Below are 72,089 nucleotides of genomic sequence, written 5' to 3'. Positions count from 1 at the left end.
CATGCCTTCCGTGGGGTGGGGGCGGCGGGGACTTCGTCCCACGTGCCTTTCATGGGGGGGTGGGGGCTTGGTCCCGGGACAGATTTCGGGGGGCCAAATGCACTGGCATTCAGCCTCACCAAGATCCGTCGCGGAATTCTCTGACATCCCTAGTTTAAAATTATGCATGGGTAGAGAAAGTGGATAAGGAGGCATTTTTCTCCCTTTCTCATCTAGGGATGTACGAAAGTCCCTTACCTTTGATGAAATTTGCTTCGCGGTGGGGGGGAGGCACTCTGTCCCTCCCCCCGAAATTCTGGCCGGGGGGAGGAGTCCCATCCCTCCCCCCCAAAATTCTGGCTGAGGGGGAGGTGCCCCATCCCTCCCCCCAAAAAATTCTGGCTGGGGGGAGGCGCCCCGTCCCTCCCGCTGCAAATCCTGGCCGGGAACACAAATGGCGGCGTCCGTAGCCGCCGTTTGCGTCCCTGCAGTCAGCCATGATAGGCTACATAAATGTTTATGTAGCCTATCACGGCTGAGTGAAAAAAAAACAAAAAATTGCTCGTACACAAATGGCGGCACCCATGGGTGCCGCCATTTGCGTTCCTTATTTTGGCACGTGTAGTCTACGTAAACATTTACATAGACTACAGTGAAAATAAGGGGAACACAAATAGCGTAGATGCTACACTATTTGTGTTCCCCTTATTTTCGCCGTAGTCTATGTAAATATTTACGTAGACTACACATGCCAAAATAAGGAATGCAAATGGCGGCTCCCATGGGCGCCACCATTTGCGTATGCGCATTTTTTTTTTCTTTTTCACTCAGCCGTGATAGGCTACGTAAACATTTATGTAGCCTATCATGGTATTTTTTAAAAAATCTAGCCGTGATAGGCTACGTAAATGTTTACATAGCCTATCACATTTTTTAAAAAAAAACTTGGAAATGGTGGCGGCGGCAGCCGGTCGGAAGACCAGCCACCGCAGCCGCCGCTGCCAAACTGCCGCCAAACCGCCGCCAAACCACCGCCGAAGGCACCGCCGCCACCAGGGACATTCGCACAAGGTAAGTTCCGTCCTGGGGGGGCGGGGGGGCAGACCGTTTCGCCACCGATTTCGGGGGGCCGAATGTGCTGGCATTTGGCCTCCCCAAGATTCGTGGTGAAATTCTCTGACATCCCTACATAAGACTAGAACCCAGGGTCATCACATGAAGGTGATTGGTGGGAGATTCAAGACAGGTAAAAGGAAGTTCTTCACACAGCACATAGTTGAACTATGGAATTTACTGCCGCAAGATGTAGTGCTGGCCACTAATTTGGATGGCTTTGAAGGGGCATTGGACAAATTCATGGAAGATAAGGGTATCAAAGGCTACTAGTCATGATGGCTAGAGCTATCTCCAGTATCAGAGTCAGTATGCCTATTTACAGCAGTTGCTGGTAGGGATGCTAGAGAAATCCTCCACAGTCCCCAATGAGGCCGGATTCTACTGAACCCCCCCCCCCCGAAGTCTGTGGAGGATTGGATCTCCTACCTCCGCCTCCCCACAAAATCCCTTGCCGGCCAGATCCTGCCTGCTGCCGGCTCCGAAGCCCCAGCAATATGGCCACCATTGCCTATCACTGGCTGGACTGACAGACTGTGGATGTAATTGGTGTCCACTACATCATTTGTGTCCCTGCTCTTTGATGTGATAGGCTACGTAAATCTTTACATAGCCTATTGCATAGCGATGTCAGAGAATTCCGCCATAGATCACGGGGAGGCCGAATGCCAGTCCATTCCGCCCCGAAATCTGTGGCGGAATGGCCTGCCACCCCCCCACCCCCCGCAGATCCCTCCCAGGTCGAGACTTACCTGGGGCGGATCTTGTGGGCGGTGGTGGCAGCTGTGGCGGCGGCAGCTGGTCTTCCGACCGGCTGCCGCTGCCGCCATTTGCAGTTGTGTGTTTTTTACAGAGACGTGATAGGCTATGTAAGTTTTTATGATTACAAAGGAAATGTAATCATAAAAAAACCCTGCCGTTTTAAAAGACCAGATGATAAGGCTACCTCACATTGGTCTGGCCAGAAACCCAAGCTCTGAGTCAAACTGGGGCACTTCAGGGTACTTTGGGGTGCCTCTGAGGCAAACTGGAGGGGGCCCGAAGTAGCCTGCAGCAAAGTGGGTTGCTCCAAGGTGCTTCAGTGGTCTTCAGAGCGATCTGGAAGCCTAGCCTCGATGCTGCTGCCACTGCCACCGCCCAGCCCCCAGCTCGTTGCCTGGGTCCTCTGGACATGTGCCAGCAGCCATCTTGTTGTTCTGGAAGGGAGGGAGCCATTTTTAAACTGGTGACTCCCTGTATTTCTGGAAATACAGGAAGTCATCATCTTAAAAATGGCTCCCCCCCTCCAGAACAACAAGACGGCTGCTGGCACGTGTCCAGAGGGCCTAGGAGCTGGCGGTGGCAGCGGTTCTCTTGGCAGCAGTGGCAGCAGCAGCAAGAGCTGCTTCCTCGGTGGCAGCTCCCCCAGCAGCACCTCCCCTGGTGGTGGCAGCCCCCCCCCCCTTACGGAAGAAGGTAAGGAACTGGAGGCTGGGTGGTATGTGGGGGGGAGGCAAAGTGGGATTCAGATATCTGAATCCCTCTTCGGCATCATAGGCCAAAGTGAGTCAGCCCCCCCCCCCAAATCAGCCTGAGCCATATCAGGCCCACATTGGAAGCCCCGAAGCAGCCTCTGAGTCAGATTGGGGGGCCCATGCACAGCACAAGTTCTTAGATCAGGATCCAATTAGCTACTTCGCCAACCATCTGCATGTATCCAGGGGATTTTTAAACCCATTTCTCTCTGAAATACAGATCTCCACACCTCAATACGATAACAGAGCAATACGATAATAGAGAAAATGCAATATGGTTAAAGCAAACAAACCTTGCATTAGGGATGGCAGAGAATTTCTCCACGAATCTCCGGGAGGCCGAATGCCAACACATTCGGCCCCCCGAAATTGGTGGGGAAATTCTCCGCCACCCCCCGCCACCCCCAGGATGGGACTTACCTCTATCGAATGTCCCTCTCGCAGCATGTCCTGGCGGCGTTTCGGCGGCATTTTGGCGGTGGCGGTGGCGGCGTCCGGTCTTCTGACCAGCTGCCACCGCCGCCATTTCCCTGTAAAGTAAAAAAAAAAAAAAAGTGATAGGCTACGTAACGATTTACGTAGCCTATCACGGCTAGATTTTCAAAGTCAGCCATGATGGGCTACGTAAATCTTTACATAGCCTATCACATCTGACTTTGGAAAAAAAAAAAAGCACGTATGCAAATGGCGGCGCCCATTCAGGCTCCCCCCCAGCCTGAATTTCGGCGGTGAGGGATGGGGCGCCTCCCCCCCAGCCTGAATTTCAGCTGGGAGGGTGGGGCACCTCCCCCCCACCAAGAATTTCAGGGGGAGAAACGGAGCGCCTCCCCCCCACCGCGAAGCAAGCTGCGGGGCCAGGTAAGGGATTTTCATCCATCCTTACTTACAATACAGATGAGTCACCATTTGAGAAACACAATAGACCTTCAAGCGCACTAAGATTTAAAAACATAGGTTTCTTGTTTGTTTGTTTTCATTTATTTGATGTCACACTTGTGCCTCCTTAGATGTCTTGCTTTCTATACTGTACTGCATAGTGCCAGCCAGTCATGAACCCACTGATCTATAGCATGAGGAGCAAAGAACTCAAAATGGCATTTTGGAAGCTGATTGTCAACATTTTGCCTCAAGTTTTGTAAAGAAAACATTCTTCTGTGCATGTATTGTAGGAAACAGTTTCAGTTCTCTAGACATTTTGGAGTACACACTGTATGTACACTCTAACTGTGTTTAATACTTCTGAGTTCCATGGTTTTAGTAGGGATGTCAGAGAATTCTGCCACGGATCTCGGTGATGCTGAATGCCAGTGCATTCGGCCCCCAGACTCCGTGGCGGAACGGCCTGCCACCCCCCCGCCCCTCCGCGGATCCCCCCCGGGACGAGACTTACTTGGGGCGGATCTTCCAGGTGGCGGCGGCTGTGATGGCGGCGGCGATGGCAGCTGGTCTTCCGACCGGCTGCCGCCACCGCCATTTCAAGTCTTGTTTTAAAAAAAAAAAAAAGACGTGATAGGCTACATAAAGATTTATGTAGCCTATCATGGCTGGGTTTAAAAAAATAAAAAAAAATGACATGATAGGCTACATAAATCTTAGCCTATCATGGCTGGGTGGGTTTAAAAAAAAAACGCGTACGCAAATGGCGGCGGCTATGGCCGCCGCCATTTGCGTTCCTTATTTTTGGCCATCTTAGTCTACGTAAATATTTACGTAGACTATGACAGCGAAAATAAAGGGGAACGCAAATAGTGTAGCTGGCGCTATTTGCGTCCCTTTTTGATTCACTGTTTTAGCCTACGTAAAGATTTACGTAGGCTAAAACGATGAATCAAAAAGGGACGCAAATAGAACGTGATTTTTTTTTTCCCCCAGAGCCCTCCACGGCCAGAAATCTGGCTGCGGACGGCTCTGGGCTGTGCTGGGCCTGGCCAGCTGCTCCGCGGAGCTGTCGCGGAGCATAGCCGGCCATCGAGGATTCTGGGGGGGAGGAATGGATCGCCTCCTCCCCCATCCAGGATTCCGGGATTTAGCCTATCTTTACATAGGCTAAAACAGTGAATCAAAAAGGGATGCAAATAGCGCCAGTGATGCTATTTGTGTTCCCCTTTATTTTCACTGTCATAGTCTACGTAAATATTTACGTAGACTAAGATGGCCAAAAATAAGGAACGCAAATGGCGGTGGTCATAGCCGCCGCCATTTGCGTACGCGTTTTTTTTTTAAAAAAACACCCAGCCATGATAGGCTAAGATTTACGTAGCCTATCACGCCATTTTTTAAATTTTTTTTAAACCTAGCCATGATAGGCTATGTAAATATTTACGTAGCTTATCACGTCAGGTTTTTTTTTAAAACAAGACTGGAAATGGCGGCGGCGGCAGCCGGTCAGAAGACCAGCTGCCGCCGCCGCCACCTGGAAGATCTGCCCCAAGTAAGTCTCGTCCCGGGGGGGATCCGCGGAGGGGCAGGGGGGTGGCAGGCTGTTCTGCCACGGAGTTTGGGGGGCCGAATGCACTAGCATTCAGCCTCACCGAGATCCGTGGCGGAATTCACTGACATCCCTAGTTTATTGTGAGGCTTCCACTTTTCTGAGGCAGCATTTTGAAAGTCTTTTGATGGTATTTTTGAACTCACCTAATTGCTGCGAGACGGCCAAGAGTGCCAAACCCTCTTTCTGTTTTCTTTCTCTGTTACACATTTTTCCATTGCTCTGCAGCTTCTCAAGCTACCTGCACTTCCTGAACTGAAAAAGGTTCATGGGAGGAATTGCCTCATGAACTCTTTTTCATGATGGCTTTAACTGAAGGGTGGGAAGCCAAGGAGCTATAGGCTGCCACAGAGATTACTGTATAATGACAGACAGAACACTCATGCACACCACTCAGCCCCCTCACAAGGAAGGTAAGCACAAGACCCCCAAACCCAACCCATGAGAATTTCTCTGAAATTTCTCCTCCTTTGAATTTCTTTTTGGAAGCATTTTTTTTCCTATCAAATTGAATGAGAATGTTCGAAAAACATGTGGGAGAAATTTTCAGCACAACACTTATTTATATTTTCTTTATTGCTTGCTTGTTTGCTTGCTTGCTTTCAAAAACCTATATCCTACCTTTCCGTCAGAGATGGCACAAGACAGCTTACAGTACAACACTTGCTAACAGTCAATTTTAAAACAGTGAGGGAATAATGAACTCAAGGCATCAGTTGTTGAATGGAATGTCTGAGCAAGCTCATACAATGGGTGAGTTTTATGATATCTTGGACCAAGAACTTTTAGGGCAGGGGTGTTGAACCTTAGGCCCATGGGCCAAATCTGGCCTATTTGGGCTCCTAATTGTCCCCTCCAACATTCTCCAGATGACCATGCTGCTTTTCCTAGGCCCCATCTCCCTTTCTTCAACTGCCAATTGTTTGGTGGCACCGTGGCTTTGCGCAGTTTTTTTTTTCTTTCCCCCCATCGAGAAGTTTGAAATGCTTCTCTGAAGGATTAATTACTGTCAATAAAAGATTTAAGCTGAAATTTGTTGGTATTTTTGGTATTTTGGGACCTGTCACTTTTGCCTTTGACCCCTGTCTCCACTGTAATGCTGCCCTGAGAGGTTCTATGAAATTGTATTTGGCCTTCGAGCTGAAAGAGATTAAATACCCCTAGTTCAGGGTCTGAAAGGTTAAGGCATTTGATGTATGGATTATTACATTTTAAGCTGTTCTGATTACCAAAGTAGAATAGGTAAAATGATGGTGGTGGTGGTGGTGGTGATGCCACATCCAATGGCAATGAATTTCATTTCTACATTGGGTTATTGATTCTGCTTTGTACAAACTCATAACTTCCTTTTGACTGCCTTGAACATATTAAGTGTACATCATCCATTTAATATATCAAGTTTTACTACTGTGATAAAATGGAAAATTTCTTTCTCGCTCTTCTGTCACCACCATCCATAATATTATCCATTACTCTAAGGTCTTTCCTGTGAGGTGTTCTTTCCCAAAACTAAAGATCCTCAAATGCTATAACCATCCTAATGGGACAAGTGCTTAAAAGTAGGGATGGCGTGGGTGCCTGATTCCGTCAGGGAATCCAGCAGAACCCCACCTGCCCACACACCCGAGCTCTCCTTGCCGAGACCCTGCCCCCTGCCCACACTTGGTGAGTGGCCTGCACTCACCCCAGTGGCCTTGTCAAGCTCCATGGTAGATATTTTTTTGAAAAATAAAATGGCATATGCACGAAAATGCAAATTTTTGCAAATGTGCATATTTGCGTATGTGAAAATGTGCATTGTGTGAATGCACATATTCGCATATGTGCACAAATGTGCATTTTTGGGAAAATGTGCATTTCCACGCAACTGCGAATAAGTGCATTTTGCAATTGCTGTTTTATTTTTTCAAAAACTGGCAATCACAGAGCTCCAAGAGGCTGCTGGGGTGAGTGTGGGCTGCTCGCTGAGCATGGGAGGGGCTCAATTGCAGTCCAGAGATGGGCAAGTAGGGGCAGGGGCTGGGCAGGCACCTGGAAAACTCAGACAAGGGTGGGTTCACACACCCCTACTCAAAACATGGAACTCTGAAACATTTTGCACTCCATGTTTCCTTTTATCTCCTTATGTTGTCAGAGTTAATGTAGTGAAGACGTTCAATGGAGCTGAGCTAGTGAACATCTGATGTTCAGCACAGGCTGAATGCCACATATTTTTAATTGGTCCTGGATTTGTCTTATGGTTATGGCCAAGTGCCCATATTTTGGATATTTCTTCATGTATACTGTTTGTTTGTGTGTTTTATGTAAGTGGTTTTTAAACTTTGTATACTTTTTTTTTTTAAGTTTTCAATCTTTGTAAACTGCCAAGAGAGCCTTGGTATAGAAATGTAATAAATAACAGGAACAATAACAACAATAACAGTGGAGTGGTTGTTCTGTGCAACTGCATAACTGGTACAAAGCTCTCCAGACTCTTTTCAGTTGCTTTGGAAAAGACAGAAAACCAGGAATGGCTGGATCTGTCAATTTTGTTTTCTCCCTGTTTCTCAATTTTTCCAGGCTTCATTTCATTCCATCCCATTTCCACAGCAGTCTACATTTAAAATAAAAATAAAAAGTGGGAGTGCATCAAGATATGTATGCATTCTTGTGTGCAGCCCTCCTAATATACACAATTTTGAACACATTTTTGCCTAAAAATGCATTTTCGCAAGCAGGTAACCTCATATAATGCTTTTTTAACATGTTTCATTCCATATAATACATATTGTTGTGCACATTTTCCCATAATAGATGCATTTTGTATCCATTTTTTGTCCCCTGAACTGCATTGCAAAATCCAAAGAAGTTTGAAAACTGAAGGACAGCTGGGTTTCTGGTTCATGTATTGAGTTGAGAAGTTCAAAGTTCAAATCTCAATGTGCACTGAATTAAATTATCCATCATTCCTACAAATAACTCTTCTTATTGTTTGAGAGACTATGTTCACATAGGTTGTTCCCCCCCCCACAGGATTTAGAAACAATTGTTCACATATAAGGAACAGAGACAAACTCCCTTCCCACATATTAATGAATGTTTGTAAATTACTTTCATGCACTGTAAAATGACAAACATGCATTCAAAAATACATTCAATGCAATATTTTTTTATCATCTGCAAGTACTATAAAGTGTGTTGGGAATCAGTGTTCATATAGTTGTTTTTTTCCAGAACTTAGAAATAAACGTTAATTCATTTATTTGGATTACTTGTTCTACCTGTGGTCATGGCAAATATGTCAGATACAGAATATATCATGTATAATGGGCTACCTCCAACATTGTACGAGTGGACTTCTGCTAGGGTAAAGGGAGATCCCCTTCCCCTCCTCCCCACTGCAGCCCCATGCACGCACCCCAAATCTCCTCTGGTGGGTTGCCCAATTCTCCAGAGCAGATTTGGGGGATATGCAGGGGTGGGAACTTGGGGGTGGAACAACCTGATCCGCCAGTGTTGTCAGTTCGACTGGTGGAAGGATGTCATTTGATGCAAACCAATATTAAACGCTGAAAAACTTCAGTGTTTGGAGCTTGCCAATTCACCAGGGTATAACCACAAGTTATGCCAAAAGTAAGTGATGTCAGGAAATAAATGCTATTGGGAAAGAAGTTCACTATCCATAATCAGTGGCATTACCATTGTCCTCTCTAGATAGATCCACTTGGCTACTCTATTGATGGCTCCCAAGTAAAAACATATTAGATTGAGCAGGGTGAAATGTTGGTTCCTCCAGAGTAAGTAAAAATGATAGACTCCAATTACAACTCTTCCAAAGTGTGAGTCTATTTTAGTTTTTGGAACTATTGTGATGTCAGGGGGGAGAAATTGGGGTGAATGAAAGTGTGTGGAGAAAAATGGTCACTTTGGGAGGCAGGCAAAGGTATAAATATTATCAGAAGTGGGGGCCACATCACTAAAGATGGAGTGGCAGCATCTGTTTGTAAAGTGTTATTTAATTTTTTTCACAGACATGTTCTCAAGTGGCATGTTCTTCCACAATGCAAAGTCTGAATGAATAGAATTATTCCAGTTGTGTTCTGGAGGAGGGTCTTTGAGGGGATAGTGCAGCTTTCATTTTCACCTGCCCTTACACTTTTGCCTGTTCCACGCCCCGACAACGTCACTGAAGAATGCTGGCCCCTATGCCTGTGGATAGGGCTGTGAAAGTTGGCGGGGGGGGGGCATTAATTTTCCATCAATAATTCCAACTACCTCTTTTTATTCCTGCCTGTCTCCACCTTAATAACTGAGCTTTATTAGCCTCATGAAAAATCTCTCCTGCCATTAAGAGTTCTTACATTCACTTACATGAGAAGAATGCATCTCTGTGTTCAAAACACAGTAATCATTGATATAATACTATGTGTGTGCATTCATTTATATAATGAATGAAAAATGAACTGAATAACCACATTTGTTTCAATCTGATTTAGAAAACCAAATGGGAATTGAAACTACAGGAAAACATGAGGCAAAATGTTGACAATCAGCTTCCAGAATGCCATTTTCAGTTCTTTGTTCCTCATGCTATAGATCAGTGGGTTCATGACTGGCTGGCACTATGCAGTACAGTATAGAAAGCAAGAGATCTAATACAGATGGTGAGCTGGAGGTTGGCTTTAAGTAGGCAAAGGTACCACTCACCACAAACAGGGAGTTGACGATGAGATATGGCAAGCAAGTTGAAAAGGCTTTTTGCTTCCCTTATGTGGATGGAATTCCTAGAACTGCTCTGAAAATCTGAATGTAAGAAAATGTGACCAGAGCAAAATTAATCAATGCCAAACAAGAACCAAATGTCATCACCCATAGTTCAGGGAAATATGGGTCAGAACAAGAAATTGTCAGTAGTTTTGGGATTTCACAAAAGAAGTGGTTGATTGTATTGGAACAGAACTGCACTGTGAATCTATTTCCAGCATACAATGTTGAATAGAAAAGGCCACCGATCCATGCACTGGTTGCCATCTGAATGCAGGTTTTCTTGCGCATCACAGACTCATAATGCAGTGGATTGCAGATGGCCACATAGCGGTCAGATATGCCATGCCACCCAGGAGGAACATCAGGAAGAACACAAGGAAGAATACTTGGCAGACACATCCGGAGTTAGCAATGGCTTCGGTGTTCATCAAGGAATTTGCTATGGACTTGGGAACTGTGGCTGATATGGAGCCAAAGTCTTGGTATGACAGGTTGGCCAGAAAGAAGTACATGGGTGTATGGAGCTGACAACTATAAACAATGACTGTGATGATGAGAAGGTTTTCAATGAGCGCAACCAAATATATTATTAGAAAAATGATGTGAAACATACACAGATCCTGTGTCAGAGAATCCATGCAGAAAGAATTCACTCACTCTTGACTCGTTTGGCATTATGCTCTGACTTGTTTGGTACCTATAAATTCAAAGGATGCCTTAGCTATCTATTTGGCTTCAGCTGTATCAGTTTGAGATTGGAAGGATTCTCTCTGAAAAAGTTGTGTTTCTCTTTGAAAAACATATCTCCATACCTCATATCATAATAGTGGGGATAATTATCATGGATAAAACAACAAGAACAAACAAACAAGGAACCTTGCAATACAGCATGAATAGCCAACTGAGAAACACAACAGACATTTGAAGCCCACGGAGGATTATAAAACAACTTGTATTGCTTTTTGGATGCTGGCCTTGAATTTCACTCAGTGTGTAGGTGCCCCGGGTGAGCCGAAGGCGAGGGGCGCGTCTGCCGGCGAGCTGAGAGGCAAAGGGCATGTGTGCCACCGAAGCGAGTGCTGGTGCCCCTAGAGGTGCGGCAAGTGCCGGTGGCACCAGGACAGGCCGCAGGCGTGCCAGCTGTGCACGGAATCTGGGTGGGAGCGACGAAGCAGTTCTGCCGAAAAGCCAGGAGTCGGCCGTCGCTTCCCGGTCAGTCTCTCAAGCCACGAGAGCGAGAGAGCTGGTTTGGAGGGGGCGCAGAGCTTAAGAGGGCTCTGCTGACCCACCCGCATTGTCCCCCCCTTTTGCCAGACAAGCTTTCCCCGGGGTTAGGGCACATCTGAGAAACACAACAGACATTCAAAGCCCACGGAGGATTATAAAACAACTTGTATAGCTTTTTGGATGCCGGCCTTGAATTTCACTCAGTGTGTAGGTGCTGTTTTGTTTTTTAGTCTGCTGTTGTTTATTGATATATTTTTACTTCAGATTATTGGGAATTTCTCGGTACACATAATAATAATCAGAGAACACTAAATTCATGAGCCCTAGGGGGATTTAGACTTCCTAATTTTGATTTTTGCAGCCATCCACCGCATGTCATACAACAAATTTCTTTTAAAATTAGATGACTTTCCAAAATAGTTTTGATTTGGGCATGGAGGTTGTCATCTACTCAGATAAAACCATTTCTAAAACCTCTGCATTGCAAGCCCTGTACATAAGCCAAGCAGCACTCTGGGTCATAATCAATCCAAACATAGCTCCAACATTTCCCTCACAGAGACATCTGACTTGGTTTGGTGAAGCTCTAAGAGACTCCTGAGAACTGAACACCCTGAGGACATATAGAAATGAGGAATGGATAAAGCTCCTTTACCACAGCTTATTTTTCTCAACCGCTGTGAATCATTTTCAGAGAGCATCCGTCCATCTCTCAAACTAATACAGCTGAATACAAAAGAGGTAGCTGAGGCATCCTTTGAATTTACAGGCACCAAACAAGTCAGAACGTAATGCCAAATGAGTCAGGAGTGAGTGAATTCTTTCTGCATGGATTCTCTGATACACAGGGTCTGCGGATGTTTCACATCATCTTTTTTCTAATAATAGATTTGGTTGCGCTCATTGAAAATCTTCTCATCATCACCGTCATCGTTTATAGCCATCAGCTCCATACACCCATGTACTTCTTTCTGGCCAACCTGTCATTCCAAGATTTTGGCTCTATATCAGTCACAGTTCCCAAGTCCATAGCAAATTCCTTGATGAACACCAAAGCCATTGCTTACTCCGGATGTGTCTGCCAAGTATTCTTCCTTGTGTTCTTCATGATGTCCCACTTCTTCCTCCTTGGTGGCATGGCATATGACCGCTATGTGGCCATCTGCAATCCACTGCATTATGAGATTGTAATGAGCAAGAAAACCTGCATTCAGATGGCAACCAGTGCATGGATTGGTGGACTTTTCTATTCAACATTGTATACTGGAAATACATTCACTGTCCAGTTCTGTTCCAATACAGTCAACCAGTTCTTTTGTGAAATCCCAAAACTACTGACAATTTCTTGCTCTGACCCATATTTTCCTGAAATATGGGTGATGACATTTGGTTCTTGTTTAGCATTCATTAATTTTGCTCTAGTCACTTTTTCTTACATTCAGATTTTCAGAGCAGTTCTAGGAATTCCATCCACACAAGGGAAGCAAAAAGCCTTTTCAACTTGCTTGCCACATCTTATCGTCATCTCCCTGTTTGTGGTGAGTGGTACCTTTGCCTACTTAAAGCCAACCTCTGGCTCACCATCTGTATTAGATTTCTTGCTTTCTATACTGTACTGCATAGTGCCACCAGTCATGAACCCACTGATCTATAGCATGAGGAACAAAGAACTGAAAATGGCATTCTGGAAGCTGATTGTCAACATTTTCCCTCACGTTTTCCACAAAAAACATTCTCCTGTGCAGGTATCGTAAGAAGCACAGATGTCTACACATTCAGCAGTAAACATTGTGTGCCACCTTTAATCCATAAAACACTTAATAACCCAATAATATGTATCCTTACTCAGAAGTAAGTACTACTGAATTCAGTTGGAGTTACTCCCAGGGAAGTGTGTAAGGGACTAAAGGATGAATCTCTCCCACTGCAAACAGTGGGAACTAAAATTGTTTGACTTTCGTTATTTCTTATCCTTTCTATATTATCGTTTAAGATAGAAAATAGACTACTCCTTTCAGTGCAAATGCAAGCCTAGAAAGAAATGTCATTTAAATGAGATCAACCATATACCTATTCTGGTAGATGCTGTAATCTTTTACTGGTTCATTATGTATTTATTGTTGTTGTATATCGCTATAGAGATCCTGTATTGTTTTGTGACCACAATCCTGCATGAATGGCAGGCACAATGCAGACTGGGTCTTGTATGACCTTGGCATCTCACTGATTATGATCAAACATCCCAACACTGCTCTTCTCTGGCAGCAAGATATTTCTGCAAAAATATGTTGGTATTTTTGGCATTTCTGTTATTTTTGGACTGGCCCCTTTTGCTTTTGATGCTGCCCTCCAATATAATGCAGCCCACAAGAGCTTCACTGGAATGGAATTGGGCCCTCAGGCAGACAGAGGTTCAAACCCCCCTGGTTTAGGGTCTTGAATGCTTAGGCACTGTATGTGTTGATTATGACATTGTAAGCTGTTCTGATTAGCAGAGTAGAAAAATACGTAGGATGCTGGTGATGGAGATGATGATGATGATGATGCCATATCCATTGGCAATGAATTTTGTTCGGTGGTGGATTCTGGTTTGCAGAAACTCGCAACTTCATTTTGACAGTCTTGAACATACTACCCATCATTCATTTAATACATCCAAGTTTTACTGTTGTGACAAAAGAGAAAATGTATAACTAAATTTATATCACCATCTATAATATTATACATTACTGCCATGTCCCTTCTGAGGTGTTCCTTTCCAAAGCTACAAAGCCTGAAATACTATAACCATTAGGAAATGGGACAAGTGCTTAAAACCATTGAACAGAATGCCTGCAGTACATGGAACTCTGAAACATTTCACACTCCCATGTTTCCTTTTATCTCCATATGTAGCCAGAGTTCATGTAGTGAAAAAATTCAGTGGAGCTGAGCTAATGAACATCTGCAATTCAACACAGGCTGGATGCCACATAGTTTAAATTGGTCCTGGATTTGTCTCATGGTTATGACTGAGTGCTCAAATTTTAGATATATGTTTTCTTCGTATATGCTCTTTATTTGTGCGTTTTATGGAAATGTTTCTTAAACTTTATATACTTTTTAAAAATTGTTTTTAATCTTTCTAAACTGCCAAGAGAGCCACAGTATAGAAATGTAATAAACAACAACAACAATAATATGGAGTGGTTGGTGCAACTTCATGACTGGTGCAAAGCTTCCCAGACTCTATGCACCACATTGTGTTGCTGTGGAAAAGACAGAGGACCAGATGGCTGGACCTGTCAATTGTGGTTTCTCTCTGTTTTCAGGCTTCATTTCATTCCATCCCATTCCCACAGCAGTCTACATTTAAAATAAAAATAAAAAGTGGGAGTGCATCAAGATGTGTATGCATTTTTGTATGCATTCCTCCTAAATGACACGATTTTAAATGCATTCTTGCCTAAAACTGCATGTTTGCAAGCAGGTAACCTCATATAATACTTTTTGGATATGTTTCATTCCCTATAATACACACTGTTGTACACATTTCCCATAATAGATGCATGTTATATCCCCCCCCCCCCCAGAACTGCATTACAAAATACAGAGAAGTGTGAAAACTGAAGGACAGCTATGTTTGTGGTTCATGTATTGTTTTGGGAAGTTCAAAGTTCATATCAAAATGTGCACTGAATGAAATTATCCATCATTCCTACAAATAACTCTCCTTATTGTTTCTAAGCAACAGAGACAAACTCCCTTCCCACATACTAATGAATGTTTCTTAATTACTTTCATGCACTATAAAATGACAAACATGCATTCAAAAATACATTCAATGCAATATTTTTTGATCATCTGCAGGCACTGTAAAGTGTGTTGGGAATCAGTGTTCATATAGTTGTTGTTGTTGTTTTCCAGAACTTAGAAATAAACATTAATTCATGTTTTTGGATTACTTCTTCTACCTGTGGTCATGGCAAATCTGTCAGATACAGAATATATCATGTATAATGGGCTACCTCCAACATTGTACGAGTGGACCTCTGCTAGGGTAAAGGGAGTTTCCCTTCCCAACCTCCCCACTGCAGCCCCATGCACGCACCACAAATCTCCTCTGGAGGGTTGCCCAATTCTCCAGAGCAGATTTGGGGGATATGCAGGGATGGGAACTTGAGGGTGGAAGAACCTGATCCACCAGTGCTGTCTGCTCTACTGATGGAAAGATGTCATTTGATGCAAACCAATATTAAACACTGAAAAACTTCAGTGTTTGGAGGTTGCCAATTCACCAGGGTATAACCACAAGTTATGCCAAAAGTAAGCGATGTCAGGAAATAAATGCTATTGGGAAAAAAGTTCACTATCCATAATCAGTGGCATTACCATTGTCCTCTCTAGATAGATCCACTTGGGTACTTTATTGATGGCTCCCACGTAAAAGCATATTAGATTGCAGAGGGAGAAATGTTGGTTCCTCTGGAGTAAGTAAAAATGGTAGACTTCAACTAGAACTCTTCCGAAGTGTTGTGAAAGTCTATTCTAGTTTTTGGAACTATTGTGATGTCATGGGGGAGAGATTGGGGTGAATGAAAGTGTGTGGAGAAAAATGGTCATTTTGGGAGGCAGGCAAAGGTATAAATATTATCAAAGGAGGGGATATCAGTAAAGATGGAGTAGCAGCATCTGTTGGTAAAGTGCTATATTTTCACAGACATGTTCTCAGCTGCCATGTTCTTCCACAAGGCAATGTCTGAATGATACTACATCATAGCATAGCATTATTCTACTTGTGTTCTGTGTATGTGGATTTGGGAGGGGGGGAGTATGACAGCCTCCATGTTCACCTGCCCTTACACTTTTGCCTCCCCCCCACCTCACACCATTACAATGTCTCTGAAGAATGCTCTCCCCTATGCCTGTGGAAGGGGCTGTCAAAGTTGTGGGTGGGGCTTAGTTGCCCATCACTAATTCCAATCCCCTCTTCTTCTTTTATTCCTGCCTGCCTCCACTTTCATAAATGAGCTTTATTAGCCTTGAGAAAATATATACTTCACTTTAGAAATCTTTCATTGGCTTACTTCAGAAGAGTGCATCTGCATCTCTGTCTTCAAAATACAGCAATCATTGATATGATACTAGGGTTGTGCATTCATTTATATAATGAATGAAAAATGAACTGAAAGATCCACTTCAATTGTGTTAGTTAGAAAACCAAATGGGAATTCAAACTAATGATTTCCAAATGAAAAATACATTAGTTTCATTTGTTTCTCATTCATTTTTATTGAAATGGAAAGCTGAAACAATTGAAACAGCCAGTTCAGGTCACAAAGAGGTTGTGGCAAGGAAGCCATCCTTGTCTGGCCTTTTAAATAGCTTATAGAATGAGGAAATGTTTTCCTTCAATTATCTTTATGAAATATCTGTCCAGTCTGATCCTATGAAAGGCAGTAGAATTCCTGAAACCAACATGCCTTCTGAATGAAAAGCATCAAATATACAGGCGGTAGAAGACTGGCCTAATCTTCCACTGAAAATAAAATGAAACGTTATGGAGGGAGATGTTTTGAAATTGTACCTAAAACATGGAACTCCCCCTGCAATCAATGACATTTGGAAGATCTAACTCATTTAAGTAGACCTTGATTGCTTACAAGTGTCATACCATGAAGTTACAGGCAGCAGAAGAATGGCAGGTCTTCCACTGAAATCATTTAGAGGGGGAAATGAATGAAAACAAGTAAACTAGTTGTGAATCAGCAATGCAAATGAGTGTAAAACAAACACATGGATAATGAAATGAATGAAACCTTTACAGCACAAATGCTATTGGGATAGTTGACAGCCTCCAAAGTCCAAGGTTGCCAAGTATCCTATGCAAGGTGGGAGGAGGATGAAGGGGATGCTCTCCTCCATGCTCTAGCCACCTTGCTTTTGTGGCTAGATGGCTTACTTTGGCTATCTAGCTGGGGCGCTTTGGAGCAGGAGGGGGGAGGCCACATGGTGCATAGGAAGCTGTGTAAAGCAGCCTCCATGGTCTCCTCCCCACTCCGCCCCCGGGACCGTCCCTTTTTGCCTTCTCCATGCTTGTTTCTGAACATGAAGACTGGTAAGAACCATGCCACCTATGAGGTGGCAGGGGAGGGAGGGCAGTTCCTGGCAACTGAGGTAGGAGAACTGGCTTTGATCTTGGTTCCCATAAACCATGATAACCTACAGCCCTCTAGACAGGACATTTTTAATAACAGAATGCATGGAATGTCTGAATCATAATATGGCAGATGAACTGGGGAAAGAGTTTCTTAAAACTTCACATATATTTGTTTGGTTTAGGGGTTTTTGCTGGAAAACAGCTCTGGCTACAAGTAACATTCCAACTTCTCACAAGTTGTTATCCCATTACCCAACCAGATGTACTGAATGAACGTCTGATGTTCCTATTACAATATGCAGGCTGCTTCCCATAGTGGTGATACCCTACCCTTTTCTTTCCACCTCCCCTATAACACTGGATTGTTGTGAAGATGAACAGGGAGAGAATGATAATCATGCGAGCTGCCATGAGGCTTTCCTTTGAGGAAGTAGGGGAGGGGGAGATGGAATAATAAGAGAATTAAAACGACTTTCATGTGTGCAGAGTAGAGATGTGCAAAAGTCACTTATCTTTTTGAAGGGGTGATTCTCAGTGAGGGGGAGGAGCTCCGCACCTCCCTCCGAAATCCTAACCCGTCTGGCTCCGCTCCGCAGCAACTCCGCGGAACTGCCGGCCAGGTGCATTCGCAGGCGTGCGGAGCCTGCGGATGCAAATGGCGGCCGCTATGTCAGCCACCATTTGTGTTCCTGTTTTTTTGCCGTGATAGACTACATAAATATTTATGTAGCCTATCACGGAAAAAAAACAGGGGCGCAAATGGCGACGGCGATGGCAGCCGCAATTTGCATTCCCTTTTTTTTCCCATGATAGGCTACGTAAATATTTACGTAGCCTATCATGGCCTCCGCAGGGACGCAAACGGCATCCCTGCGTTAGCCGTGATAGGCTACATAAGTATTTACGTATTTACGTAGCCTATCACAGCAAAAATGGACGCGGCCGCCATTCAGAAAGCAGCGTGAACAGCACCGGGTAAGTGCTCCATTTCACACGCCTTTAGCGGGGTGGTGGGGTGAGGGGGCTTCGTTCCGCCATGGATTTTGGGGGGCTGAATGCACTAGCATTCGGCCTCACTGAGATCTGTGGCAGAATCCTCTGACATCCCTAGTGCAGAGGAACATAGGAAGCTGCCTCACACTGAATCAGACAATTTGTCCATTTAGCCCAATATTGTTGACACTGACAGGCAGTGGCTATCCACTGTTTCAGGCAGGAGTTTTTCCAGCCCTACCAAGTGACACCATGGATAGAACCTACTGCAGGATAAGCATGTGCTCTGCCATTGAGCCAATGCCTCCCTTCTCAAAGAAGAATTAGAAGGATTTTAATGTCTCGACTCCTGGGATACTTGTTTGTATCCATACCATGTAATTATTTGTTTATAATCATTACCTGAAGTTGTGCATGCCTGGTACATTTACTCAGTGTTCTGACAGGGAGCTGATAACATTGGAACATGTGTATGTATCAAGATTGGTATTGAACTGCACCTGTTGACTTCCTTCTTGGACATTTTATACACACCATTGTGATAATTATACCGGCGGCATAGGAGTTTCTCAGTTGTAAATAGTAAGCCATGTTTGCTGAGGTCTCGGGGTTAGGAGAGAGAAGATAGAAGGCTGGGAATTGTTGGACAGAGTTTTGAGAATAGCCAGTAAATAGGCTATATTTCATTGAGATTAGCTCAGCAGTTTTTAAATGAGTTTTTAGGTAGCACAGTGTCCCCCAGGCATTGGGATCTCCTTCTTTAATGAGTCAATCATTCTGCCAATGGCAGAAGGGTACTGAGACAAGTTTGAGGTAACTGAGGCACCTGGGGGCCTGGTCCTGCAGGGAATGGTGGTCTGCCAGGCAGAAGTCCACAGAGAGAGCGGTGGTGGCACCAGCAGCAACAGCAAGCAGAAGCAGCAGGCACTCCCTCTCCCTGGATGATGGCTTCTCCTACAGATCCTGGCTCTCTCCGACAGATACTGGCTAGGATACTATTTTCTTAACCAAAAGGCACGAAGAGCCACTTTCTGAGATATCCATAAGGCTGAACTATAGTAAAAGGGGAGGGTCTAGAATGGTTTCTTGGAACCCACCTCCTCCCACTTATAATGAAGGATGTTGATTCAAAATGGAGGCTGCAATTCTGTGCTGGCTTACTAGACAGTAATTCCCATTAAACAAAAGCCAACTTATATTTGAGGAAAACATATGGGGCCAGAGGTGGGTGTAAGAACCTGTCCAGCCCTGTCACTAGGGCTTACATCTGAGAAACCTGCATAGGATTATAGTTTAGAGCAATTCCAGATGCATCCTCCCATCCCTTTTTTCCAGAAGCTGAGGGTTTACCTCTGCATAAGTTTTACATCAAGACTTTACTTTACTTTACACTCTCCTCCCTCAAGTGTTCTTTCTGGCAGGCAGGATGTCAACAGATGCCATTTGCCACCTCTTTTACTATGTAACGTTCTTCTGATCCATCTCACAAAATACAGTTGTTTTTAATTAAACTACTGTAATATAAACCTTGTTTCCTGAAGTGATGTAGTATATAAAAGTGCATAACCCAGAAGAAGCTGAAGAGGAAGAATTCTATCTCTTCCATCCCTTCCCTGAGAAGCAGAGATAAGGTGGAATAGCACTCTGGTTTCAAAATATCAAGTTGCCCCCTCCATGTGTAGACATCTCTCATACTAGTATGTGGTGCTCAGGAGCCTGTTGTAATAAAGACTCTGTTCAGAATGAAGTGTCAGAGGAATTAACTTAAACTTTTATTTCAGGGCAAAACACAGTAGAGGCCTAGAGCCTAGGAGTATACAAAACCCACTTACTTTTCTGGTCTGGGCATCCATGGGGTGGGGGGAGGCGATCCGTCCCTTCCCCCAGAATCCTGCCTGGCCAGATCCACTCCACAGCGAGTCTGCAGAGCTGCTGACTGGGCCCGTCTGCAGCCGGACTTCTGTCCACTGCCAGGCTGCAGCTGCAAATGGTGTCCCCACTCTTTGCTATGATAGGCTATGTAAATATTTATGTAGCCTATCACTGAAAAGAGCAGGGACGCAAATGGCGTCCCATACACCAGACGCCATTTGCGGCCTCAGTCCGGGGCAGCGGATGGACAGCAGCAGTGGACGGACCTGTACCAGCCGGCAGCAGGTAGGGTGTGTCCGGAGAGGATTTTTTTTGGGGGGGGGAGTAGTCAGTTCCTCAAACTCATTGTAGTCCATGGAGGATTTCTCCACCATCCCTACTAGAGCCTCTTAAATACAGTGGGTTCTTCTTCCCACACTGCCTGTAGGGCCGCATCTACATGGCGCCGATTTCATTGTTTGTTCTGTCGGAGCTGCACAGTATTAGCACTGCAAATTAACAACTGGGGCTGTAGACGGGAGGGTTAAAGCTGGCTTCCCAAGCTGGAAAGAGCAGAGAGTGCAGAGCTGGGAGGAGGGCGCATGGCTAGCATGTAGGACATGCTTGCAAGTAGATGTTCATAACAAACCCTGCATACACATTCTCACTAACAACACTGCGATTTCAATCTGAGGAAGGGGCACTCAGCTCAACTCCCTGCAGTGAACCTGAAGCAAGTGAAAACTTTGCAGCAAATGGACTCTGAGAAAATCCAGTTTTCTCCATGAAAACCACGATTGGCTGTGAAGCGGGGACTGCATCATCTGTCGCAAAGGTCTTCCCTTCCAAGTGGCACTGGGGCAAATGGCTCATGTGGATGGGGCCTAGGAGGCAGATGGGCCCTGCCATGAATATGAACTCTTTATTCTCCAGAGTTTCATTTATCTGATTAGTGACCATTACAAGTAGGGCACAATAATGATACAATAGTCCTGCAGTATTTACAGCTTACAAAATGGTTCTGAAACATGCGTACACACACACCAACCGACCCGCACATAAATAATATTGGCTGAATGTATGTGCATAAATGAACAGATATCTCTTTCTTTGTTCAGAAAGGATTCTAGCGGCATAACTCTTCTTGCTTCTCTGCCTCTCTTAATCAGTAATATGCCTTTCAGGCTTGACACCCTCCTCATCCTCATAATGTACATCAGTCATTTCCATGAAAGCTTTCAAGGAATGTCTACGGTGTGCTGCAAGTTGGAGTACAAAGTGTAAATGTTCCAATTTGCAGCACACTGAACTTGCTCTACCTGCAGCAATTTTTATTGGGTCAGTTTCATATTTCTGCAGAATTCTAGACCTCATCGGGTAGAACATGGATACCAGGTTTCACATCAATAGCTAAACAGGTGTCATTTTTATAAGAAATAGAATTCTGAGTATTATAATGGTGGAATCTTTTGTTTGGTGCATGTTGGTGGCAGCACTCCCATGCCTGTTTAGTTACATACAGAGAGAATTTATCTTCAGAGAACAGAACTGGAGAATGTATTCACAAAAGAGTGTCACAAACCTAACAGTTTCGAAAGAGCATTTTTCATCTCTTTGTTTCTCATGCTGTAGATTACTGGGTTTATTAAGGGTGGAACGATGGAATATATCATGGTCAATGCCAAATCCAGATGTGAGGATCTGTCAGAGTTGGGCCTGAGATAAGCAAAGGATACAGTGAATAAAAATATGGAGAAGACAATAAGGTGGGGTAGGCAGGTTGAGAAGGCCTTTTTCCTTCCCTGAACAGAAGGGATTTTCAGAACAGCACTGAAGATATGGATATAAGTTACAACAATGAAGGTAAAGCAGCCTAATGTAATGATAAGACTAAAGAGAACAGCTCCAGTTTCAGTTTGAGATGAATCAGAGCAGGCAAGCTTAAGTAACTGTGGGATTTCACAGAAGAACTGATCAACAGCATTGGAACAGAAAAGGTTTGCAAAAGTTCCACCAGTGTGTAAAATTGCATTAAGAAGACTGCTGATCCATGCACTGGCAACCATTTGGGTGCAGGCTGTCCTGTTCATCAACATCTCATATTGTAATGGATTGCAAATGGCAACATACCGATCATAGGCCATGACTGTTAGGAGGGCAATATCAGATGCTAAAAAGAAGACAAGCAAGAGGACCTGAGCAACACATCCAGAATAAGAAATGTGTCTGCTATTCATGAGGGAATTGATGGTGGCTTTGGGGATAATGGCTGAAACCGAACCTATGTCCTGCATGGCCAAGTTCATCAGAAAGAAGTACATGGGGGTGTGTCTTAGGTGGTGATCAAAAGCTATGGCACAGATGATGAGAAGATTCCCTGATATAGTTGTTACATACAATGCCAGGAACGCAAGGCTGTGTAGAATCTGCAATTCCCTGTTTGCTGAGAATTCAAGGAGCAGAAATTCAGAGACAAAGGACTGGTTATCCATTTTTCCCCATTAACTACTAAGAAGAAAACAGAAAGATAAGTGTTAAATCTGCATCCTGATATAATAACAAACATTCATTTAATTTTGGAGATATTTAAGAGGGAAAAAAATGAAAGAAATATTATAAAAGATTATACAGAAGGTTTGCAAGTCTCATCTCCTTCTTTATTTCATTTATAACATAGTCTTTGTACTAGAGCTTAAAAGCTGGAGCATCCTACTGTTAATTAACTATTTGCAGTGAACCTTGCAATGACTAGTAGATAAGCCATAGAACACCCCCCCCAAAAAAAAAAAAAAAAACACTCCACACACATTGGAGACTTGGGGCTTAGGAATGGATGGGGCTGAAATATGCAGAAGGCCGTTGGTTCCATATTTAAGCTACAGCATCATAATTGGAGTAATTAGCTTATATTTTGAATGTGTTAAAGTGAACTGCCATACCCCCTTTTTGAATTTTCTGGCAGAATTGCATGAGATCTGCAGGGATAGTTGCCCTTCTGAGGGGATCAGGCCTGCCAATTTTCTGATGGAAATTTACAGAGTTTTGTGCAAGAGCAGCCTTTACAGTTTGAAGGTATCTAAAAAAGGGTGCCATTATCCCTCTGTGTTCCTTGCAGAGGGACATAGGAAGGTGCTTTATACTGAGTCAGATAATTGGTCCATCTAGCTCAGTATCATTGAGCTAGCTATTAGCCCTGGCTCTGCAGGATTAGCTCTAAGGTAGATTAGCACAAGTAGAAGGAAATAGTGGTAAAAAGAAATCTGATTTCACTAATCACCAGACACCTGACAATCCATGAAACAGACAGAACAGATTTAACAAAACAGATACATCCCTAGTAGTATCTGCATTCAGCATGCAGAACCTACCCAGGTGATCACTTAAGTGATAAAAACGTGCATAACTTACTCTTTCTGTTCATGGAAATTATATTTCCAGATGCAATTTCTTCTCCTGACACTTAGAGCATTGTGTATCCTCAAAGCCAGCTCTCCTTTTCTTTGCCATTCTTTTTGAAAGAAAGATCATCCTCTCCATTGAGACTATCAAAAGATTTAACCACCCCTGCAGTATGAAGCTGTTACCATGGGGCAGACTGTTACTAATATAAGATTTGTATTCCTGGAGGCTTGGTCTCAGGAGTCCAGCATAAATCAGCAGTTGTGTTCCTGGTGGCTTGCTTGGTCTCAGGAGTGCAACACAAAAGAGAAGCAAGGCAAATAGAGAAAAGTTAACTTTTTGGTCTGTATATTTGCGAACAGTAGGGGAGAGATACTGGCTGGGTTTGGGTCCATGAGAATGAAAACACAAAGATGAGAGTTAAGTTCTTCTCAAACACAATTTCAAAGGTATTTCAGGTACATCTCAGCATAGCTGTGTTTTGGAATTTTTATATAAATAGACTTCCATATAAAGTTTAAAATGAGAAGGAAGTCTCAGCGTAAAGTATATCAACATTTACTATTCAAGTCAATCCATGATATATTCTCCTAGCTAGTGGCCTATTACCAGTTACTACCCTCCCACCCCCACAAGTTTCCATTTCACCCAAAATGTTTGTGAGCAAACATTTCAAGTAACATAGTTCACTGTAGCATAATGTAGCATAATTACTGCAGCTTAATGTGTGGCAGAACTCTGAAACACAAGGGAAGGTGGGAGTACTGAGCGTTTACTGCTAGATCTGATCTCAAATGTCAACCTAGCCATGGCCACAAATGGAACAACAAAGCAGATGGGTGACTTTTGGTGTTCCCCCTTGAGGACAAACTCCAAGGTATCAGTACTGTAATTTGAAGCTGCTGGAGAAGGCCCACATTTGGAATGGTGAAGAAGGCTGGGATTTGGTGAAATGAACGATTTTGAGAGGCATATGAGCAAGGAAGAGGAGTGCAGGTGATTGACAGAGCTATCGTTTCAATTGGATGTTCACCTGAGTAATTAGTTAATGGAGAGAGAGGTTGAAAGATGATAAACAGCAGCAGTATGGTGGGGTGCTTACTGTGGCCTTCCAAACACTGTATGTGTCTGGCTAATAGTCTAGCGAAAATGGAGTTCATTGAACTCCAAATGAACTGCTCTACAGCTAGAAAACCCAAGGGCAACTCACTTCTGGTGATAAAAATATTAATAGTCCAAATAATTGACAATTTGCTTCATTTAATGCTATCCCACAATCCTCTGCCTGAGGCAACCTACTTCATCCTGCTTAATGGTGGGGCTACAGACAGACAGAGATGACCCCACTACTTTCAATCTGAAGCATGCGCCAGCACAGATTAGAATTGGATGATGATCTGGGCCTTAGAAAATGATACAATTTTGGCTGAGACAGATTCGTAAGCCAACAACTTTGACTCGGGCTCTGGATTGGGATCAAGCTTTGGAAAAGTAAGTCTTCATGCCTCCCATTGACTACCATGGGAATTTAATGGTATTGCCATTACCATCTCTAGATAGTTCCACTTGCCTAGTACATTGTTGGCTGCCAAGTAAAAACATCTTGCATTGAGCAGGGAGAAATGTTGGTTCCTCCAGATTAGGTAAAAATGGCAGTGTTGTCTTTTTTGTTTTCTTTCTTTCTTTTTTTGAACCGTCATGATGTTGGGAGGGTAGATTGAGGTGAATATAAGTGTGTGGATAAAAACTGTCATTCTGGGAGGCATGCAAAAGTGTAAATATTATCAGAAATTGTGGGGGGGGATATTGTAAGAACATAAGAAGAGCCATGCTGGATCTGATCAAGTGACCATCTAATTCACCATTCTGTTCACACAGTGGCCAACAAGCTGTCAACTGGCAACCGACAAGCAGGACATGAGCATAACAGCACCCTCCCGCCCATCTTCCCCAGCAACTGGTGTACATAGGTTCACTGCATCTGGTACTGGAGGTAGCACATAGCCTTCAAGAGTAGAAGCCATTGATAGCCTTTCCCTCCATGAATTTGTCCAACCCCCTTTTAAAGCCATCCAAATTGGTGGCCATCCCTACATCCTGTGGTAGCAAGTTCCATACTTTAACTATGCGCTGTGTGAAGGAGTCCTTCCTTTTATCTGTCCTGAATTTCCCACCAATCAGCTTCATCCGATGACCCCGGGTTCTAGTATTCTGAGAGAGGGGAAAAAATGTCTCCCTATCCACATTCTCCACACCTTGCATAATTTTGTACACCTCTACCATGTCTCCCCTTACCCTGCTTTTTTCCAAGCTAAACAATCCCAGCTGTTGCAACCTTCCCTCGTAGGGGAGATGTTCCAGCCCCACTAAAGATGGAGTGGAAACATCTGCTTTTAAAGTGTTATTTTTTCACAGGCATTTTCTCAGCTTCCATATTCTCTCATAATGCAATGTTTGAATGATAGTACATCATGACATAGCATTATTCCAGTTGTTGTTGTTGTTGTTGTTGTTGTTGTGGGGTGGGGGTGGGGGCATGGCAGCCTCCATTTCCACCTGCCCTTACACTTTTGCCTGCATCTCCAGTCATTTTCATGAAAAACACTGAAGATACTGGCAGCAAAAGAATGGCAGGGTCTCCCATTAAAAGCTTTAGGGTGGGAGCTTTCACACATGGCCTTATACACAAATGGGGGCCGTGAATCGCCCATATTATTTATTATTATTTATTGCATTTATATCCTGCCTTTTCTTCTCTTGCAAGGAACCCAAGGCAGCTTACATTATCCTCCTCCTCTCCATTTTATCTTCATAAAAATAGCCCTGTGAGGAAGGTTGGACTGAGTGTCTGTGACTGGCCCAAATTCTAGGGATGGGCGGAACGCTTACCTCCGGGTCTGGGGGGGGTGTCCTCAGGGGGGGAGACGATCTGTCCCTCCCCCCTGGAATCCTAGCCAGCCAGCTCCGTTCTGCAGCAATTTCACAGAGCTACCGGCCGGCTCCGGAGCACCAGCGATATGGCCGCCATTGATTGCCGTATCGTTGGCTGGGCGGATTGACTGTGGATGCAAATGGCATCCACTATGCCATTTGCAGCCATAAAGGTCTTAATTTAAGCTAAATGCAGCCACGCAAATGGCAAAGTGGATGCCATTTGTATCTGCGGTCAATCCGCCCAGCCAGCAATACAGCAATGGCGGCTGTATCGCTGGCACTCCGGAGCCAGCCAGCGGGGAGGATCCGTCTGGTGAGGATTCCTCCAGGAGGTGGAGGTAAGTCTTCCGGTCCTCCATGGACTCGGGGGGGGGGGAGATTCTTTTGAATCCAGCCTCACTGGGGTCTGTGGAGGATTTCTCCCCCATCCCTACCAAAATCACCCAGTGAGCTTCCATGGCTGAGTGGGAACTAGAACCTGGATCTCACAGGTCCCAGTCCAACACTCTAACCACTACACTACACTGGCTCTCATGCAAGACTCACTTATACACCATTTTGTGTATAAGTCTATATCTGCAGTATTGCGATCATCATGTTGTTTTAAAATATGGCTATTGCAGCAGAGGAGGACAGGGCCTGGGTAAGTGCGGGCTGCTCGGCAAGTAGGCATGGGGCTCATGTGCAGTTCCAGGGACATGTGAGCGGGGGCAGGGGCTGTGAGGGTGCCCAGAGAACCCAGACCGGGGGGTGGGGTGGGCTCCTGTCCATCCCTAGTGATGATACACTACCCTTTCCTGTCAGCCTCTCCTACACCATGGGGTTGTTGTGAAGATAAGCAGGGAGAGGGTGATAATCATCCAAGCTGCCCTGAGAAGTTCCTTTGAGGAAGTAAAGTGTGTGTGGGGGAATACAATAATAAAAGAGAAGGAGCTTAACGTGTGCAGAGAAACATAGGAAGCCGCCTTATACTTATTCAGACCATTGGTCCATATAGCTCAGTACTGCTGACACTGTCTGACAGTGGCTCTCCAGGGTTTCAGGCAGGACTTTCTCCAACCCTACATGGAGACACCACAGAACGAAACTTGGACCTTCTGAGTGCAAAGCATGTGCCCTACCACTGAGTTACTGCCCCTCCCTTCCAAGAGAAGAATAAAGAATGCTGTGTTTGGATTCCTAGCACGGTTGTTTGTGTCCCCTACATATAATTATTTATTCATAATGATTACATTAAGTTGAATGTGCCCAGTACATTTCCTCAATGTTCTGACAGGGAGCTGGTAAAATTAGAAGATGTGTACATATCAAGAGTGGTATTGAACTGCACCTGTTGACTCACTAGTTTTAAAAATACCACCATGATACTTACACTTGGCATAGGATTTTTTCAAATGTAAATATTAAGTTGTTGTTTTTTTTGCTGAAGTCTAGGAGTTAGGAAAGAGAAGACAGAAGGCTGGGAGCTTTGGGATGAATTGAATTTTGTGAATAGGCAGTAAATTGGCTATAGTTCATTGAGATTACTGTACCTCAGTGGTTTTTTAGTAAGTTCTTAGGTAGCCCACTCCATGCAGTCAGTGGGATCTCCTTATTTAATAATTCAATCATTCTGACAATCAGGGAGGGATCCCAAGACTAGGGATGGATGAAACCTCCCCTGCCCACTGCTTGCTGAACCCCTGCTACTTACCTAACCCGGAGAGCAGCATGTGGTGAACTGCTGGGCCATCCTGGGGGCTCTCGGCAGCTCTCATTTTTTTGATGAGCTGCCATTTTTGCACAAGATGGGGCTCTGTGTTTCATAGATCTACTGTTTGCACAGTAGATCTCCACAATGCTGGTCATAAAGGTTCATTTCTATGGCTGAAATAAACCATTACGGTCACTGTTACTGTGAGAACAGTAGATCTACAAAAAAAACCCAGACCCCCATCTTGCACAAAAATGGACACTCACATGGATGCAGGGCAGCTGTGGTGAGTCCCAGCCTCATATGTGGGGTGGGGATTCACTGAGCTGAGTTCAGGCAGGGTATGGGTGGAGTTGGGGTGTCAGTGAATTCCCAGACCCAGTTCAGCACTCACACCATCCCTAGCTGAGATACGTTTGAGGTCATTTTGAAGCTGAGAGCACCATTTTGACTGACAGGTAAATCAGGAAGGATCACAAGGCAAAAGATAACTAAGGCAATGTGGGGTATTTTTGCTGGTCCCAGGAATTCCATCCTGTGCATCTGGAATTGGGCCTAAAAGACCAGTGTGGGTGCATGGAGGGTAAGTTGTAAGAAAACACAATTTGTTACACTGCACAACATCATCACTGATCACAGGGGAAGTCAGTTAAGGCATTAGCCTTAGAATGTGTCTATATCGGGCTAAAATACCATACCTTTATCAGGGCCTCTGCTTCCAGATTCCTTGCGGGATTACAATCTGCTCCTTTCCATGTGGTTTTATCCCTTTTTATCCAATTTTAAAAATTTCTTTCTCAGAAAGTTCTATATGTTTAATTATAAAGCAAGCCACTAGATGGCAGTGTAGTATTATGTGTGATAAAGCACCATTTCATCAGTACACCATAGATTTACTGTGGTTCATAGCCGGAGGAGGGAAATGCTGGACTTTCATCATCATGAAAAACAATGCGCTAAAAGTTGTAAAGAGCAGGAGGTGCCCTGGAGGATCACAATGACATGCACAGGACCCATGAACTTCAGTGAGTGATCAGTCACATGCATATGATAAATGCTTTGTGTAGAAATCCCCTTAGTTTCCCATTTCCTGGATTGTGGGAGTTTGAGGCAACATGAGATAGCCTTAACTCTGCTCTTCAATCGGAAGCTTTTTCCCCATTGATTTGCCCTGTTTGTTGAAAATGACTTTTATCATTACCTATCCTCTCCCCAATGTATTTCAATCTGCTTTCTTGCAATTTGAGCTATATTATACATGGGATTATAAATACTTCACCAATTTGATTTTTTAAAAATATTTACTATCTAGGAATGTACGAAAGTCACTTACCTTTTTGCGGATTGTGTTCGTGGTGGGGGGGAGGCGCTCCGTCCCTTCCCCCGGAATCCTTGATGTGGTGGGAGGTGATCTGGTCCTCCCACCTGGAATCCTGCCTGGCTGGCTCTGCTCTGCAGCAGCTCAGCGGAGCAGCCAGCCAGGGCTGTCCGCAGCTGGAGTTCTGGCCACAGACTGGCTGGTGTGGACGCAAATGGCGGCCGCTGATGCGGCCACCATTTGCATCCAGCCAGGCAGCCATGATAGGCTACGTAAGTCTTTACGTAGCCTATCATGGCTGGGCAAAAAAAAAATTGGCGTACGCAAATGGCGGCGGCTACAGCTGCCGCCATTTGCGTTCCCTATTTTTCGCCGTTCTAGCCTACGTAAATATTTACGTAGGCTATTATGGCAAAAAAAAGGGGAATGCAAATGGCGTAGTGGGCACTATTTGCGTTCCTTTTTCCCCCCACCATAATAGCTTACATAAATATTTATGTAGACTAGAACGGCAGGAAAAAAAGGAATGCAAATAGCTCCCACTACACCATTTGTGTTCCCCTTTTTTTTGCCGTAATAGGCTACGTAAATATTTATGTAGGCTAGAACGGCGAAAAATAGGGAACCAAATGCGTACGCTGTTTTGTTTTTTTGCTTGCCATGATAGGCTATGTAAATACTTATGTAGCCTATCACGGCAAACAGCAGACGCAAATGGCGGCTGCGGCAGCCAGTCGAAAGGCCAGCCGCCGCCGCCGGAGCTGCCGCCGGAGCCGCCGCCATCTGGAACATCTACCCTAGCTAAGCTTTGTCCCAGGGGGAATCTGCAGGGGTGCAGACGGGGCAGGCCATTTCGCCACAAATTTCGGGGGGCCGAATGTCAGTGCATTCGGCCTCACTGAAATCCGTGGCGGAATTCTCTGCCATCCCTACTTTTGTTAGGAATGTTAAAAAGTTACAGTCGAAGGAGCCATTTTTTGAGATATCCAGAAGGGTTCTTTGTGTTGAAGTATAGTAAAAAGGGGAGGGTCTAGAACTGTTTATTGGAACCCACCTCCTCCCATTCATAATGAAGGGTGCCGTTTCCAAACGGGGCCTGAAATTCGGTTCTGATTTATTCGAGAGTAATCCCCATTAAAAACAGTTTTTTTGAAGGGGAAAACCAGGTGGAAGGTGGCTCTAGGAACTTGTTCAGCCCTATCACTAGGGCTCACTTCTGAGAAATCAGCATAGAATTATATTTTCAAGTAGCTACAGTTCCAGCTTCCCATCCCTTTTCTCCTCTTACTGTCTCTGAGTAAGGTTGACATAAAGACTTTCCCTTACTTTCCATTCTCCTCCCTCAAGTGTTATTTTCTCCCCCCTCCCCCCGGTCAGGCACAATGTCAACACTTGATATATGCTACTGCTCTAGCTATGTAAGCTTCTTCTCATCTGTCTGACAAAATACAGTTCTTTTAATTAAAACACTGTAGTAGCACCCTTATTGCCATTGGAGAACAGGAACAATAACTCCGCATGCTTGCAGACACTGGGGGACAACAGAGAAAGTCCTGTGGCTTGATCAGTTATTTTCCCCTGCTCCCTTCCCTTCCTCTTCCTTCCTCCTCCTCCTCTTGCCTCTGCAACAAGCAACCTGCAGCCTCTCTCAGAAAGCAAACAAGCAACCATATCTGATGCTGTCACTTACTTACACTCACACACCAAGTTTTAGGAGGTGCTTGTAGTTAAACAGTGTTAGATGGCCTTCTTTGATGATGTGTATAAAATAACTAATAAAGTAAGTTAATTTGAACTTCTTTTAAACTGGCACTAGCCTGCATTTATTGCCTCTAATACTGAATGCTATGTTGCCAAACTGTCTTTATAAAAGGCAACACTATTGCAAGTCACACCAGACTTTCCAACAGTTGCATGAAGTGGTGTGGCATGTACTGGTGCATATAACCAGGAAAAACCTCAGCAGGAACAATTTCACCTCTCCCATCCCTTCCATGAGAAGCATACAGTATATGAGGTAGAATGGGACCCGGGCTTAAAAAATATCAAGTTGCCCCCAGTATTTTACAAATCTCTTATGCAACTACTTGGTGCTCAGGATCCTGTTGTAATAAAGATCCATTATTCTTCTCTACCTTCCATTCAAAATAGACACAGTGTCAAAGGAATTCACTTAACATATTAATTTGTGTGTAAAACACAGTGAAGACCTATAGCCTCTTAAATGCAATCATGTACAGCAAACAGCAATGGGGTTCTTCTTACTACACTCTCTCCAGGAAGCAAACGGTCCTTCATATGAATATGACCTCTCACCAGAGTTTTAACACTTTTTACCAGTGACTCTTTCAAATAGGGCACTGTACTAATACAATTGCCCTGCAGTATTTATAGCTTAAAAATCTGAAATGCACACACACACACACATTATTGGCTGGGTAGATGTATGTAAGTGAATAGATATGTCTTTATTTGTTCAGAAAGGCTTACTTGTGAGTAAGCTACAAAGGATTCTAGCAACATTTTTTCTCCTCCTCCTCCTCCTCCCCCCCCTTAATCAATGACATCCTTTCAGGCATGACACCCTCAACCTCATAATGTTGATGAGCAATTTTCAAAAAAAGTTGAAAGACATATACAGTTGCAATCAAAATTATTCACCCCCCATTGCAAATCAGGTTTATTGTCGAAATTTACAAACTTTCAGCTTTTTGGAATGAACAAATCAAACAAAAGCAATTGATATAGCTAGGGATGGCAGAGAATTTCGCCACAGATCTCAGTGAGGCTGAATGCCAGTGCATTCAGCCCCCTGAAATCCATGGCAGAACGAAGCCCCCACACCCCACCACCCCGCGAAAGGTGCACAAAACAGATCACCTACCTGGTGCCATTCGTTTCCTTATTTTTGCCATGATAGGCTACATAAATTCTTATGTAGCCTATCACGGCTAACACAGGGATGCCATTTGCGTCCCTGCAGAGGCCGTGATAGGCTACGCAAATATTTATGTAGCCTATCATGGGGGAAAAAAGGGAATGCAAATGGCGGTGGCTATGGTGGCTGCCATTTGCATCCCTGCGCAGCCCAGCAGTGGCTGGAGGTCGCTGCGGGCGGCCCCGGCCAGCAGCTCTGTGGAGTCGCCACAGAGCAGAGGCAGCCAGCGAGGATTTCGGGGGGAGGGACGGAGTGCCTCCTCCCCACCGCGGATGTCACAAAACGAAACAGGTAAGTCGTTTCGTACATCGCTATAAATAGTTCAACACAATGAATACTTCAAGTGGTTTCCCGAAATTCAACTGAAAATGCAACTTATAATAACTTCTCCAGTCTCAAAATTATTCAACCCCCTGAATAGAATCCCTCACAACAGCACAAATATGCAGAACAGGTGTTGTCTCAAGCACACCTGATGCAACTAATCAAGGGCTTCATTAGTTGCACCAAGTGTGCTTGAGACAACACCTGTTTTGCATATTTGTGCTGTTGTGAGGGATTCTATTCATGGAGTTGAATAATTTTGAGACTGGAGAAGTCATTATAAGTTGCATTTTCAGTTGAATTTGGGGAAACCACTTGAAGCATTCATTGTGTTGAGCTATTTCAATTGCTTTTGTTTGATTTGTTCATTGCAAACAGCTGAAAGTCTGTAAATTTTTGACAATAAACCTGATTTGCAAGGGGGCTGAATAATTTTCATTACAACTGTATATGACCAGTGTGTTATAGTGCCTAGAGTGCTGGACTGGGAGCCAGGAGATCCGGGTTCTAGTCCCAATTGGCCATGGAAGCTCACTGGGTGACTTCGGGCCAGTCACAGGCTCTCAGCCCAACCTACCTCACAGGGTTGTTGTTGTGAGGATAAAATTGAAAGGTGGAGGATAATGTAAGCCACCTTGGGTTCCTTGCAAGAGTAATAAAGGCGGGATATAAATGTAATAAATGAATAAATATGACACAATGTAAACTAGAATAAAAATGGAAACATTCACCACATTTAACTTGCTGTACTTCTGCAATTTTTTATTGGATCAGTTGGAAATTTTGCAGAATTGTAGACCTCATCAGGTAGGCCAGGGATAACAGGATTCAGATTATTAGCTAAACAGGTGTCATTTTCATAAGCAATAGTGTTTTGAGGCTTATAATGGTGGAATGTTTTGTTTGTCAAGGGGAGAGGGGACTCTCACACAGAGAGAATTTACTTTCACAAAACAAGATTGGAGAAGGTATTCATTAAAATCTGTCTCAAAGCTAAGAGTTTTGAAAGAGCACTTTTCATCTCTTTGTTTCTCATGCTGTAGATTACTGGGTTTATTAAGGGTGGAACAATGGAATATATCATGGTCAATGCTAAATCCAGATATGAGGATCTCTGAGAGGTTGGCCTGAGATTAGCAAAAGATGCAGTAAATAAAAATACAGAGAAGACAATAAGGTGGGGTAGGCAGGTTGAGAAGGCCTTTTTCCTTCCCTGAACAGAAGGGATTTTCAGAACAGCACTGAAGATATGTACATAAGTTGAAATGATGAAGATAAAGCACCCAAACGTAATGATAAGACTAAACAAAAGAACTCCAATTTCAATTTGATAGGCATCAGAGCAGGAGAGCTTAAGTAACTGTGGGATTTCACAGAAGAACTGATCAAGAACATTGGAGCAGAATGGAGTTGCAAAAGTTCCACCAGTGTGTAACATTGCATAGAGAAGACTGCTGATCCATCCACTGGCAATCATTTGGATGCAGGCTGTCCTATTCATTACCATTTCATACCGTAATGGATTGCAAATGGCAACATACCGATCATAGGCCATGATTGTTAGGAAGGAAACATCAGATCCTAAAAAGAAGACAAACAAGAGGACCTGAGCAACACATCCAGAATAAGAAATGTGTCTGGTATTCCTGAGGGAATTGATCATGGCTTTGGGCATAATGACTGAAACTGAACCGATGTCCTGCATGGCCAAGTTCATCAGGAAGAAGTACATGGGGGTGTGAAGATGGTGGTCATAAACTATAGTTGTGATGATCAGAAGATTCCCTGATATAGTTACCAGGTACAATGCCAGGAATAAAACAAAGTATAGAATCTGCAGTTCCTGGGATGCTGAGAATTCAAGGAGTAGAAATTCAGAGACAGAGGATTTGTTTTCCATTTTTCTCTTTAATTAAAAAGATGCATGATGGGTCTGGAAGGCAACAGAAAAAATGTTAAAATTATATCCTGATCTAGCAACAAATATTTATTTCATTTTGGTGGAAAGGAAAGCAAAGCAAAGGAAGTGTATAAAATATTATAAAGAAGGATTGCCTTTTAATTTTATTTAAAGTATATCATTCTCTGTAGTACAGATTCAAATCTGGAGCATCCTGCTGCTAATTAACTATTGGAAGTGAACCCTCTGATGACTAGTGGATAAACCATAGGAGATTCCCCCTGCCCCCCCCCCCCCACACACATAGAGATAGGAGACTTGGGATCTGGGAAAGATAGGGCTGAAATATGCAGAGGGCCATTGGCTACATATTTACAATACTACAGTATCAAGATTGAAATAACTAGCTGTTAAGTATAGGAATGACTCCAAGGGGTAGTGAGGGGTAATAGACACAGCAACCAAATATTCCTGCCATACCATTTGCTCTCCCAAAATTTCATTTACATTATATCTGCATTTAATGGCTTCGGTTCCTGCTTAATCATACTTTACTGCAATTGAAAGCAATGAGGCATAACTCAGGACATTTCTACACCAACCTAAAATCCTGCATTTAAAACGGAGCTTTCTGCATCCATCTTAAATTCAGGATGACCACTGACTATCTTTACATGCGCTTCCTCCCCCCGCTCCTTCTCCCCATATCTGAGTCTTGCATGATCTTTAATTGATCTCGCTCCTCTTCTTGCCACTTTAAGTCTTTTCATGGAGGAAACTGAAATGGAACACAATGTGGTAATTTGATAGCTCATTATCTGCGATCTATTTAAAAACAGAACAAGGGGCATTTAGTGCAGGAGGGTCACGGCATCATGTAAAGAGCCCGCAAACTTCCGTGAAGGAGCAATCTCATTCACAAGATAAAAGCTCCATGTGATGAAGCCCTCATTGTCTTAACTAACTTAAATTAGTCTTGACTGAATTCAATGGGAATAAAGTTTGACTACTTCAGTCTGGATTCAACCCAAGTTAGTAGTAACATCCTTGCTTCCCTAATAATGTTTTTTTACAATGAAATTCTGGTTTAAAAAAATCTGATTCCTTTAATGGCCAGAGACCTGACAATCCAAGAAATAGAGGCAGAACCGATTTAACAAAATCCATACAACCCTAGTAGTATCTGCATTCAGCACACAGAAATTCCCCTGGTGATCACTGAAGTGATAAAAACACAAATAACTTACTATTTCCAGATTCAATTTCTTTTCCAGACACATAGAGCACTATGTATCCTCCACGCCAGCTCTACCTTTCTTTTCCTTTCTTTTGGAAACAAAGATCATCCTCTCTCTTTGTTTTGGAGGCTATCAAAAGATTTAACCACCCCTGCAGTACAAAGCTGTTACCATGGGACAGACTATTACTAATATAAGATTAGTATTCCTGGAAGCTTGGTCTCAAGAGTCCAACATAAATCAGCAACTGTGTTCCTGGTGGCTTGGTCTCAGGAGTGCAACACCAAACAGCAAACAAGGCAAATTGGGAAAAGTTAACTTTTTGGTCTGTATGTCTGTTGATAGTAGCAGAGAGATACTGGCTGTGTTTGGGTAAATGAGAATGAAAATGCAAAGACCAGAGTTAATTTCTTCTCAAATACAATTTCATAGGTATTTCAGGTACATCTTAGCATATCTCTATTTTGCAATTATTATATAAATTGTCTTACATATACAGTTTAAGAGGAGAAGGAAGTCTCAGTGTAAAGTATGACATCATTTAATGTTCAAGTCAGTACATGGTATATTATCCACGCTAATAGCCTATTACCAGCTACCAACCTTCCAGCCTCCAAAGCTTCCATTTCACTCAAAATGTTTGTGAGCAAAAATTAAGCAACCTAGTTTTCACCAGCACAATATGTGGCATAAACCTGAATCACAAGGGAAGGTGGGAATAGTGAGGTTTCAGTGCTAAATCTAATCTCACATGCCAACATAGCCACAGGCCACAAAAGGATCAACAAAGCAGATGGGTGACTTTTGGTGTTGTCCCTCATTGGCCTGATCTACTTGGAAACAGAATGAGAAGTGCTTTCTGGATATATCTGGCCTTTCATGAAACAGCTTTGGTCCATCAGAGGCACACAAAGTAAGAAAGGTGTAGTATATACTACCTAAAACCCACTTTCATAGGTCACACAGCCCTTGAAACCCCCATACTTTGGGGTTGGGTGGGCGGAGTAGAACTGAACAGCATCAACCCTGTAGGTGCTGCTCAGAGAATGAGAGAGGCTTGTTCCCCACCTCTTGTCCACACTCCCCTGCTCAGGGGAAATTTACTGGAAGTACTGAAATAAGTCCCCATACTGTACCCCACACCTCTCCCCTCTCATCCACCATTGGGATATTGTGAAATATTAAAGATTAAAACTGGACTTATATGAACAGGAAAACAGTCTGCACTCTGTGTTTCAGAAAAGCCACTGCTGCAGTATTCTTATTGATAGGAACAGTGAAACTGAGCTTTTATGAATGAGGAAAATAGGCTGCTTTCTCTGAATGAGTAAAGCTGCTACTGTGATATTCTGATCTATTGGAACAGGGAAACTAGTTTTTGCTATGTGATCTCAATGGGTAAAGCAATTTGTGAATGCTTGTGAATGGGAAGTAGTGCTATGTGGGATGAAGCCTGTGCCCACAAGCGCTACCTTGAATGTAAATTAGGGTTGGCGGAGAATTTCTCCCCGAAACTTCGGGGGGGTGAGTGCCAACGTGTTCGGCCCCCCGAACAAGTTTCGGGGAGAAATCCTCCAAAACCCCCCGCACCCCCCCGGGACGGGACTTACCTTCGCCGAATGTCCCTCCCAGCGGCGGGTCTGGCCGGTGGTTCGGCGGGTGTTCGAGCGGGGCGGAAGCGGCAGCCGGTCTTTCGACCGGCTGCCGCCACCACCATTGCAATAAAAGAAAAAAAAAACGCCCCCTGATAGGCTACGTGACGATTAACGTAGCCTATCATGGCTAGATTTGCAAAGTCAGCTGTGATAGGCTACGTCAATCGTCACGTAGCCTATCACGGGTGACTTTAAAAAAAAAAAAAAGTGTGTATGGATAATGGCGGCCCCCATAGGGAGCCGCCATTCCCGTTCCTTATTTGGTCGCTGTAGTCTACGTAAAGATTTACCTAGACTATGGCGAAAATAAGGGCAACGCTATTTGCGTTGCCCTTATTTTCGCCGTAGTCTACGTAAACATTTACGTAGACTACAGTGACTAAATAAGGAAAGTGAAAGGCAGCTCCCTATGGGGGCCGCCATTAGCGTACGCGCTTTTTTTTTTTTTTTAAAGTCACCTGTGATAGGCTACGTGACGATTGACGTAGCCTATCACAGCTGACTTTGCAGATCTAGCCATGATAGGCTACATGAATCGTCACGTAGCCTATCAGGGGGCGTTTTTTTTTTTTTAAAAAAAAAAAACTTTCGCGTTCGCGGCCAGGCGAGGCGGGAAGCCTCCTCCCCGGCCTGAATTTCGGCCGGGGCGAGGTGGGAAGCCTCCCCCCCGGCCGGAACTTCGTGGGGGGAGCAGCGAAGCGCCTCCCCCCCACCGCGAACGTCCTTCGAGAACAGGTAAGGGACTTTCGTCCACCCCTAATGTAAATAAGCTACTTTGCTGTTCTGAATGATGTAAACCATGTTACCACACTTTTATGAATGGGAAAGCCAGGCTGCTTACTGTGAATGTAAAGAATAGGGATGTACGACAGTCACTTACCTTTTTGGAGAATTGATTCACGGTGGGGGGGGAGGTGCGCCGTCCCTCCCCCCGGAATCCTTGACGGGGGGGAGGCGATCTGGTCCTCCCCCCCAGAATCCTGCACCGCTGGCTGCGCTCTGTGGCAGCTCCGCAGAGCAGCCGGCCAGGGCCGTCTGCAGCTGGACTTCCGGCCATGGATAGGCTGCTGCAGACGCAAATGGTGGGCAAAATATTTGCGTAGCTTATCATGTAAAAGCAGGGACATCCCTTACCGCCATTACAGCCATTTGTGTCCACAGTCAGTAGTCCCCTTCAGCCAGCGATATGGCATGGTGGCCATATCGCCGGCACTTCAGAGCTGGCCAGCAGCTCAGAGGAATCACCGCGGAATGGAGCCGGCCAAAGAGGATTCTGGGGGGAGGAATGGATCGCCTCCCCCCCTGCAGACACCCCCCCAGACTGGCAGGTAGGGGATTTGTACACCCCTACTTATCACAGGGGAAATCAGTTAAGGCATGTGCCTTAGAGCATTTCTACACCAGGCTAAAATCCTGCAACTTTAATGGAGCGTCTCCTCCAGAATCCTGGTGGGATTACAATTGGCTCCATTCCATGTGGGTTCTTTCCCCCTCCCCTCCCCTTTCTTTGCAAGTTCTATATGTTCCATTATAAATACACTTGATGATTGTTGTTGTTCAGTCGTTCAGTCGTGTCCGACTCTTCGTGACCCCATGGACCATAGCACGCCAGGCCTTCCTGTCCTGCGCTCTCTCCCGGAGCGTGCTCAAGTTCATATTCATTGCATCCGTGATGCTATCTAGCCATCTCATCCTCTGCCATCCCCTTCTCCTTTTGCCTTCAGTCTTTCCCAGCATCAGGGTCTTTTCCAGAGAGTTTTCTCTTCACATTAGGTGGCCAAAATATTTCAGCTTCAGCTTCAGGATCTGTCCTTCCAATGAGCACTCAGGGTTGATTTCCTTTAGGATGGACTAATTGGACCTCCTTGCAGTCCAGGGGACTCGTAAGAGTCTTCTCCAGCACCACAGTTCAAAAGCATCAATTCTTCAGCGCTCAGCCTTCCTTATAGTCCAGCTCTCACAGCCATACATTACTACTGGGAAAACCATAGCTTTGATTAGACGGACCTTTGTCGGCAAGGTGATGTCTCTGCTTCTTACTATGCCGTCTAGGTTGGCCATAGCTTTCCTCCCAAGGAGCAAGCGTCTTTTAATTTCATGGTTACAGTCACTGTCTGCGGTGATCTTGGAGCCCAAGAAAGTAAAATCTGTCACTGCTTCCATTTCTTCCCCTTCTATATGCCAGGAAGTGATGGGGCCAGATGCCATGATCTTCGTTTTTTTAATGTTGAGTTTCAAACCAGCTTTTGCACTCTCCCCTTTCACCCTCAACAAGAGGCTCTTGAGATCCTCTTCGCTTTCTACCATTAGGGTGGTATTATCTGCATATCGGAGGTTGTTGATAATTCTCCCAGCAATCTTAATTCCGACCTCTGATTCATCCAACCCGGCATTTCTCATGATGTACTCTGCATATCAGTTAAATAAGCAGGGTGACAATATGCAGCCTTGTCATACTCCTTTCCCAATTTTGAACCACTCAGTTGTTCCATGTCTGGTTCTTACTGTTGCTTCTTGACCCTCGTACAGGTTTCTCAGGAGACAGGTAAGGTGGTCTGGTACTCCCATCACTTTCAGAATTTGCCACAGTTTGTTGTGATCCACACATTCAAAGGCTTTAGCATAGTCAATGAAGCAGAAACAGATGTTTTTCTGGAATTCTCTTGCTTTCTCCATGATGCAGCAAATGTTGGCAATTTGATCTCTAGTTCCTCTGCCTCTTCGAAACCCAGCTTGTACTTCCGGTAGTTCTCGGTTCGCATACTGCTGAAGCCTAGCTTGTAGGATTTTGAGCATCACCTTGCTGGCATGTGAAATGAGCGCAATTGTGCGGTAGTTTGAACACTCTTTGACATTGCCCTTCTTTGGAATTGGAATGTAAACTGACCTTTTCCAGTCTTGCGGCCATTGTTGAGTGTTCCAAATTTGTTGGCATATTGAATGCAGCACTTTAACAGCATCATCTTTTAGGCTTTTAAATAGCTCAGCTGGAATACTGTCATCTCCGCTAGCTTTGTTGTTACTAATGCTTCCTAAGGCCCACTTGACTTCACTCTCGAGGATGTCCGGCTCAAGTTCAGTGACCGCACTATCATGGCTATCAGGGACATTCAGATCTTTCCTGTATAGTTCTTCTGTGTATTCTTGCCACCTCTTCTTAATCTCATCTGCTTCTGTTAGGTCCCTGCCTTCTTTGTCCTTTATCATGCCCGTCTTTGCACAAAACGTTCCCTTGAGATCTCCGATTTTCTTGAAGAGATCTCTAGTCTTTCCCATTCTGTTGTTTTCCTCGATTTCTTTGCATTGTTCATTTAAGAAGGCCTTCTTGTCTCTCCTTGCTATTCTCTGTATTGTTATTTGCGATAAAGCACCATTTCATGAATACACCATAGATTTCTAGAGCTCATATGGGGAGGAGGGAAAATGCCAGACTTTCATTGTCATGAACAACAGTGCAATAAAGGTTGTAAAGACTAGGAGGTACACTGGAGGATGAAAACATCATGTGTAGGACCCACAAACATCTGTGAATGACCAATCACAAGCATACGACATATGACTCATGCAGAAATGTCCTTCATTGCCCATTTCCTGGCTTTGGGGAGTTTGAGGCAACATGAGATAGCCTCAAACATGTTGCCTTTCACTTTGCTCTTAAATTGGAAGAGTGTTGTTGTTTTCATATATATATATATATCGAAAAGAATTTTATCATTACATTTTTGGCAATCTTACCCTCTCCCCATTGTATTTCAAACTGTTTTCTTGCAATTTAACCTATATTATCATGATTTCATTTGAAGGTGCAAACATTTTTAAGGTATACATTTCAAACAAACAATAAATGCAGGTAACCATATTCGCTTATTAGAAAATAAATAAATAAAGTAATAGTAGGATACTATTTTGTTAGGAATTTAAAAGGTCACAATCCAAGGAGCCATCTTTTGAGATATCCAAAGTCTTCTTTGTCCTGTAGTATAGTCAAAAGGGAGGGTATAGAACTGTTTATGGGAACTCAACTCTTATCGTTCATGATGAAGGCGGGGGATTTCAAATGGAGCCTGCATTTTTGTTCAAACTTACTAGATAGTAATCCCTATTAAACACAACCCAATTTATGTGGGGGGAGGGGTCAGAGATGGGTCTAAGAACTTGTCCAGCCTTGTCACTAGGGCCACTTCTGATAAACCTGCATAGGATTATATTTTCAGGCAGCTACAGTTCCAGGTTCCCACCCCTTTCCTCCAGAAGTGGAGGGATTACCTCTGAGTAAGTTTTACATCAAGACTTTCCTTTACTTTCCACATTCCTCCCTCAAGTGTTCTTTCTGTCAGGTACGATGTCGACACTTTCTATATGCTACTGCTCTTGCTATGTAAGCTTCTTTTGATCTGTCACACAAAGGTACAGTTCTTTTAATTAAAACACTGTAATATCAACCTTGTTGCTGTTGGATAACAGGAATAAAAACTCTGCATGCTTGCAGACACTGGGGGATGACAGAGAAACTCCTGTAGCTTAATCAGTTCTTTTCTCCTGCTCCCTCCCCTTCCTCTTCCTCCTTCCTTCTTCCTTCTCTTGCTTCATCAACCAGTGACCTGCAGCCTCTCCCAAAAAGAAAACAAGTAACCATATCTCATGCCTTCACTCAATCCATTCAGTCTTCTCTAGCTTTCATTCAGGATAGACACAGTGGCTGTGTTTCCACCAGCGATTTACTCCAACCTGTCTGTGGGGTGAGGTGTTTCCATGAGATCATGGCCATTCAGCACCAGCCCCACATTTTAATGGATAAAAACTGCTTCTTCTGAGACTGGTTATAGTCAAACTTTTCCAGCTTACTTCAGCCATGCTACTGACCTGTTTCCACAACCGAACTGGGTTTGGTATCATAGTCCTGCCCATGGGGCATGTAGCCCAGCCTTTGTGTGTGTATCGCTCTGACCTCAGTAACCCAACCCTTCCCCTCCCTGTTTGCTGGAAGGTTCCTCACCATTTTGGACCAGGATGCCAAGGGACTAGCTTTTAAAGCGTCACTGAAAATAAGCACTACAACACAGCCCATGATCCCAGTCAAGGGGTGTTTTTTCCCATTTTGCTGAATGTGGTTTGCCCTCTCAGTGACCACAGAAATAACAGAGAAGCAACTCAATTGACAAGGCACATATCAAGACCCAATTCCTTAAATGTGATTAAGCGTGACCTTGATGCTTCGGTCCATTGCCTTAGGACGTAATTCCTTCAGAGCTTCCTTATAGAGATCCTGTGCATTGAAATGGGGTTGGTTTCAGTTTCTTTCCCACAACAAACCCATTAGTTCTCCTCAGAAGCAACTCCCTTTGTGGACAATGAGGTCGTCTGGGTTAAGATGGGTGCTGGTTTCCCTCTTTGTGTTCCCCCTCTTTCCCAGCACAAGCATATGTATGTCTACTTGGAAGTAACTCCAATTGTGCTCAATGAGGCTTGCTCCTGAAATAAAGGTGCATCTAGGGATGTCAGAGAATTCCACCACAGACTCCAGTGAGGCCAGATTCTTTAGAATCCAGCCCCTTGGAGTCCATGGTGGAATGGCCTCCCCCCCACCTGCCACCCCACGGAATCCCCCTGGGATGGACCTACCTGGTGGCGGATGTGGCGGCAGTGGCTATGCTGGTGGCAGCAGATGAAGAGGTGGCGGCTCTGGCCGCTGCCAGGCTGCAGCAGCCGCAAATGGCGGCCATCATAGCGGCCGCCATTTGTGTCCATATGCTTGCCTGTGATAGGCTATGTAAATATTTACGTAGCCTATCACGGCTAAAGCAGGGACGCAAATGGTGTCCTGCATAGGGGACACCATTTGCGTCCCTGCTTTAGCCAGGATATCATGGGCTAACGTAGGGACACAAATGTAGGGGTGTACGAAACCCTGGTTACCTGGCTCCGCTGGGTTCCGCTGGGCGGGGAGGTGCTCCGTCCCTCCCCCCGGAATCCCTCAACATCCAGCCACTGGCTAGCAGGGACGCAAATTGCAGCGGCTGTAGCCGCCGCCGTTTGCATCCCTGTATTCAGCCGTGATAGGCTACATAAAGACTTATGTAGCCTATCATGTCTGGGTTAAAAAAAAAACACATGCATACGCAAATGGTGGTGGCTACGGCCGCCGCCATTTGCGTTCCTTATTTTTGGCCATCTTAGACTACGTAAATATTTACATAGACTAAGACGGCAAAAATAAGGCGGAACACAAATAGCGTAGCGGACGCTATTTGCATTCCCCTTTATTTTCACTGTCTTAGACTACATAAATATTTATGTAGACTAAGATGGCCAAAAATAAGGAATGCAAATGGCGACGGCCATAACCGCCGCCATTTGTGTGCGCGTTTTTTTTTATTTTTAACTCAGACGTGATAGGCTACATAAGTCTTTATGTAGCCTATCATGAATGGGGCGGGAAACAGACTGCAAATGGCGGTGGCAGCCGTTCAGAAGACCAGCTGCCACCGCCAAAGCCGCTGCTAGAGCCGCCGCCATCCGGAACATCCGCCCCAGTTAAGTCTCGTCCCGGGGGGGATCCGTGGAGGGTGGGGGGGTGGCAGGCTGTTCTGCCACGGAGTTCGGGGGGCCGAATGCACTGGCATTCAGCATCACGAGATCCGTGGCAGAATTCTCTGACATCCCTACGCAAATGGCGTCCCCTACGCAGGATGCCATTTGCGTCCGCAGCAGCCCAGCAGCGGGTGGAGGCCCTGCTGAAGATCAGCCCGGCCAGTAGGGATGTCAGAGAATTTTGCCACGAATCTTGGGGAGGCCGAATTCCAGGACATTCGCCCCCCCGAAATCGGTGGCAAAATGGTCTGCCACCCCCCCGCCCCCACCCCCGGGACGGGACTTACCTTGGGAGATTCTTCCTGGCAGCGGCGGCTCCGGTGGTGGTTTGGCGGCGGTTCGGTGTAGGGGTGGACGAAAGTCACTTACCTTTTCTCGCAGCTTGTTCGCGGTGGGATGGAGCGCTTCGCTGCTCCCCCCGCGAAGTTCAGGCTGGGGGGGAGGCTTCCTGCCTCGCCCGGCCGAAATTCAGGCCGGGGGGGAGGCTTCCCGCCTCGCCCGGCTGAAATTCAGGCCGGGGAGGAGGCTTGCTGCCTTGCCCGGCCGCGAATGCGAAAGTAAAAAAACAAAAACAGAACGCCCCCTGATAGCAGGGATGGCGGAGAATTTCTACCCGAAACTTCGGGGGGCCGAGCGCCAACGTGTTCGGCCCCCCGAACAAGTTTCGGGGAGAAATCCTCTGCCCCCCCGCCCCCTGCCCCCCCCCGGGACGGGACTTACCTTCCCTGAATGTCCCTCCCGGCGGCGGGTCCGGCTGGCGGTTCGTCCGGTGTTCGAGCGGGGCGGGAGCGGCAGCCGGTCTTTCGACCGGCTGCCGCCCCCGCTATTGCAATGAAAGAAAAAAAAAAAAAGTCCCCTGATAGGCTACGTGACGATTAACATAGCCTATTACGGCAAGATTTGCAAAGTCAGCCGTGATAGGCTACGTGAATCGTCACGTAGCCTATCACGGGTGACTTTAAAAAAAAAAGAAAAAGTGTGTACGGATAATGGCGGCCCCCACAGGGAGCCACCATTCCCCTTCCTTATTTGGTCGCTGTAGTCTACGTCAATGTTTACATAGACTACAGCGAAAATAAGGGCAACGCTATTTGCGTTGCCCTTATTTTCGCCGTAGTCTACGTAAACATTGACGTAGACTACAGCAACTAAATAAGGAATGCAAATGGCGGCTCCCTATGGGGGCCGCCATTCGCGTACGCGCTTTTTTTTTTTTAAAGTCACCCGTGATAGGCTACGTGACGATTCACGTAGCCTATCACAGCTGACTTTCCAGATCTAGCCGTGATAGGCTACGTGAATCGTCACGTAGCCTATCAGGGGACGCTTTTTTTTTTTACTTTCGTGTTCGTGGCCGGGCGAGGCGGGAAGCCTCCTCCCCGGCCTGAATTTCGGCCGGGCAAGGCGGGAAGCCTCCCCCCCGGCCTGAATTTTGGCCGGGCGAGGCGGGAAGCCTCCCCCCCCGGCCTGAACTTCGCGGGGGGAGCAGCGAAGCGCTCCCCCCACCGCAAAAAAGCTGCGAGAAAAGGTAAGCGACTTTCGTTCACCCCTACCTGATAGGCTACGTGACGATTCACGTAGCCTATCATGGCTAGATCTGCAAAGTCAGCCATGATAGGCTACGTCAATCGTCACGTAGCCTATCACGGGTGACTTTAAAAAAAAAAAAAGCGCGTACGCGAATGGTGGCCCCCATAGGGAGCCGCCATTCGCATTCCTTATTTAGTTGCTCTAGTCTACGTAAATGTTTACGTAGACTACGGCGAAAATAAGGGCAACGCAAAATAGCATTGCCCTTATTTTTGCCATAGTCTACATAAACATTTATGTAGACTACAGCGACTAAATAAGGAACGGGAATGGCGGCTCCCTATGGGGGCCGCCATTATCTGTACACACTTTTTTTTTTTTTTAAAGTCACCCGTGATAGGCTATGTGACGATTGACGTAGCCTATCACGGCTGACTTTGCAAATCTAGCCGTGATAGGCTACGTGAATCATCACGTAGCCTATCAGGGGACTTTTTTTTTTCTTTTATTGCAATGGCGGCGGAGGCAGCCGGTCGAAAGACCGGCTGCCACTCCCGCCCCGCTCAAACACCCGACGAACCACCAGCTGGACCCGCCACCGGGAGGGACATTCAGGGAAGGTAAGTCCCGTCCCGGGGGTGTGTGGGGGGTGTGTGGGGGGTGGAGGATTTCTCCCCGAAACTTGTTTGGGGGGCCGAACACGTTGGCGCTCGCCCCCCTGAAGTTTCGGGGAGAAATTCTCCGCCATCCCTAGTTCAGTGGTGGCGGCTGCAGTGGCCGGTCTTCCGACCAGCTGCCGCCGCCGCCATTTCCAAGTAAAAAACAAAACAAAACGTGATAGGCTATGTAAAGATTTACGTAGCCTATCACAGCTAGATTTTTAAAAAATGCCGTGATAGGCTACGTAAATGTTTACGTAGCCTATCACAGCTGATTTAAAAGAAAATAAAACGTGCGTACGCAAATGGAGGCGCCCATGGGCGCTGCCATTTGCGTTCCTTATTTTGGCATGTCTTAGTCTACGTAAACATTTTTGTAGACTAAGACGGCGAAAATAAGGGGAAAGGAAGTAGCGTAGTGTGTACGCTATTTGCGTTCCCCTTATTTTCACCGTCTTAGTCTACGTAAATGTTTACGTAGACTAAGACATGTCAAAATAAGGAATGCAAATGGCGGCCGCCATTTGCGTACGTGCGTTTTTTTTTTCTTTTAAATAAGCCGTGATAGGCCACGTAAACATTTATGTAGCCTATCATGGATGACTGCAGGGATGCAAACGGCAGCAGCTACGGCCGCTGCCATTTGCGGACCAGGCCGGCCAGGATTCGTGGGGGAGGAACGGAGCGCCTCCCCCTCCGGCCAGAATTTGGGGGGAGGGACGGAGCGCCTCCCCCCCACCTCGAATCAATTTTGTTAATTGGTAAGTGACTTTTGTACATCCCTACCGGCCAGCGGCTCCACGGACTGGCCACGGAGCAGAGCCAGCTGGGCAGGATTCCAGGGGGAGGAACGGATCACCTCCCCCCACCTGTGGACCCCAGCAGAGCCAGGTAAGTGGGGTTTCATACATCCCTAGCCACAGGCTACAGCAATGGTAAGCCGGGTCTTTAAGTACTGTGGAAACAGGAAAAGGAAAAGATGTGATTGGGTAAATATCACAACAAAGTTGAAGACAAAGTGAAGCTGATAACATGGAAACATGTCCAGTGTCAAAAGAATTTACTTAACATATTTATTTCAGTGTAAAACACAGTGGAGGCCTAGAGCCCCTTAAATACAACCATTTTAAGAGTAACAGCAACAACAGTGGTTACTTATTCCCACAGTTCCTTCAGGAGGCAGATGGCCCCTCCTATGAATATGGACCTTTCATTCACCAGAGTTGCATTCATTTTACAACTGACTCTTACAAATGGGGTTTTCATGAGCATCCATCTGGGGGTTGAACTTGGCGGGTTCCCACCAGTTTGGCCTTCCAGACGCCAGTCCATGAGCTCCTGCTCTTACCCGACTGGGCGCATGCCGAGTCGGGCAAGCATGGCGGCCCCTGCTCCTTTTGCAAGTGGTGATGGCAGGATGGGAAGCTTTCCCATCCTCCTGCCGAGAGCAACTGCTTCCATTTCTGCCGGTGCTCAGCTTAAAGGAGCGCAGTTGCTCACAGCAGAACTTGTTGGGCTCCTGTGACTGTGCATGGCCATCCAGCTCGCATCCCAGCACAACCCAGGTCCAGCAGTGGGGAGGGGTCCGGCAACTGGGTTGCGGGGAGGGCTCGGGTGAGTTCACACAACCCAACTTACAAGTAGGGCACAATACTGACACAATAGCCCTACAGTATTTAAAGCTTACAAAATTATACTGAACGAGATACACTCGTTATTAGCTGAGTATCTGTGTGCAAGTGAAAAGATGTTTCTTCCATTATTCAGAAAGGCTACCTTCTGAGTAAGCCTGCAAAGGATTCCAGCAACATACCTCTTCTTCTTCTTCTTCTTCTTCTTCTTCTACTACTACTACTACTACTTTTGCTTCCCTCCCTTTCTTAATCAATTAAGTCAGTTTCACAAAAATTTTAAAAACATATATATGGTGTGCAGTAAATTGAAATAAAAAGAGTAAATGTGCCAATGTTCAGCACATTTAACCTGCCCTAAATGTGACCATTTTTATGGGATGATATTCATTTTTTTGCAGAATTGTATTTCCTGTCAGGGAGAACATGGATACCAGGTTTCACATTATTAGATGTACAGATAAGATTTTTTATAAGCAATCAAGTTTTTAGGATTCTAATGGTGAAATCCTGTATGAGTGTGTGTGTGTGTGTGTGTAGGGGGGGGGGGAATCCCATGCCTGTTTATATATACACAGAGAGATAATTTATCTTCACAGAACAGGACTCAAGAAGGAATTCATAGAAGACTGTCTCAACTCTAAGAGTTTTGAAAGAGCATTTTTCATCTCTTTGTTTCTCATGCTGTAGATTACTGGGTTTATTATGGGTGGAACAATGGAATATATCATGGTAAATGAGAAATCCAGATGTGAGGATCTTTCAGAGGTTGGCCTGAGATAAGCAAAAGTTATTGTAGATAAAAATATGGAGAACACAATAAGGTGTGGTAGGCAGGTTGAGAAGGCCTTTCTCCTTCCCTGAACAGAAGGGATTCTCTGAACAGCACTGAAGATATATACGTAAGTTGCAATGATGAACATAAAGCAGCCTAACGCAATTATAAGACTAAACAGAACAGCTCCAATTTCAATTTGATATGAATCAGAGCAGGCAAGCTTAAGTAAATGTGGGATTTCACAGAAGAACTGATTAACAACATTGGAGCAGAAAGGGCTTGCAAAAGTTCCACCAGTGTGTAACATTGCATAGAGAAAACTGCTGATCCATCCACTGGCAATCATTTGGGTGCAGGCTGTCCTGTTCATCACCATCTCATATTGCAATGGATTGCAAATGGCAACATACCGATCATAGGCCATGACTGTTAGGAGGGCAACATCAGATGCTAAAAAGAAGACAACCAAGAGGACCTGAGCGACACATCCAGAGTAAGAAATGTGTCTGCTATTCCTGAGGGAATTGATCATGGCTTTGGGCATAATGACTGAAACCGAACCGATGTCCTGCATGGCCAAGTTCATCAGAAAGAAGTACATGGGGGTGTGTAGGTGGTGATCAAAAGCTATGGCAGCGATGATGAGAAGATTCCCTGACAGAGTTAGCAGGTACAATGCCAGGAATAAAAGGAAGTACAGAATCTGCTGTTCCTGGGCTGCTGACAATTCAAGGAGTAGAAACTCAGAGACAGAGGATTTGTTTACCATTTTTGTCATGCATGCCAGTTCTGGAAGAAAAGAGAAAGAGAAATGTTACAATTCTATCCTGCTCTAGCTAAAAACATTTATTTCATGTTGCTGGAAAGGAAAGCAAAGCAAAGCAAAGCAAAGCAAAGCAAAGCAAAGCAAAGCAAAGGAGGAAGGAAGGAAGGAAGGAAGGAAGGAAGGAAGGAAGGAAGGAAGGAAACCTACAAAATATTGTAAAGAAGGTTTGCAATCCTGTTCTCCCTTTTTATTATATTTAAATATATCATTCTTTGTAGTACAGATTCAAAACTGGAGCATCCTGCTGTTAATTAATTATTAGAAGTGAACCCTCTGATGACTAGTGGATAAACCATAGGAGATTCCGCTCCACCCCGAAACCCACGCCACCCCCACACTCATACGAGACTTGGGATCAGGGAAAGATAGGGCTGAAATATGCAGAAGGTCATTGGCTCCATATTTACAATGCCACAGCATCAAGATAGAAGTATAGGGATGACTCCAAAGGGTAGTGAGGGGTACTACACACAGCAACCAAATATTCCTGCCATACCATTTGCTCTCAGAATTTTCAGTTACACTATATTCGGATTTAATGGGATTGATCTGTACTTAGTCATACTTTACTCTGATTGAAAGAAATGGGAGATAATAGTGTCTTAAGAACATAAGGAGAGCCATGCTGGATCAGACCAAGGGTCCATCTTGTCCAGCATACTATTCACACAGTGGCCAACCAGCTGTCAATCAGGAACCCACAAGCACTTCATGAGCACAACAGCACCCTCCCACCCATCTTCCCCGGCAACTGGTGTACATAGGTTCATAGCCTCTGGTACTGGAGGTAGCACATAGCCATCAAGACTAGTAGCCATTGATAGCCTTTTCCTCCAGGAATTTGTCCAACCCCCATTTCAAGCCATCCAAATTGGTGCCATCACTACATCCTGTCGTAGCGAATTACATAGTTTAACTATGCGCTGTGTGAAGAAGCACTTCCTTTTATCTGTCCTGAATCTCCCACCAATCAGCTTCATAGGATGACCCTGGGTTCTAGTATTTTGAGAGAGGGAGAAAAATGTATCCCTATCCACATTCTCCACACCATGCCTAGTTTTGTAGACTTCATTCATGTCTCCCCTTACCCTCCTTTTTCCAAGCTAAACAATCCCAACTGCTGTAACCTTCTCTCTTACAGGAGATATTCCAGCCCCTTGATCATTTTAGTTGCCCTTTTCTGCACTTTTTCCATCACTACAATATCTTTTTTCAGGTGTGCTGACCAGAACTGTACACAGTATTCCAGGTGCGGTCGCACCATAGATTTGTATAGGGGCAGCATGACATTGGCAGTTTTGTTTTCAGTTCCTTTTCTAATTATGCCTAACATGGAGTCTGCGTTTTTTACAGCAGCCGCACACTGGGTTGACAACTTCATTGACCACAACCCCAAGATCACTTTCCTGGTCATCATCACTAGCTCAGATCCCATCAGGCTGTACTTGAAGCTGGGATTTTTCGCCCCAACGTGCATCACTTTACACTTGCTTACTTTGAACAGCATTTGCCTTTTAGGTGCCCATTCTCCCAGTTTGGAGAGATCCTTTTGAAGCTCTTCACAATCCCTTTTTCTTTTTGTTACCCTAAATATTTTGGTGTCATCTGCAAAATTGGCCACTTCAATGCTCACTCCTAACTCCAGATCAATCTTGAATGGTATCAGTGGGAAGAAAGTTTGGCTAATTCAATTTGGGTTCATCCCAAGTTATTAGTAGCCTGCCTCCTAGCTCCCCTAACAATGGTCTTTGTGAAATAGTTCCACACCCAAACTTTCTCTTTTACCTGAATCCCTCCCTCCTTAAAAGTGAAAACTCCAATGAGCAGAGGATAAAAGTTCTCCTACTCTGAACTTGGGTTTGGGGAAACATGGGGTGAAAAAATATGCAATTTATATTGATGGCTCCTTCCCCCCTATACATGCAACATGTATTTGAATCTGCAGTTCTGAAATCTTTGAAAATATAGCCCCTGAAATGCCACTGAACTGTTGCACACAATGTTGCATGTCATGATAGCTTCAGTACATAGAGCCCACTTGTCTGTTCTAGCAAACAGACAAAAACTGGGACTTAGCTACACTGTTTGCCAATGACAGTTATCTAGCTATAAGGTAATGATGAAACTGGAGGAGCACAGGATATCACCCTATATCCATGATGCCCAATGGTGTGGTCCTTAAGAGCTGCAAGTTCCCTACGTTTTTAGAGTTTGAGTGAACATGGAAAGCCCTTAACAGAACATGTTATACGGAAAGGTTTTTGTTAGGTGAATATGTTATTAACACAGCTGAACAGAAGAGTAGGCCTCAAACACTACATTACAAAATTGCAGGAAAGGGTATAGAGTTTCTAATGCTTCCATGAGATATGAAACACAAGAGAATCATCTTTTCTCACACAGGAATTGCTACAAGACAATTTGGAGAAGAGAAGAACATAGATTGTTATAACTGCATTTGTGTGAGTGCATGCACGTGCGTGTGCACGCACGTATGCGCAGACATACACTCGTGTGTAAATTAAGTGTTATTTCCCCAAATCGCCCAGCTTCCCCAGCGTGAATATTCACAATGGCGGCTGCCTTCATCTCATCCCACTGTTGCTTATTTAAGCCATGTTGGGCACCAGCAATCATGCGGACTTAAGGATAGAATGTCTCCAAAAATTGATACACCAATTTCTGAGCTACACATCTTTATATTTTGATATTTAAAAAACAAAAACAAAACAGTATTACCCAAACCCTCCCTCTGCCCCATTTCTTTGCAGAACTGAATGAGATCTGCAGGGATAGTTGCCGTTCTGAGGGGATCAGGACTGTCAAGTTTCTGATGGATAGGCACAGACTTTTGTACAAAACCAGCCATCACAATTCGAAGGTATCTAAAAAAGGATGTGTTTATCCCCCTTTGTTCCTTACAAAGGAACATAGGGAGCTGCCTTATACTGAGTCAGACCATTGGTACATCTAGCTCAGTATTGTTGAGACTGACTAGCAGCCGCTCTGCAGGATTAGCTCTAATGCAGATTAGCGCAAGTAGAATGAAATTCTGGTTTCTTAAACAAAACAAAAACCTGATTGATTAATGACCAGACACCTGACAATCCATGAAATAGAGACAGGACTGATTTAACAGCATCCATATCCCTAGTAGTATCATTCAGCATACAGAAAATACCCAGGTAATCACTAAAGTGATAACAACATACAGTAAATAACTTACTATTTCTCCTTATGGAAATTCTATTTCCAGATGCAATTTCTTCTCCAGACACTTAGATCACTGATAATTCTCCAAGCCAGTTCTCCTTTTCTCCCCTTTCTTTTGGAAACAAAGACCATCCCCTCCCCTTGTTTTTGAGACTATCAAAAGATTTAACTACCCCTGCAGCATGAAACTGTTACCATGGGGCAAAGCATTACTAATATAAGGTTTGTATTCCTGGGGGCTTGGCCTCAGCAGTCCAAGATAAATCATAAATTGTGTTCCTGGTGGCTTGGTCTCAGGAGTGCAACACAAAACAGCAAACAAGGCAAATAGAGAATAGTTAACTTTTTGGTCTTTATGTCTGCTAATAGTAGGATTGAGATACTGGCCGTGTTTGGGTACATGAGAATGAAAATGCAAAGATGAGAGTTAAGTTCTTCCCAAACACAATTTCAAAGGTATTTCAGGTACATCTCAGCATATCTCTATTTTGCCATTTTTATATAACTAGACTTCTATATTATTGGAGACACAGTTGTGCCTCCAATAGATAAGTTGATTATTATTTTTTTTAAAGGATTCCACCATGTTTGTATCTGTTTCAGCATCATATTATAAGCTGTAAACACTGTAGGGCTATTGTGTCAGTATTGTGCCCTACTTGTAAGAGTCAGTGGTAACATGAATGCAACTCTGCTGAATGGAGAGTTCATATTCATGGAAGGGCCACTTCCTTCCTGGAGGCCGGGTGGGAAGAAAACCCCTTGTTGTTTGTGGTTACTCTTAAGACAATGCAATTGCCACAATATTGACACAATAGCCCTACAGTGTTTACAGCTTATAATATGATGCTGAAAGAGATACAAACATTATTAGCTGGGTATCTGTGTGCAAGTGAATAGATATGTCTTCCATTATTCAGAGAGGCCATCTTCTGAGTAAGCCTGCAAAGGATTCCAGCAGCATGCATTTTATTCTTCTTCTTTTCCTTCCCTCCCTTTCTTAATCAATTATATACCTTTCAGGCATGACATCCTCATCCTCATAAGCTTCATCAGTTATTTGCATGAAAAGTTTAAAAACATATTTATGGCGTTCAGCAAATTTGAATACAAAGTGTAAATGTGCCAAAATTCAGCACATTTATCTTGCTTTAACTGTGGCAATTTGTATTAGATGATATTCATTTTTTGCAGAATTCTATTTCCTATCAGGGAGAACATGGATCCCAGGTTTCACATTATTAGATGTTCAGGTAAGATTTTTATAAACAGTGACATTTTTAGGATTCTAATGGTGAAAGCTTGTATGAGTGTGTGTGTGTGTGGGGGGGGGGGAATCCCATGCCTATTTATATACACAGAGAGATAATTTATCTTCACGAAACAGGACTGGAGGAGGAATTCATAGAAGACTGTCTCAACCCTAAGAGTTTTGAAAGAGCATTTTTCGTCTCTTTGTTACTCATGCTATAGATTACTGGGTTTATTATGGGTGGAACAATGGAATATATCATGGTAAATGCCAAATCGAGATGTGTGGATCTGTTAGAGGTTGGCTTGAGACTGAGATAAGCAAAAGTTATGGTAAATAAACATACGGAGAACACAATAAGTGGGGTAGGCAGGTTGAGAAGGCCCTTTTCCTTCCCTGAACAGAAGGGATTTTCAGAACAGCACTGAAGATATGTACATAAGTTGCAATGATGAAGATAAAGCACCCAAATGTAATGATAAGACTAAAACAAAAGAACTCCAATTTCAATTTGATATGAATCAGAGCAGGCAAGCTTAAATAACTTCAGCAAAGGAGATCGTTACCTTGTCATGGTGCTGGAGCTTGAACACCTCAATGACGTCATGAGCTAAACCGTGAAGATGTCATGAGCTAAACTGTGAAGACACCCAAGACAGGAAGGTCATGGCAGAGAGGTCAATGGTGATAAATGTTAAGATTATATCCTGATCTGGATACAATTTTTTATTTAATTTTAGTGAGGTTTCAGAGGAAAGGAAATCAAAGCCAGAAAGATTTTAAAAGATTATAATATTTATTTTTTCAGCCCCCCCCCCCCAAGAGCTTTCATTATTGGGCAGTATAGAAATGAAATGATAGATAGATAGATGATAGATAGATAGATGATAGATAGATAGATAGATAGATAGATAGATGGAGACATTGCAATTCTAATCTCCATTTTTTTTTAAAAAAATATAATTCTCTTCAGTACAGATTCAAAACGGGAGCATCTTGCTGTTAATTAACTATTGGAAGTGAGCCCTCCAATGACTAGTCGATAAACCATAGGAGATCCCCTGACACACACACAGAGACACATAGGAGTTCTGGGGCCTATGGAAAGATGGGGTTGAAATATACAAATGGCTGTTGGCTCTATATTTACAATACTACAGCATCAGGATTGAAGTAACTAGCTGTTATGTATAGGGATGACTCCAAGGTGTAGTGAGGGGTACTAGACACAGCAACCAAATATTCCTGCCATACCATTTGCTCACAGCATTTTCAGTTACAGTATATTCGGATTTAATGAGATTGATCCATACTTAGTCATACTTTACTCCAAGTATGGAACCCACAAGCAGGGCATGACCACAAGAGCACCCTCCTACCCATGTTCTCCAGCAACTGTTGTACATAGGTTCACTGTCTCTGATACTGGAGGTAGCACATAGCCATCAAGACTAGTAAGCATTGATAGCCTTTTCCTCCAGGAATTTGTCCAACCTGCATTTAAAGCCATCCAAATTGGTGGCCATCACTACATCCTGTGGTAGCGAATTCCATAGTTTAACTACGTGCTGTATGAAGAAGTACTTTCTTTTATCTGAATGGTATCAGTGGGAAGAAAGTTTGACTAATTCACTCTGGATTCATTCCAAGTTCTTCATAGCCTCCTTGTTCCCCGAACAATGGTCTTTCTGAACTAGTTCCACACACAAACAATTTATTTTACTGAAACTCCTCCCTCCTTAAAAGTGAACACTCTAATGAGTAGAGGATTAAAGCTCTCCTACTCCTAACTAGGGTTTGGGGAAACATGGGGTGAAAAAAATATGCAATTTATTGTTGGCTCCTTCCCCCCTATACATGCAACATGCATATGAGTCAACAGTTCTGAAATCTTTGAAGAATTAGCCCCTGAAATGCCATTGAACTTTTGCACACTGTTGCATGATAGCATCAGTTACGTAGATCCCACTTGTCTATTCTAGCAAACAGACAAAACTGAGACTTAGCTATACTGGGACTTAGCTATGCCAATTACAGTTATCTAGCTATAAGTTAGTGGTGAAACTGGAGCAGCAGAGGATATCACCCCACATCCATGTTGCCTAAATAACATGTCTCTTAATGGTGTGGTCCTTAAAAGCTGCAATTTCCCTACATCTTTGGAATTTGAATGAACATGGAAAGCCCTTAACAGAAGATGTTAAACTGAAAAGTTCTTGTTAAATGAGTATGCTATTAACACAGCTCAGCAGAAGAGCAGGCATCAAACTCGACATTTAAAAATTGCAGCAAACGGTATAGAGTTTCTGATGCTTCCATGAGATATGCAACACAAGAGAATCTTTGGTTCTCACACAGGAGTTGCTATAAGACAATTTGGAGAAGAGAAGAATACAGATCATTATTACTGCATTTGTGTGTGTGCGTGCATGCACGCTCACACATGCAAACATGTGGAATTTCAGTGTTATGTCCCCAAATATATGAGAGGTGTGCTCCTGTTTCAGATGAATCTTGACTTCCAAACCAAACTGGGCTGCCTTGGACAGATTCTGGAGATGTCCACACCTAAGTGAGGCATCTCAGAAGCACACTGATTCTGAGTCTGCACACTTGTGAACATTTGAGGACACAGACATGAAAACAGGGCCAGTCTGCATGATTGCCGTGACCCACCATGGCTGAATTCATCTTTGGTGGGTAGCTCAGTGTTCTAGCTGCCATTCTGAATATTCAGACTGTGGTGGGTGGGTGTCGGGGCTTAATGTGACATGCAAACCCAGGCAGGGTGGCTTGTTGCCATGGTTAATGAGCCACCCTAGAATCCTACTACAGTTTGCATGGCATAATAAGCTCCAGCATCCAACCAACTCAGCTTGAATATTCCCAATGGCAGCTGCCATTCACCACATCCCACTGTTGCTTATTTAAGCCAAGTTGGGCACCAGTGATAATGAGAACTCAAGGATAGAATGTCTCCAAAAATTGATACACCAAATTCTGTGCTATCATCTTTATATTTTGATTTTTTAAAAAACAAATTTGCACAAACCTTCCCCCACCCACCACTTCTTGGCAGTATTGAATGAGATCTGCAGGGATAGCTGCCCTTCCGAGGGGATCAGGACTGTCAAGTTTCTGATAGATAGGCACAGAATTTTATACAAGAACAGCCATTACATTTTGAAGGTATCTAAAAAGGATGTGCTTATCCCTGTTTGTTCCTTACATAGGGACATAGGAAGCTGCCTTATACAGAGTCTGACCATTGGCCCATCCCTGTTAATGACCAAACACCTGACAATCCACAAAATAGAGATGGAACTGATTTAACAACATCCATACATTCAGCATGTCAGAAACCACTAAAATGAACGACTAAAGCCCCTAGTAGTATCTGTATTGAGCATATCAGAAACCACCCAGGGTATCGCTAAAGTGATAACAACATAAATAATTTACTAGTTCTCTTTATGGAAATTCTATTTCCAGATGCAATTTCTTCTGCAGACACTTAGATCACTGTATATCCTTCATGCCACATCTCCTTTTCTTCCCCTTTCTTTTTGAAAGAAGGATCATCCTCTCCCTTTGTTTTTGAGACTATCAAAAGATTTAACTACCCCTGCAATATGAAGCTGTTACCATGGGACAGACTATTACTAATACAAGATTTGCATTCCTGGAGGTTTGGTCTCAGAAGTCCAACATAAATCAGCAATTGTGTTCCTGGTGGCTTGGTCTCAGGAGAGTGCAACACAAAAGAGCAAGCAAGGCAAATAGAGAAAAGCTAACTTTTTGGTCTGTATGTCTGCTGACATTAGGAGAGAGATGATGGCTCTGTTTGGATACATGAGAATGAAAATGCAAAGATGAGAGTTAAGTTCTTCTCAAACACAATGTCAAAGGTATTTCAGGTACATCTCAGCATATCTCTGTTTTGCCATTTTTATATAAGTAGACTTCCATACTCAACTTCCACAGTTGTGCTTCCAATAGATAAGTTGATTAGTCAAAAAAAAAAAAAAAAAGATTCCACCATGTTAAATGAAAATCAGGGGGTGGGTTATTCTAACCTTAATAAAATTGAAAGGGTTTCACCAGTCTTCCTAAAAATTGCGTGGGACAGAAAGAAATGTATAGTCAACATAACTTGAAAATTTCAGGAAGAGTGGTTACAGACTGAGGGAGAAAGGGAAGTTAACAGGAAAAAAACAGAATTAGGAAACGAATCGACTTGGCTGTGGGGATGGGAAAATGCTGCAGGGCACTGGCATTTCAAAACTCACTTAATGTCTCCCCCGCCTGGAACCATGACTTTCTGTTTCAAGTCAGGCAAATACTGTATAAGGACAGTAATTTATAGGGGTGTACGAAATACTCACCCCGTTCTGGTTTGGGTATCCGCCGGGTGGAGGGAGGTGATCCGTCCCTCCCCGCAGAATCCTCCCTGGCTGGCTCCGCTCTGCGGCAAGACCACAGAGCCGCCAGCCAGGCCCATCTGCAGCTGGACTTCTGTCCGCTGCCGGGCTGCGGGCACAAATGGCATCCGGCGTAGCTGACGCAATTTGCGTCCCTGCTCTTTTTGGTGATAGGCTACGTAAATATTCATGTAGCCTATCACGGCAAAGAGCAGGGATGCAAATGGAGTTCACTACGCTGGATGCCATTTGCATCTGAAGTATGGGGCAGTGGAGGGATGACAGAGGACAGACCCGGACCAGCCGGCAGCAGGTAGGGTCTGTCCAGGGAGAATTTCGAGGGTGGGGGGGGGGTAGACTGTTCTGCCACGGACTCCGTGGAGACTCATTGGAGTCTGTGGCGGATTTCTCCACCACCCCTAGTAATTTAACATTTTCTAAGAGAAATTTATCTGGATTCAAACAAAAAGAAAAGTGCAATCTTCCATTTACACAAGATTCATTGTATAACAAGAATCAGAAGTATCCCATATCACGTACTCAGAAATTTTCATTAATTTTTATCACAGAGGCTTCCACGCTGCCAGTCACTTTTTCAAAACCACTTTTGAGTGAGAGATACACATTGAAATTGTGTGCAAACTGATGTAATTATTTATTGAATTTTATTCTGCCTTTTAGCTCAAAAGTCCCCCAAGGTGACTTACAAAGATAGGAAATAAGACAGCCTCTGTCCACAGGCTTACTTTCTAACAGACACAAAACAAAAGTGGATTGGGAGGAAGGAGGAAACACAGAGCCAAGATGGAAAACCCATCTGGTGTAGCTGTTTCTCATTACACATTGTATAGTGCATCCAAGAACACAATGCAAAAGGAGGATTATCAAATCAAACATGCTCTAAAGTAGGGCTGTGCACCGCTTTGGTCTGAGGTGTGAACCCTGAGTCGAAGCGGGCTGTTTCAGGTCACGTTGTGCCACTTCTGAGGTGAGGCGGAGGGGGCACAAAGTGACCTGGAACAGGTCAGGGGCTCTCCGAAGCACTTGATGCGCTTCAGATTTTCAGCCCTCCTGGCCCAGCCCCCCTGGCATCTCCAGGTCCTTACCTGAGCTACTTTCTCTACCACTGCCACCACCTTCTCCTCGCCACCGCCACCTTCTCCACTGCCTTCACCGCCACCTTCTCTGCTGCCTTCTCCACCACAGCTGCCTTCTCTGTCTTCACTGCCACTGCTGCCTTATCCATCACTGCTGCGGCCGCCTTATCTGCCACCTCCAGCTCCTGAGGCCTGAACGTGCAGCAACACTTCTTGCAGGGAGTGCCATTTTTAAAAAAATTAAAATGGCAACTTCCTGGAACGTCCAGGAGGTTGCCATTTTAAAAATGGTGACTCCCTGCAAGAAGACAAGAAGCGGCTTCCAAGTCAGATTGGGGGATCCCTGCACAACCCTACTATAAAGGCTTTGGACAAGTCAGGTTTACAACCCACATGAACATTGAACTCGAATAAACAGCAAGTGAAGGCAATTCCTGCCTGCAGACTTACAGTCTAAAAAGGCATGACACACAAGGAAAAAAGAACAGGGAGGGATGAGGGGGTATAAGTAGCATGCAATCCTAGGCACGTTGAGGCAGAAATCAGTTTTACAACTCCCAGCATTCCCCAGCCACCCTATCAGCAGGAATGGTGCTGCTGCTTCTCCCTCTCATGTCCCTCAGCACAGCCTGCTGGCATGGATTGTTTAGGCTGCCTTTAAAGGTAGAAGCTATATGGGTAGAAATTACAGGATAAAAAAAATACAAAACTATACAAATGGACTTTTTTTAAAAAAATAAAAAATAAACATTTGGAGGGAGCAGTCCTATGGCTCTTAGACAGCAGCTAGACAGCCATAGGATATGCTGTTTTCTGGGAATTGAAATTGGAGCCTGCACTCCGAGGTCGGTTCCCAAGGAACAGACCTCCCCCCGCCCCTTCCACGCTGTCTCGAAGGCAGCGCAGAACAGCCCTGTCCTCCGTGCTCACAAGAGGAGCATGGAGCGGCTGGAAAGGAGCATGGCTGGGGGTGTTCCGGGGTGGGGAGATCGTAACTGTCTGTATGACGCGTCCTATGAGTCGTACAGAAGCCTCCTTCCTTGCTCCATCCTCCTGTGGCTAGACAGCCACAATCGGCTTTCTAGCCAAAAAAACAGGGCAGGAGAAGCGCGGAGGCAAGATCCCCTACATGCTTCTCCTGCCCAGCTTTGGATAGACAGTCTTCAGAAAGTATGGAGGAGGCCACCTATCTAGATAGGATTGCTCCCTTAATGATCATTTTCTACAAGAAAACGGTGCTGATTCTGAAGCGCATGTGGTCAGCAGCATGACAACAGAAACAAGATCCATTTTATTTCTGCAGTCATAGTTGTGAGATTATTTAAATGAGTTTAAAGTATAAAACTACACATGCTCAGTGTACTTTTTTTTTTTAAAAAAAAAATCAGGGTTGGGAAACAATTGTATACCATGGATTGGTGAGGCAGGGGTGTGACCTTGTTCCTGTATTCCAGAGGCTGCTTTTCTGTGCATTTCTGAGAATATCTCGTATTATTTTAATTATGATCATTATCGTTGATGTTATGGTTTGGGGTGTTTTTTTGTGTATGTGTGAAAGGTATGTGTGTGGGGGTAGGGGGTGGGGGGTGGGGGAGGTCGCAAAGGGTTCCTGCTTCCTTCCAAGGGATATAATTGTCATTATCCTCATTACCTACAAAGGGATGCCTAAACTTTTTCCTGAGCAGTCTAGTTCTTACTTACAACTAAGATATACATAATTTGGAGAGCTTTGGCTATTGGGTGGTACAGAAATGAAATAAATAAATACTTTTGCACTGTGCTGCTTCTGAGTAAGTCTGCTCTGGTGGATGCTTTGTGATGGATTTTTGGATGCTTTCAGAACAAAAACATGGATGTTGGGAAGCTTTCAGAACTTGTTCCAATGTTCCAAAGGCTGCTTTTCTCTGTGGCTCTGAGAGGATCACATCTTGTTTTAATTATTATCATGGTTATTAGGGCTGTGTGGACTCTCTGCTCCCATTCATCCTCTTAAAGTCACCTGACACTGTGAAATAGGAGTTATTGCTAGGACAGGAGAATGTGGATGCAACAGAGTACTTTTGTGTGATTCTGTGTGTGTGTGTCCCCACACACACACACCCATGTTTTGTGCCTCAGTCTTCTTCTGTGGTATGGGTGAGGAATCAAAGACTGCTTTTCATCTTCTGATCCCCCTTGGAGCCGCCTCTCATGAGCTCTTGGATCTGCCTGTCATGACCGCTTGGCTATCACTCTGCTGACTTGCCCTCTATCCCAGCATTCAGACTGGCCTCCACTGTATGATAGTGGTGTTTAAAATTATGCATGGTCAGAGAAAGTGGATAGGGAGACATTTTTCTCCCTTTCTCATACGGCTAGAACCCAGGCATCCCATGAAGCTGATTGGTGGGAGAGTCAGGACAGGTAAAAGGAAGTTCTTCTTCAAACAACATGTAGTTGAACTATGGAATTTGCTGCCACAAGATGTAGTGATGGCCACTATTTTGGATGGCTTTGAAGGGGCATTGGACAAATTCATGGAGAATAAGGGTATCAAGGGCTACTAGTCATGATGGCTATAGCTATCTCCAGTATCAGCAGTTTACAGCAGTTTACAGAAGGAATTCATAGAAGACTGTCTCAAACCTAAGAGTTTTGAAAGAGCATTTTTCATCTCTTTGTTTCTCATGCTGTATATTACTGGGTTTATTAAGGGTGGAACAATGGAATATATCATCGTAAATGCCAAATCCAGATAGGAAGATCTCTGAGAAGTTGGCCTGAGATAAGCAAAAGAAACAGTAAATAAAAATATGGAGAATACAATAAGGTGTGGTAGGCAGGTTGAGAAAGCCTTTTTTCTTCCCTGAACAGAAGGGATTTTTAGAACAGTGCTGAATATATGTACATACGTTGCAATAATGAAGATAAAGCACCCAAACGTAATGATAAGACTAAACAAAAGAACTCCAATTTCAATTTGATAGGAATCAGAGCAGGAGAGCTTAAGTAACTGTGGGATTTCACAGAAGAACTGATCAAGAACATTGGAGCAGAACGGGGTTGCAAAAGTTCCACCAGTGTGTAACATTGCATAGAGAAGAGTGCTGATCCATCCACTGGCAATCATTTGGGTGCAGGCTGTCCTGTTCATCACCATTTCATACCGTAATGGATTACATATGGCAACATACCGATCATAGGCCATGACTGTTAGGAGGGAAACATCAGATCCTAAAAAGAAGACAATCAAGAGGACCTGAGCAACACATCCAGAGTAAGAAATGTATCTGCTATTCCTGAGGGAATTGATCATGGCTTTGGGCATAATGACTGAAACCGAACCGATGTCTTTCATGGCTAAGTTCATCAGAAAGAAGTACATGGGGGTGTGTAGGTGGTAATCAAAAGCTATGGCAGCAATGATGAGAAGATTTCCTGATACAATTACCAGATACAATGCCAGGAATAAAAGGAAGTGTAGAATCTGCATTTCTCTGTTTGCTGAGAATTCAAGGAGAAGGAATTCAGAGACAGAGGTGTCATTATCCATTTTTTCCATTAATTAAAAAGATACATGCCAGTTCTGGAAGAAAACAGAAATATAATTGTTAAAACTATATCCTGATTTAGCAAGAAATTTTTACTTAATTTTGGTGAGGTTTAAGAGGAGAGGAAAGGAAAGGAAAGGAAAGGAAAGGAAGAAAAGATTCTAAAGTAGGATTGCAATTCTCATCTTCCTTTTTATTTTATTTGAAGTATACCATCATCTGTAGTACAGATTCAAAACTGGAGCATCCTGCTGTTATTTAACTATTGGAAGTGATCCCTCCAATCACTAGTGGATAAAATAGGAAGTCCCCCCCAACACACACACATGCACATATACATTGAGATCTGGGGCTTTGGGGAAAAGGGGGCTGAAATATGCAAAGCGTCATTGGCTCCATATTTACAATCCTACAGCATCAGGACTGATGTAACAAGCTGTTAAGTATAGGGATGACTCCAATGAGTAGTGAGATTTACTAGAATGAGAAACCAAATATTCCCACCATACGATTTGCTCTCAGAATTTTCAGTTACACTATATTCGGATTTAATGAAGTTGGTACATACTTAGTCATACTTTACTCCAAATGAAAGCAATGGGATATAATACTGTCTTAAGAACATAGGAAGAGCCATGCTGAATCAGAGCAATGGCCCATCTAGTCCAGCATTCTGTTCACACAGTGGTCAACCAGCTGTCGACCAGGAACCCACAAGAAGGGCATGACCACAAGAGCACCCTCCCACCCGTGTTCCCCAGCAACTGGTGTACATAGGTTCACTGTCTCTGGTACTGGAGGTAGCACATAGCCATCATGACTAGTAGCCATTGATAGCCTTTTCCTCCAGGAATCTGTCCAAACCCCTTTTAAAGCCATCCAAATTGGTGGTCATCACTCCATCCTGTGATAGCGAATTCCATAGTTTAACTATGTGCTGTGTGAAGTACTTGCTTTTATCTGAATGGTATCAGTGGGAAGAAAGTTTGACTAATTCAGGCTGGATTTATCCCAAGTTATTTGTAGCCTCCTTGCTCCCCATACAATTGTCCTTGTAAACTAGTTCCACACACAAACTATTTCTTTTTCCTCGCACACACACACACACTTAAAGGTGAACCCTCCAATGAAGAGAGGATTAAAGCTCTCCTACTCCTAACCATGGTTTGGGGAAACATCAGGACAAAATGATATGTAGTTTATAGATGGCTCCCTCCCCCCTATAAAATGCAACAATCATTTGAATCTGTAGTTCTGCAGTCTTTGGAAATTTAGCCCCTAAAATGCCACTGAACATTTGCACTGCATGTTCAGCGATATCTTTAGATACACAGATCCCACTTGTCTATTCTAGCAAACAGACAAATCTTGGATGGAGCTCCACCATTTGCAACTGACAGTTATCAAGCTCTAATAGAGGTAAAACTGGAACCGCACAGGATATCACCCCATATCCATATTGCATAAATAACATGTCTCTTAATGGTGTGGTCCTTAAAAGCTGCAAGTTCCCTACATTTTTAGAGTTTGAGTGAACATGGAAAGCCCTTAACAGAACATGTTAAATTGAAAGGGTTTTGTTAATTGAATATGTTATTAGCACAGCTCAACAGAAGAGCAGGCCTCAAATGCTACATTTAAAAATTGAAGCAGAGGGTATAGATATTCTGGTGCTTCTGTGAGATATGCAAAACAAGAGAATCATCTGTTCTCACACAGGAAATGCTACAAGACAATTTGGAGAAAACAGGAATACAGATCACAATCACTGCATGTGTGTGTGTGTATGTGCCCGCACGCCACACATACACACAGTTGTAAATTCATTGTTATTTCCCCAAATATATTAGAGATTTTCTTCTGTTTCAGACGATTCTTGAATTCCAAACAAAATTGGGCTGATTTGGACAGATTTGGGAGATGTCCAAATCTAAGTGAGGCATCTCAGAAGCATACTGATTCTGAGACTGAACATTTGTGAACATTTAGGATTCAGAGGACACAGACGTGAAGATAGGGTCTTCACACAAGACAGTCTGCATGATCGCTGTCACCCACCATGTTTGTATTCAGCCTTGGTGGATAGCAGAGTGTGCTATCTGCCATTGTGAATATTCGAACTGTGGTGGTTGTGTAATGTGGCTTAGTGTGACATGTGTCCCAGGCAGGATGGCTTGTTGCCATGGTTAACAAGCCACCCCAGAAACCTACTGCAGTGTGCATGTCATGATAAGCTGCATCACCCGGCCTTCCCAGGTTGAATATTCACAATGGCAGCTGCCATTCACCACAACTCACTGCGGCTTATTTAAGCCAAGGTGGGCACCAGCAATCATGCAAACATAAGGATAGTATGTCTCCAAAACTTGATACACAGATTTTTGTGCTACACATCTTTATATTCTGAATCTTTAAGAAAGGGAATTGCCCAAATCATCATCATCATCTCTTTGCAGTCTTGAATGAGATCTGCAGGGATAGTTGCCCTTCTGAGGGAATCAGGCCTCTCAAGTTTCTGATGGATAGGTACAGATTTTTGTGCGAGAGAGCAGCCATTACATTTTGAAGGTATCTAAAAAAGTACGTGCTTATCCCCGTTTGTTTTTTACACAGGAACATAGGAAGCTGCCTTATACTGAGTCAAATAATAGGTCCACCTAGCTCAGTATTGTTGAGACTGACTAACGTAATCTCTGCAGATTTAATTCTAATGTGGATTTGCATAAGTAGAATGAACTTCTGGTGTTGTGCATGTGTGTGTGTTTTAAAAAAATCTGAATCCATTAATGACCAGGCACCAGACAATCCATGAAACAGAGACAGAACTAATTTAACAACATCCATACATCCCTAGTAGTATCTGTATTCAGCATGTCAGAAACCACCCAGGGTATTGCTAAAGTGATAACAACATAAATAACTTACTATTTCTCTTTCTGGAAATTCTATTTCCAGATGGAATTTCTTCTGCAGACACTTAGATCGCTGTATATCCTTCATGCCACCTCTCCTTTTCTTCCCCTTTCTTTTTGAAAGGAAGATCATCATCTCCATTTGTTTTTGAGACTGTCAAAACATTTACTTATCCCTGCAGTATGAAGCTGTCCTGTTACCATGGGGCAAAGCAATACTAATATATGATTTGTATTCCTGGAGGCTTGGTCTCAGGGGTCCAGCATAAATCAGCAATTGTGTTCCTGGTGGCTTGGTCTCAGGAGTGCAACTCAAAACAGCAAACAAGCCAAATTGGGAAAAGTTAATTTGTTGGTCTCTATGTCTCCTAATAGTAGCAGAGAGATGCTGGCTGTGTTTGGGTCCATGAGAATGAAAACGCAAAGATGAGAGTTAAGTTCTTCTCAAGCACAATTTCAAAGGTACTTCAGGTACATCTCAGCATACCTCTGATTTGGAATTTTTATATAAATAGACTTCCATATAAAGTTCAAGATGAGAAGGAAGTCTCAGTATAAAGTATGTCAACATTTACTGTTCAAGTCAATCCATGATATATTCTCCAAGCTAGTGAAGTATTACCAGTTATTACCCTGTGAATGACAGAGACTTGTTCCCCACCCCTTGTCCATGCTCCTCTGCTCAGGGGAAGTTTACTGGAAGTGCTGAATTAAGCCCCTTTAGTGTACCCCACACATCTCCCCTCTCATCCACCATTTCAATATTGTGAAACATTAAAGCTTAAAACTGGGCTTATATGAATGGGAAAACAGTCTGCACTCTGTGTTTCAGAAAAGCCACCGCTGCTGTATTCTTATTGATTGAAACAGAGAAACAATATTATTATTGTCCAAATAATTGTCCATTTGCTTCCTTTAATGTTACCTCACAACCTTCTGCCTGAGGCAGGCCACTTCATCCTCCTTAATGGTAGGGCTGCACTTTCAAGAACTATTTTGTACTACCTGGTGTCTCTCTTTCTGTGGACCTCAGTACACCATATGCACAGATGACTCCGACATAGGGATGTCGGAGAATTTCTCCATGAATCTCCAGGAGGCCGAATGGCAATTCGGCCCCCCGAAATTGGTGGAGAAACGGTCCGCCAACCCCCCCGACCCCCCGGATGGGACTTACCTTGCACCAACGTCCCTGGCGCTGGCAGCTCCCGGCAGTGGTTCGGCGGCGGCAGCCGGTCTTCTGACCGGCTGCCGCCGCCGCCGCCATTTCCCAGTAAAAAAAACACAACAACAACAAACGTGATAGGCTACGTAAAGATTTACGTAGCCTATCACAGCTAGATTTTCAAAAAACACCGTGATAGGCTACATAAATCCTTACGTAGCCTATCACAGCTGACTTTGGGGGGGGAAAAAAAGCGTGTACACAAATGTACATTTGTGTTCCTTATTTGGGCACGTGTAGTCTATGTAAACATTTACATAGACTACGGCAAAAATAAGGGGAACGCAAATAGCGTGTAGTCTACGTAAATGTTTACGTAGTAGTCTACGTAAATGTTTACGTAGACTACACGTGCCCAAATAAGGAACACAAGTATGAGCTTTTTTTTCCCCCCCAAAGTCAGCCATGATAGGCTACGTAAGGATTTACATAGCCTATCATGGCTGACTGCAGGGACGCAAATGTCCCGTTTGTGTCCCGGCCGGCCAGGAGGATTCACGGCCGGAGGGACGGGGCGCCTCCCCTCCGGCCAGAATTTCGGCCAGAGGGATGGGGTGCCTCCCCCCTGGCCAGAATTTCGGCGGGGAGGAGCGGAGCGCCTCCCCCCCACCACGAAGCAAGCTGCACGACCAGGTAAGTGACTTTCGTCCATCGCTACTCCCACATACGTCTTTCTAATCCTCTGAACTGGCAGAAGGCCAGCAAATGTAAACATAATCCAAAAATGAATAAATAAAATGATTACAGTGTGTGTCTCCTGTGTGCATGCGTGCATGCATGAGAGGGGGAGAGAGAGAGAGAGAGAGAGAGAGAGATGATCCCACTACTTTCAATCTGAAGTGTGTACCAACCCACAGATTTGAATTGGATGATGATTTGGGCCTTCAGAAAATGGCCCAATTTGATTCAGACAGATTTAAAGTCAACCACCTTGTCTCTGGCACTGGACTGGAGTCAAGGTTTGGAAATCTGAGCCTTCGGGCCTCATTAACTATCATGAGAATTTTAAAAACAGCTATTGTTAGGGATGTCAGAGAATTCCACCACGGACCTCGGTGAGGCCGAATGCCAGTGCATTCGGCCCCCCAAAATCCATGGTGGAACGAAGCTCCCTCCCCCCCAACCCATGAAAGGCATGCAAAACGGAGCACATACCTGTTGCCATCCACGTTGACTTGCGAATGGCGGCTGCCCTGCGTCCCTGCGGAGGCTGTGATAGGCTACGTAAGTATTTACATAGCCTGTCACGGCAAGCCAAAAACAAAAACAAAAAAAACGCATACGCAAATGGCGGCAGCTACGGCGGCCACTATTTGCATACCCTATTTTTAGCTGTTTTAGCTTACGTAAATATTTACATAGGCTATTACGGTGAAAAAAAGGGGAACGCAAATAGCGTAGTGGGCGCTATTTGCGTTCCTTTTTTTTCTGCTGTAATACCTTATGTAAATATTTACGTAGGCTAAAATGGGGGGAAAAAAGCGCCCCAGCTGGATTGGTGCATGATCTCATCTGTGCAGGACTTTCAAGGAGGTTTCTTGGATGGAGGCTGATACCGATCTAAATGGTCTGTTGTCCCATAATATATTCCAGTTAGCATCTTCTAGTTCCCTTCCAAAATCACCTTCCCACACTTTCTTCAAGCCAACCATCAAACCCATCTGGGTGTCTATTAAGAAGGTATAAAATAGAGATACAATTCCCTTCGCCCTCTTCCCTACACTTAGCATTGCTTGTTCTAATCCTGTCATGGTTCTCAATGCTTTTGGCTTTATGTGAGGATGTTTGAGGAAGAGGGATACCTGTAGTTCTCGTAACCACCCTATGCCTAGAACTCCTAAGTCAACTTTTCTTGTTGTTGTTCAGTCATTAAGTCGTGTTTAGCCATCTCATCCTCTGCCGTCCCCTTCTCCTTTTGCCTTCAGTCTTTCCCAGCATCAGGGTCTTTTCCAGAGAGTTTTCTCTTTGCATTAGGTGGCCAAAATATTTGAGCTTCAGCTTCAGGATCTGTCCTTCCAATGAGCACTCAGGGTTGATTTCCTTTAGGATGGACTGCTTTGACCTCCTTGCAGTCCAGGGGACTCGTAAGAGTCTTCTCCAGCACCACAGTTCGAAAGCATCAATTCTTCGGCGCTCAGCCTTCCTTATACTCCAGCTCTCACAGCCATACATTACTACTGGGAAAACCATAGCTTTGATTAGACGGACCTTTGTCGGCAAGGTGATGTCTCTGCTTCTTACTATGCTGTCTAGGTTTGCCATATCTTTCCTCCCAAGGAGCAAGCGTCTTTTAATTTCATGGCTACAGTCACCGTCTGCGGTGATCTTGGAGCCCAAGAAAGTAAAATCTGTCACTGCTTCCATTTCTTCCCCTTCTATATGCCAGGAAGTGATAGGGCCAGATGCCATGATCTTTGTTTTTGTAATGCCGAGTTTCAGACCAGCTTTTGCACTCTCCTCTTTCACCCTCAACAATAGGCTTTTTAGATCTCTTCGCTTTCTTCCATTAGGGTGGTATCGTCTGCATATCGGAGGTTATTGATAATTCTCCCAGCAATCTTAATTCCGACCACTGATTCATCCAACCTGGCATTTCTCATGATGTACTCTGCATATAAGTTAAATAAGCAGGGTGACAATATGCAGCCTTGCCGTACTCCTTTCCCAATTTTGAACCACTCGGTTGTTCCATGTCTGGTTCTTACTGTTGCTTCTTGACCCTCGTACAGGTTTCTCAGGAGACAGGTAAGGTGGTCTGGTACTCCCATCACTTTAAGAATTTGCCACAGTTTGTTGTGATCCACACAATCCAAGGCTTTAGCGTAGTCAATGAAGCAGAAATAGACATTTTTCTGGAATTCTCTTGCTTTCTCCATGATCCAGCGAATCCTGGCGATTTGATCTCTAGTTCCTCTGCCTCTTCGAAACCCAGCTTGTACTTACGGTAGTTCTCGGTTCGCATACTGCTGAAGCCTAGCTTGTAGGATTTTGAGCATCACCTTGCTGGCACGCGAAATGAGCGCAATTGTGCAGTAGTTTGAACACTCTTTGGTGTTGCCCTTCTTTGGAATTGGAATGTCAACTGACCTTTTCCAGTCTTGTGGCCACTGTTGAGTGTTCCAGATTTGTTGGCATATTGAATGCAGCACTTTAACAGCATCATCTTTTAGGATTTTAAATAGCTCAGCTGGAAGACTGTCATCTCCACTAGCTTTGTTGTTAGTAATGCTTCCTAAGGCCCACTTGACTTCACTTTCGAGGATGTCGGACTCAAGTTCAGTGACTGCACTATCATGGCTATCAGGGACATTAAGATGTTTCCTGTATAGTTCTTCTGTGTATTCTTTCCACCTCTTCTTAATCTCATCTGCATCTGTTAGGTCCCTGCCTTCTTTGTCCTTTATCATGCCCGTCTTTGCACAAAACGTTCCCTTGAGATCTCCGATTTTCTTGAAGAGATCTCTAGTCTTTCCCATTCTGTTGTTTTCCTCGATTTCTTTGCATTGTTCATTTAAGAAGGCCTTCTTGTCTCTCCTTGCTATTCTCTGGTACTCTGCATTCAGTTGGATATATCTTCCCCTTTCTCCCTTGCTTTTCGCTTCCCTTCTTTCCTCAGCTACTTGTAAAGCCTCATCAGACAGCCACTTGGCTTTCTTGCATTTCTTTTTCTTTGGGATGGATGTAGTTGCTGCCTCCTGAACAATGTTACGGACCTCTGTCCATAGTGCCTCAGGCATTCTGTCTAACAGATCTAATCCCTGAAATCTATTCCTCACCTCCACTGTATATTCATCAGGGAGATGATTTAGGTCATACCTGAATGGTTTAGTGGTTTTCCCCTACGTTCTTCAATTTACGCGGAAATTTTGCGATAAGAAGCTCATGATCTGAGCCACAGTCAGCTCCAGGTCTTGTTTTTACTGACTGTATAGAGCTTCTCCATCTTTGGCTGCAAAGGACATAATCAATCTGATTTCGATATTGACCATCTGGTGATGTCCATGTGTAGAGTCGTCTCTTGTGCTGTTGGAAAAGAGTGTTTGCTATGATCAGTGTGTTCTCTTGGCAAAACTCTATTAGCCTTTGTCCTGCTTCATTTTGTACACCAAGGCCATGCCTGCCTGTTATCCCGGTGATTTCTTGACTTCCTACTTTAGCATTCCAATCCCCTATGATGAAGAGGACATCTTTTTTTGGTGTTAGTTCTAGAAGGTGTTGTAGGTCTTCATAGAACCGATCAACCTCAGCTTCTTCGGCATCAGTGGTTGGGGCATAGACTTGAATTACTGTGATGTTGAATGGTTTTTCTTGGATTCGTACTGAGATCATTCTATCATTTTTAAGATTGTACCCCAGTACTGCTTTCCCCAACCTTTTGTTGACTATGAGTGCTACTCCATTTCTTCTAAGAGATTCTTGCCCACAATAGTAGATATGATGGTCACCTGAATTAAATTCGCCCATGCCTGTCCATTTCAGTTCGCTGATTCCCAAGATGTCGATGTTCAATCTTGCCATCTCATGTTTGACCACCTCCAGCTTACCTTGATTCATTGATATGACATTCCAAGTTCCTAAACAATATTGTTCTTTACAGCACCGGATTTTCTTTTCACCACCAGACACATCCACAGCTGAGTGTGCTTTCGGCTTTGGCCCAGCCGCTTCACTCTTTCTGGAGCTACTTGGAAATACCCTCTGCTCTTCCCCAGTAGTATCTTGGACACCTTCCGACCTGAGGGGCTCATCTTCTGGCATCATATCTTTTAGCCTTGTGATATGTTCCATGGGGTTTTCTTGGCAAGAATACTGGAGTGGGTTGCCATTTCCTTCTCCAGTGGACCACATTTTGTCAGAACTCTCCGCCATGACCTGTCCGTCTTTGGTGGCCCTGCACGGCATAGCTTATGGCTTCCCTGAGTTACACAAGCCCCTTCGCCACAACAAGGCAGTGATCCATGAAGGGGAAGTCAAC

General features: G+C 44.2%; 5 protein-coding genes and 1 pseudogene across 5 annotated transcripts; 1 reads left to right on the top strand and 5 right to left on the bottom strand.

The window, feature by feature from the left end:
- Positions 1–9,590: 9,590 nt before the first annotated feature.
- On the bottom strand, positions 9,591–10,515 carry LOC146341557 (olfactory receptor 14A16-like; annotated as a pseudogene).
- A 1,343-nt stretch (positions 10,516–11,858) lies between these two features.
- On the top strand, positions 11,859–12,821 carry LOC146341556 (olfactory receptor 14A16-like). Its single transcript, XM_084807535.1, has one exon. The coding sequence runs from the start codon at positions 11,859–11,861 to the stop codon at positions 12,819–12,821; it is 963 nt and encodes a 320-aa protein (XP_084663661.1).
- Positions 12,822–21,624: 8,803 nt separating this feature from the next.
- Positions 21,625–22,542, bottom strand: LOC146341555 (olfactory receptor 14A16-like). The gene has a single exon (XM_084808374.1). It carries the CDS (start codon positions 22,540–22,542, stop codon positions 21,625–21,627), a length of 918 nt encoding a protein of 305 aa, XP_084664500.1.
- Positions 22,543–33,602: 11,060 nt separating this feature from the next.
- LOC146341554 (olfactory receptor 14C36-like) lies at positions 33,603–39,548 on the bottom strand. The gene is made up of 2 exons (XM_084807534.1): positions 39,534–39,548; positions 33,603–34,562 (listed from the first exon to the last, which is right to left on the bottom strand). Exons 1-2 carry the CDS (start codon positions 39,546–39,548, stop codon positions 33,603–33,605), a joined length of 975 nt encoding a protein of 324 aa, XP_084663660.1.
- Positions 39,549–48,412: 8,864 nt separating this feature from the next.
- On the bottom strand, positions 48,413–49,407 carry LOC146341553 (olfactory receptor 14A16-like). The gene has a single exon (XM_084808373.1). It carries the CDS (start codon positions 49,405–49,407, stop codon positions 48,454–48,456), a length of 954 nt encoding a protein of 317 aa, XP_084664499.1. The 3' UTR covers positions 48,413–48,453.
- A 12,621-nt stretch (positions 49,408–62,028) lies between these two features.
- On the bottom strand, positions 62,029–62,997 carry LOC146341552 (olfactory receptor 14A16-like). Its single transcript, XM_084807533.1, has one exon. It carries the CDS (start codon positions 62,986–62,988, stop codon positions 62,029–62,031), a length of 960 nt encoding a protein of 319 aa, XP_084663659.1. The 5' UTR covers positions 62,989–62,997.
- Between the last annotated feature and the right edge of the window lie 9,092 nt (positions 62,998–72,089).

The sequence above is a fragment of the Heloderma suspectum genome, chromosome 6 (assembly GCF_057233095.1).
Source record: "Heloderma suspectum isolate Gila_16-S chromosome 6, 16-S_ref, whole genome shotgun sequence".
NCBI lineage: Eukaryota > Metazoa > Chordata > Lepidosauria > Squamata > Helodermatidae > Heloderma > Heloderma suspectum.
The sequence above is the reverse complement of the archived record's forward strand: the minus strand, read 5'-3'. Positions and strand labels throughout refer to the sequence as shown.

Coding starts and splice junctions, on each gene's coding strand:
- LOC146341553 (XM_084808373.1), bottom strand. CDS start 49,407: ATGGTAAACAAATCCTCTGTCTCTGAGTTTCTACTCCTTGAATTGTCA.
- LOC146341556 (XM_084807535.1), top strand. CDS start 11,859: ATGCCAAATGAGTCAGGAGTGAGTGAATTCTTTCTGCATGGATTCTCT.
- LOC146341555 (XM_084808374.1), bottom strand. CDS start 22,542: ATGGATAACCAGTCCTTTGTCTCTGAATTTCTGCTCCTTGAATTCTCA.
- LOC146341552 (XM_084807533.1), bottom strand. CDS start 62,988: ATGGAAAAAATGGATAATGACACCTCTGTCTCTGAATTCCTTCTCCTT.